Source organism: Dermacentor silvarum, unplaced genomic scaffold (assembly GCF_013339745.2).
Source record: "Dermacentor silvarum isolate Dsil-2018 unplaced genomic scaffold, BIME_Dsil_1.4 Seq456, whole genome shotgun sequence".
Classification (NCBI taxonomy): domain Eukaryota; kingdom Metazoa; phylum Arthropoda; class Arachnida; order Ixodida; family Ixodidae; genus Dermacentor; species Dermacentor silvarum.
Genome location: NW_023606262.1, coordinates 1,556 through 73,644, shown reverse-complemented (window position 1 = coordinate 73,644; position 72,089 = coordinate 1,556). Strand labels below are relative to the sequence as shown.

Here is a 72,089-nt window from a genome sequence, read left to right as displayed (position 1 = left end):
AAACCGGAAATTACGGAAGGCTGGTAGTTGCTGTTGTGTTGTGGAATCCTAAACCAGCAATGTACACACGAAGGGGTTGATGCCAGCAGTGAAATTCCACCGACTCGCAACAGAATTCACGAAACAGACAGCCGACAAGCATGGATTACTGCTGTGCGCAGTACAGCGTAAGTAAACTCTTGTTTCAGGCGCTGACAGTTCTCGTTGGAGTTCACGCCTCCTGAGAAATTGATTATGTGCACTATGCACTGAACAAGACCGGAGTTCATTCCTGCATCACTAGTACACCAATCAGTCGAGATTCTGTGAGGTACAAGGCCGCTTCCTGTTTGCACCGGCGTAAGTGAAGCAGAAATGAGTTGCATGCACTTCTTAAAATGCGTACACTTGCCATATCTATGCTGTGCGGAAATATTCTGTACAATTCTGAATCTGTTGACATAAAGGCAAATGACGGCTGCACGCTCGCACACAGCGGAAGACACAGCGGCCCATGCACTTGCCACAGGAAATGCAACCCTCTCGTATGAGGGAGCAGGGCGACGAAAGCTTCGAAAAAAAAAAAAAAAGCATCACGCGTTTTGGCGCGCATTTAAGTTTTCTAGCGCAAAGACGCAGCGAACAAGCTATTGCTATGCGAGTAGGTATAGCCTGGTCACACGTGCATTTTCACGCGTATAGCCGTCCTTGACTTGTGAAACGCACTTCGCCCGACGAGGACGACGCCATCTGCGCTTAACGGAGATTAACAATTAATGGTGTCTTCTCCGATCGGGTGGGTTCGTCTCAATGATGCGTTTTCGAAGACTGGTCCATTCGGTGGCGCGATGAGAGACCGTTGCTCCAAACGCTCACTGTACCTGTCGTACTTACTGTATTTACTGAGCTTACTTTTCACTTAATTTCTTCACAAGCACACGCACACGCGAGGGGGGGGGGGGGGGAGGAGGTCCCATATCTTTGATATACATGGATAGCGTCTGCTTAAACTACCGATATTTATTATCGATCACGTCACGCAGAGGAAAGCAGATGCTAAGCGTTTTCTGAGAGAGCTTGTACACCCGCTATTAGTTGTTAAAACAAAAATCCTCCTTCCGCTATCAGTTTAGCGCTGCTGCAAGACACTGTCGACTACACTTGGCGTCGACAGTGCTCACGTTGGTTTCGGCGGGAATTCAGGGCGCAGGCTCCTTTCCCAAGCGTATCACCCTGAAGGAAGCCGAACGCCAGACCGGGGTACGCTTGTACCCTTTTGAACCAGTGGGTGCCCGGCGGCGGTGGGAATCGAACCCACAGCCTCCCGCAGCCGAGGCGGGCGTTCTACCACTAGGCCATGGCTGCGGTACGGAACACCGTATCTGACCCTCTCCGACCTGGGTGTATTTGTGCATGTGTTCTTAACACGCGCGTAAAAATAATAATAACAAAATAAATAAAAAAATCATAAAAGGAATAAAAGCGTTTTTCTTCAACGCTAATAATTCAACTCCACCATTGAAATTTCGGCTTTACGACGACGACGACGAGGACGAAGACGACGATGATGATGATGGCGATGATATAGTGGTTTTTGGCGCAAGAGCTAGATACATATGGCCAAAGAGTGCCAAGAATAAGAGTATAAAGCAGTCATGAAGTGGTAGATGACTAATAGTAAACGTAACATGGCTGTATAGAGGTCTAAAAACATTCACTGTAAATGGCGCAAAATATATAGACATTAAAATAGTGACAATGGCAAGTGATGTGGGCTACGACCGTCAAAGATACAAGTGGCTAATACAATAAAATGTGTCACTGCCAGTAGCACCACCCCGCCTCACCGGTGCTTTCGCGCGCAAGGGCCCAGAGGCAGGTGCCTTACAACACTACTATAGCAGCAGCACCCTCTACAGAGAGGACGTGCTACGAATCTCTTGGGCTGATAACGTGCAACACAGCATCATTAAAAAAATTTAGCCCTGCTTTGGTCTCGAAGAACGGTTCTGCGCCAAGAAACAGTGCGGGTCTTAGGCTGTTTGGCCGGCTTTATGAAAGCGGGTTTATCTACTCCGGAACACGGACTCCGTAGATTTCAGCGCCCAGCATGAAACGTGGAGCGCTTCCTTATTCTGCTTGTCGCGATGCGATTTAATTTCCCGACATTTTCAAATAGAGATCGAAAAAGAAACTACAGTCGCACCCCGTATAATTTGCTTACGTTATTGGGGGGCCTCGGCTTCCTATAGAGGAATCGTATGGTGAACAGGCGCATGTGCAGGCGGTTGAGTGCCAGTCTCAAAATCGAGAACGAACAGGTTCGATCTTAGCTGGCGCGCGTTCTATGCAGCGAATATGTTAATGCTACCGCTATTAGAATCACTTCTCGTGTCCGAGAAAAAATAAAATAAAAGCGCGTATAAACAGCGGGCACGCAAACACAATAAATAATAAATAAATAATAATAAATAAATAAATAAATAAATAAATAATAAATAAATAATAAATAAATAAATAAATAAATAAAAATAAATAAATAAATAAAAACAGCCGCACCGATTGCACGAAAGCTAAAAGTCTAATCACAATGAAACTGCAGGACTGCAGGGGACATTGCGTATCATCTGTAGGGAAAATTATAAATGGACGTCAAAAGAACTTGCCAACGTCTCGTTAATCGCCGTGAACACCCACAGGAACGTTTGAAACGATTTGTGATAGAACTACAAGTCGGATTTTACTGAAATAATCAATATAGCGGGCACTTTGCAGAACGTATACAGGTATATAATAAAGAAGTTCAAACATGTGGTATAATTGGAGGAGTGATAAGAAATAATCAAAGCCGCTTTAATTGGAGCGCACGTCTCACAGAGCAAAGCCCCTTGAAAACCAGAAGTTGATTTAAAATAAAAGTTTGAAAAAAAATGAAAGAAAATGTAGCTGTATTGCACAGAACCTCTGAGGAATCTCGTTTGTGTGGGTCAATAACGGGAGGTACAAGAAGTAAACGATGTATTGCTGGACCCAATAAGACGCCTTACAAGGTGTCGCTGTCGCTATGAGGAACATACTGAAGAAGATTCCCAGCCAGAATTTTGTCTGGTCATTGCGCAGGCTGCGGTCGTCACTCGGAACACGTAGCTAACGACCAATGGAAACATGCACCAACACTGACAGCATGCCACTTCTAGGTGGTATCCGAGTCAGGCAATGAGCGCAGTTAGTTCCTTTGTATCACCTTTGGGACCGCTGCTGTCGCGTCTCGCGGTCGCGCAATCACGTGCACTTTTTGTACTTCGCGCGCCACAAGTAAAGCGCGGGAAAAATAATTACGCGCTAGGTAGCGTGCTGGAAAACTACTGAATGGGGTGTTTTAGGACATATTAACAGCTTTTCCGTCGGAAGTCATGCCCTTAATTCAAACATTAAGAACTTGCTTAATTGAAATTACCTAATTAGTCAAAATTATCGTGGCGACGGGTAGGACTGATGACCGAACAGCGTACAGGTGTCATGATGGCATGTCATCCCCCCCCCCCCCCCCCTTTTTTTTTTGACAGCTTTACTTAAAGGTTTTGTACGTAAAGGTTTTAAAACAGGTTTTGGATTTCGATGATGTTCGGTGGTTCGGAAAGCTGCCACAGTATAATTCAACTCCTGAAGTTATTTTCTCAAATGTGCGCGTAGCAGGCGCCACAATCGCCGTTTAAACTCCCATCGAAGCTCCGTCCCCTCGCGCGCTGGAAAACCGGGCGCGAGAAAATGGCGTCAACATAGGGGTCACGTGAGTGCTGTATTTCAATCACGCGCCTCGTCGATACCTAGGATGATGTCACGATCGTCTTCACCATCAGAGCCCGTTAACCGACCAGCGGCGCCTTCCGCAGCCGCTGCTGCTTGTTATTGCTAAGTTAAAATAGCTTGCGGTGACTTGTGAATTGTTAAACTATGATTTTCTTATTCAGGGGGTGAAAAGCTCATAAGTCGCTGAAAGCTCACTTTTTCCGCTGCCTTCAAGTTAGCTGCGGCACCTTGTACGGTAGATACATTTTCGTGTCAAACGAAGGCACTTGCGTAAGTAGGCTTCTCCCCATTATGACCCTTAGTGTGGTGAAACCAGATATACAGGTGTATATAGCATACGAGCCAGTAACTACATTCATGCAGAATGTCACCGATATTCTAGTTGACATTAAGAGAAAAAAATGGAGCTGAGCAGGCCATGTAATGCATAGGATGGATAACCGGTGGACCATTAGAGTTACAGAATGGATACCAAGAGAAGGGACGCGCAGTCGAGGACGGCAGAAAACTAGGTGAGGTGATGAAGTTAGAAAATTTGCGGGCGCAGTTTGGAATCAGCTAGGGCAAGACAGGGCTAATTGGAGATTGCTTTCGTCCTGCAGTGGACATGATGATAGACATTCATGACGAAACCGCGTCGAGGTTCGTGTGTGCAACCCTTCTCCATAAAAATCCGGCTACAAGCGGTGGAAGAGTGAAAAAAAAAAAAAAAAGAAAACAAAAAACGAAAGGGCGCGTGACGGACAGAAATAACTATGGCTCACATAATGTTAATGGAGAAGTTAGCTAGCGATCTTCAAAGACCTAACTTGAAACATATGAAACAAATATACCGGATGTACAAACTGAAGCTTTATGGAATTTTAAAAATCGATTGAGGCAGGTAGTATAATTCTTATCGTTGAGCTGGGTTATTCCAAGAGGCGGACATTAGTAGCACGAGAAATCACACACATATTCAACTAATTAGCAAAAATTGACCAATTAACTTCTCAGTTAATTACTTTACGACACATATTGCAATTTACGAATTGTAGCCGGTGAGTTTGCAAGTCGCATCCACTTGGAATGCATTTCCAGGATACAGCATACGGCGCGCGGCGACGATTTCATCGCCGTTGGACTTCATACAGTACCTCACGGCGACGGCGACGACGACGCCGATGGCAGAAATCCGCTTGGAGTGTACATATAATTGCTATCGCGATAAAATGTGCGCGTATGGCTGACACACGAGACGGTATTAATTTACTTAGAGGAGAGGTAGGTCGTATACAAAAGCTATATCCGCATGGACGCATTACCTGTAGGAGTATTTGTGTTTGCCTGCTTTAGCTTTGTCGTGGGAGAGACCGATTGTCCACTCGCCTTCAGATCTCTTTTGTCAGCAGCACAATACACTCGCTCACATTGACCATCGTAAGCTAGTGCCTGACCAGGCTCCAGCAGTCCTCATGAAGGCCGGCCAGCTTCATGTGCTGGTCGTCGTGTAGATGGCGGACGACTTGTTCCTTGACGACCCCGGCCAGTCGCATGCAGCCCTCCAACGACTCGAGGCTCCGGAGGATGCGGCGCACCATTCCAGAAACTTGGTCCTCGCTGATGCAAGCAAGTTAGTTTGAGATCTTCAGAGAGCGATGTGGGCGTAGAGACGCACTTCAAGGCTTTGGCGGTGCACCAGTTTGTAGCTAAGAAGTACAACTACGAAAATGCCGCGACCGGCTTTCACGGCTCCAACTTACACACAGTGCCTTCAAAGGTAGCAGCAAAATGTAATATAACGCTATGCTAGCTACGCAGACGCCTCTCGCTCTGAAAGTTGATGCGCCAGGACGAACATCTCTCTGCATCCTACCTGCTTACAGCCTAAGAAAGGCCTCTGCTCCAATTACAGACAGGCACGGATGTCGATCAGCTCAAGTACAAATATGGTGACTAAGGCTATCATTATGTCATGGCTATTTCACGACAGACAAAATATTAAAGTTTACATGCAGTGTTGGATCGTGCCATGTTAGCATTCACAAAAATATGTGGAAAAGAAAACATGTGTACATAAGCGGGACCAATACATATAGAATCGTACAGTGAAAAATGTCGTAGAAAGATTTTGCATTAACAAAAACTAGTGTAAGAAACACCTGTGTAGTTATACAAACTTAATTATATGAACTTATTTCAGTGGAATATTGGCGGTAAATAATGTCGCTGGAGCTTGTTAGGGCGATTGAGTAATGCATGTGAAGGTATTCCATGAGATGGTTACCGCAGTTTGTCCCGAGTTTTGACATTATTCTACCCTGCTGACACATGTTGTAATACGAGTATGTAATTCCTGGCATATCCTGACAACATTCAGATCCATTTTGCTTAATCTATTAGAAAGCTTTAAAAAGTATAGTTGATGTGCTTTTATCAATAAATATTTTTTATAAGTTGCCTAGTGTTTTGATATTTAATAAGAACATAATATTGCTCGAACGCGCGTCGCTCTTTTAACAGAACTAATAACTTTCAGTTATTAATTTCTGTAAGTGTGCTTCCTACATACGTTAGTCTTAAATTGAAGAGTGAGTAGAATCATATACAGAATTTTTGTAACCGTTTCGGTTTCAGAAGGCAGAGTTCCTAGAGGCAACCCACAGTCCTGTACTTATAGGTCTACTGAATGCTCATCTGCCAGCTAATTCGACTTTAAACCTTTATTGAAACTATCCCCAGAATTTTTGGTTCTTTACCTATTTGACTGCCCTGAAATAAAATAGTTATACTACCATTGCGTAGCTTAAGCGCTGTTCACAAAGGGGAGGCTTCAAAGCAGAGGGGAGCATGACGTCATCATCCGTCACACTGCTTCACGCGGCTCCCCTGCTCACACTGTTGGCGCGAGGATTGAGGGATGTCAATGTTAGTGGGAGGGTTTAGCCTATACTCTCGGCGCGCTTATATGCAGCGGATCGAGCGTCCGTGCGGTGGATGTATGCTTGCCAGCAGATGGCGCTTACGACACTATTAAAGGGACACTAAAGAGAAACAGCAAGTTGAGCTGGAATAAAAGAGAGACCCTTCAGGAATGCATGCAGCTTTTGTTGGGTGCAAAAATATGAGTTATTAGCGGAGAAATTCGTAAAAAAACCAAACATCTCTTCCTCAATTTCTCTGACCCCAGATTTGGCGCTGAAGCAGTGTCGTCACAGATTTCATTGCTCTCAGCGAATCAGAGGGCGCCATGATAGGTCACCGCTTGCGTAAACGGCCGAGGCGCTGGCTACATCACGGCTGCATGGCCGCTGCGTTTGCGTTCGCCGCGATGGATACCGTTGCTGCCGCTGAACCTTGCAACGAAGAGCTCGCCAGGGAAGCAGGACTGCATTTCAGCGATAGTCAGTGAAACGGCGCGCGAAATTATCCTCTGTGCTCGAGCGGTAGGTGTTTCCGCCTGCGATGGCGGTCAGCCATCGGCCGCGCCGGCGGAAAGCAGAGCCTCGTTTTCGTCGACGGGGCGAGGCGTCCGGTCCGCCAGGCGACGATGTTCCCGACAGAACAAGCGTAGAAAGTTGCGCGCGTACTCGGTATGGTTTTTTTCGTGGCTTTATTAATGACATTCAGCACTCACCGAGCCGCCAGTTTGCTGCTTAGGGGGCTTGATGAAGGCGGCATTGCGGGAACAGCTGCTCGAGAAAGGACTGGCCTCTGGGGCACGCCAAGATACTTTCCGAGGGCAGGATATATACATAATCCGAGAGCGAGAAATGCAGAGAGCACACCATCGGTTTCTCTGGCTCTTTTGCCGTTTTATCATCGGCAGAGTACTGAGCCATTGCGAACGCCGGGGCTCACCGCGCGGCCCCCATGAAAGGACACAGTCGGGTCAACACTGCCGCTGCCCCTGAACAAGCGCCTTGCGCCGTTAATACAGCCCTCAACATTACACACACGAGGCATTTTCTGGCTGTTTCCCGCGAAGTCAACGTTTTTCGAGATACGCAACACGCAACCAAACACTGCAACACTGTAGAGCGGAACAGGCGCGCGCGTTGATACACGGAGAAAAAACGAAACTACGAAACTATCTCGACCGGATGTAGCGCCATGCCATTTTTTCATATTTATTTAATTGTGCGCTAAACTTGTACTTCCTCGCTTCAAACGGTTTAAAAAGTTAGCAAATGCGGTTTATGTAGGTTTAAGGTGTATTTCATTTTGTGTTTTATTAACAGCGATAAATCGTGCTCGACCAATCGCGACCGGGCTGCGTTTGTGATCTGTGACATCACGAACCTGTAGTGCGGGAAATACGAAGGGGCGTCAGCACCTATTTTTCAGTTTTTCGCTTTTTTCTCGCTTATTAAACCTCTGTTTGCAGTAAGAATGGTATGACTGTGATCGTGAAATGATAATCTACCATTTAAGCTCAACTTCCGGTTTCTCTTTAGTGTCCCTTTAACTTAGCAGAAAAAATTTAAAACTCGCGCGGTAAAACGTCGGACGTTTCAAACAATAGTTATGCGCTGGAGAGTGCCACTGAGTGAGTGAGTGAGTGAGTGAGTGAGTGAGTGAGTGAGTGAGTGAGTGAGTGAAATAACTTTTATTACAGGTCCGGCGAGGACGCGAACTCGTCGCGCACCCGGCTAGTCCCACCTCGGGACCGGCAGGTCTAGCCCACCGGCCCGGTCGCGGGCACGCGGGACAGCCAGGATTTGCTTGTCTAGAGCGGGGCTACGCAAAAGCGAGTCCCACTCATCCTTGCTGAACTTGGGGTATCTCGACCCGCACTCCCAGAGCATGTGCTAGAGTGGAGGTCTGCCCGCAGGATGGGCAGGCGTCGTCGCGATATACGTCAGGGTAAACTTCGTGCAGAACGGCCAGACACGGATATGTGCCGGTCTGTAAAAGTTTAAGCGAAACAGCTTGCGTCCTATTCAATTTGGGGTGAGGGGGTGGAAAGACCCTTCTGGACATGTAGAAAATTTTGTTACCTCGTTGTAAGTAGCGGGAGCATCGCTGTGGCCGTAGGGGGGGGGTGTCGGCTCTCCTTACAGAGGAAGTGCGGTCGGAGAGGTCGCGCGCAGCCTCGTGAGCAGACTCATTGAGGTTCGGGGAGCACCCTCGACCGACCCTATGTGAGCGGGAAACCAGTGAATCGAATGATGCGGGAGAGCATACGGATTGGAGACGCTAAGAACGAGCAGCTTGCTCGGCGATGCGACCCTTCTGAAAAGCCCTAACTGCCGTTTTGGAATCGCTGTAGATCTCAGACCCACGACCGTCTAGCAGGGCGAGGGCGATGGCGGCTTGCTCGGCGACTTCGGGGTCTGAAGTGCGAATTGAAGCGCTATTGAAAAGCTTGCCGCTGGAGTCGACCACGACGACGGCAAAGGTCTTTCCATCGCTGTACTCCGCGGCGTCGACGAAGCGTGCTCTGATGCCTGGTTGATAGATCTGTTTCAGAATTGCTACTGCTCTCGCCTTTCGTCTGCCCTCGTTGTGGACGGGATGGACGTTTCGAGGCACGGGGGACACTTCAAACTTGTCTCGAATGCACCTAGGGATCGGGGTACTGACCCTCGAAGATACCACAGGAGGGTAACCCAGCTCTTCGATGGATGCGTTTACCTGCCGCTGTGGTGGTCAGGCGAGCGAGTTGCGCGCGTTCTGGGCTTCAGCAATCTCCTCGGCGGTGTTGTGTACCCCCAGCTTGAGGAGATCTTAGGTATGGGTCCTAATGGGTAGCCCGAGATCCCTTTTGACTACTTTGCGGATGAGAGCATTGAGCTTGTCTCACTTCGCTCTGAGCCAGTTGTGCTTAGAAATCGTGTACATGAAGTGGAATCATACGAAGGCGTTGATAAGGGTGAGAGATTGGCTTCCTTCATGTCTGTGTGTCTGTTTGCGATTCTGCGAACGAGGCGGAAGGCGTTGTCCGTCTTTGCGATGATCTTGCGGAGAGCCGTTCCGTTCCCGCCGTTGAATTCGACAAACATGCCCAGGACCCGAATGACGTCGACCCTGGGTATCACCCCTCCATCACAAGTGTGAAGACAGATGCTGCTTTCGGAGACTGGCTTCCAATCGTTGGGTCTTCTTCCCTTCTCTTTTCTGTAAAGCAGAAGCTCCGACTTGGCGGGGGAGCACTGAAGTCCGGTGAGGCGGAGATACTCCTCGATCACTCGATCGCCTCCTGCATGGCTTCTTGGACTCTGCCCTCGCATCTCCCGGCGCACCAGATGGTAATGTCGTCGGCGTAGATGGTGTGATTGACGTCCTCGACGCATGCCAACCTCTCGGAAAGGCCAATCATACAGATGTTAAATAGTGTGGGGGATTACGGCGCCCTGAGGAGTGCCCCGTCCTGCGAGGGGCACATATTCGGAGCGGAAGTCTCCAATGAGAAGCTTGGCCTTCCTGTCCGTTAAAAAAGAGCTGACGTAGCTGTGGAATCTGGAACCGAGACCTAGGTCTGAAATGGTCTTGGCGATAAAGGCGTGGAGCACGTTGTCGAACGCCTTCTCGAGGTCCAGACCGAGCAGAGCCTTGACGTCTCTGGAACGGCCGTCGACGATCCGATGCTTAATTAGTTTCATTGCATCCTGCGTCGAGAGTCCGGCGTGGAAGCCGATCATGTTGTACGTGTAAACGTTGTTGTCTTCGAGGTACTCGTTGAGTCTGTTGAGGACGACGCGCTCCATGACCTTGCCGACGCAGGAGGTTAGAGAATCGGCCTGAGGTTCTCGATGTTCGGTACCTTGCCGGGCTTGGGAATGAGCACCGTGCAGGCCGACTTCCATTCTGCAGGAACCACGCCGCTCTTCCAGGACTCGTTGATCTTTTCGGTGAGAAAGACAATCGACGGGTCGTCGAGGTTTCTCAACATTCTGTTGGTGACTCCGTCCGGACCCGGCGCAGACTTGCTGCTGAGCGCGAAGATGGCCTGTCTGACCTCGGCAACGGAGAAGTCTTCGTCCAGCTCGGGGCGAGGAGGGCCTCTGTAGTCAGGGAGTTGGGTCACTCTCAGGGTATATGGTTAAGTGAAAGCACCGATTTAAGAGCATATAGTCGCAATTGATCTCTACTACCACAGCAAGTGCACAGTCTGCTGAGCAGCTCCGATACTTTTTATTATGATAATATATTAGTTTAAGATTATTTTAGAATAATAAAAATGTCGCAGTTTTGCCTGAAAGGCGAAGCATCGATAACGATTGCAAATTATTAGACAGCTATACGAATTAAGGATACTAGCTTTATCGGGCCCTGTAAACTTGTAAACATTCGATCACTATCAAAATTAACGCGGTGTCACGCGCGCACAGGCAAACACGATCCGATCTTACTTGATGTTGACCACGGACACTCGCTGTCAGAACGCTGTAGTGAGGAAGAGTTGCAGCAGTAGCGATGAATTCCCCTTCATACTGCCTCTCGCTTCTACGCGAACTAGGCGCGCCAGACCAGAGCGCGCGCACGCGAATCCATATGCACTCGGCGCGTCTAGTCTTTGTGCCCACCGAAGATTACACTTTCAAGATAAGGCCCGCGCGGTCGTGCTCCGCCGTGCCATACGCAGCCGCGGCCAGGGTGACTCTGGGATCGAATACACGCAAAGTCGCGCGGCAATTTGCGTGTATTTGCGGGCTTCTTTCACGCTCGGAAAGAGACTTTTATGTAGCACGTATTGAGCACTCGAAAGCTGTATCGGGAGTTTCTCATGTGGCTCTACAATTTTCTCATTGACACTTTTCATCTAACTATGATATGTTCGAAATTGATTAATTAATTAATTAAGACAAATTATCTAATTAGGCGAAATGCAAAAAAAATAATCTGAGTATCTCCGAGCGACGGCAACAACGTTACCATGGTTCTGTCCGGCCACGTGGCCATTCGCATATTTTTAAAGTTTGGCCCAAGTTAAGTGAAACACTCTGTTGGCTGAGAGAAGTGCGTCGCGAAAGACAGGTGTGGATGAGCACTCTTTTTTCACGTTTCTTTCCGGCATCCGTGGCCTAATAATGGAAGCTAACACGCGCACATGCTCGGTCGCGAATGAACGTGGTCTCGCGCGCATGTTCTGTGCGACCGAATTGACTTATTTGACTCTTTCTGCCGTTTAAAGCGACTCGTGCCATTCTCCTCTCAGGGCACTTGACCTTGCTCAACCGAGTTGCAGGACGCGTTCTTCGTCGAACGCTAACTAGAGCTCTTTGAGACGCAGACGTTCTCGCGCGATACCTTTATGGCGTCTGAAGATTTCGATGCTGCCGTTGGTGGTATAGCGCTGTGTTGCGTTTTCCCACGGCGGCCGCATTTCTATGGGGGCGAAATGCAAAAAACGCCCGTGTACTGGGCGTTTGGGCGCACGTTAAAAGGAACTCCAAGTAGTGGAAATACTAGGGAGCCCCCTGCTACGGCGTGCCCCATAATCATATGGTGGTTTAGGCACGTAAGAAAACCATAACGTAATATTTTTTGTCGCGTTTCTCCGCCGCCTGGGCTGTGGTTTTCAGACCAGATTTGTCGTCGGAATCCGCTGCTCTTGCGTTGTCGAGATGCGCCCAAAATGTACTCTGGTATAAGTAATGCACGTTTCAATGCCATAGATTATATTGAATACATTTTTGTATACGCCCTTTCCTGCTTGGACTCATTGTCCGCAGATTGTATGAAAAAGTAAATAAATAAGTAATTAATTATTAATAAAAAGAATGAATAAAAATAAATAAATAAAATTGAAAATGTACTCGTGACTACTACTATTGTCCCTATGGCATTCAGACGGCGGTAACCCAGTTTGGTTCAGAAATGAGAGTGTCCTACTTCTGTTTTCTCTAATTTTCCTCATTTTCTCTCAGGTCAGAAAACGGCCCAGTAACGTCAGAATCCTCCGAAGAGCCGAAAAATGACGATCCATGGATCACAGTAAAGAGCAGGAAGTCTAATGCACGCTGAGCAAAACAGCAGAAAATACATCTATGTCAACTACGACACAGGAGACGCAGCACGCCCAACCGGCATCCGCACCGGTGCACAGACGGACTCCCTCCGCTACCGAAAGATGATTACAAGGTGATTTTCCGCCCTCGAGAAACTTTTACGTTTGCTAGGTGGCAGACGGATCAAATCGCCAACAGCATCAAAAGGGCGAGTAATCAGCCAATCGGAACGTGCACGCAAACCATGATCGTAAGAATAGAGCCACAACAAAACATCGCCATCGCGAGCGTACCCGACAGAGATTACGCGATCAAGCTAATCGGAATCAAATCTCTACAACTTGGAGAGAAAGAATACGCAGTCACCGCATACGCAGCAACGCCTGACAACTCGGGCAAAGGTGTCATCCACGGCATAACCCCTGGAACCTCAGTGAGGACTCTGATGGAAGGACTTTACGCGCCAGGACATGCAGTCCTGTATGCGAGAATGCTAGGTACTACCCACTCGGCTCTCATCACTTTCGAAGGGGAAGAAGTGCCTTTCGTTGTGTATTACATGGACGGAGAAAAACGCTGTTACTTGTACCGCTCCGCGAAACAAGTATGTCAACTCTGTCGCACGGTGGGACACCGCGCAGACGTGTGCCCTCAACCAGACGTGAACTTGTGTGCAAAGTGTGGTACGGCCAACCCTGCGCAAGATCACGAGTGCACTCCAAAGTGTGCCCTATGCCAGGGCGAACACCTCACGGCTGCAAGGGATTGTCCCGAAAGATACCGGAATCAATCCAAGAAAACAGCAGACCAAAGGGAATCGCGGCCCACCATTCGCCAGCCACAGAACTCCTCTCGGGCGGGAACACGATCGAAATCCCGGTCAAGATCCCGACAGAGGTCGACGTCCCGTGCCAGGCATATAGCAGCGCCAGGGCAGCAGAAATCGTCAAACTCGCAGGTGAGCTGGTCACAACATTGTTTTCCGTCTCTCACTGCTCGTGATCCCAACTCTGCAGACAAAAACATAGCAATCCCCACTTTCATAGACGAACTCCGTAAACAACTCAAAGAGGACAGAGAGACACACGCAAGGGAGTTAAAGGAGACTAGGGAAATTTACATTAGAGAAATAGAAAAAATCAAAGAAAGACACACTAAAGAAATGAAAGAGGCCAAAGATGAGATAAAAGCCGCAAAGGAAGAAATAGCCAAACTAAGAGCTTCGCTAGCGGAAAGTCAGGCGGTAGCGACCACCTGCAAGGAGCATCTCGCTTCTCTGTCATCGGAATCAAACTCCCTTCCCAATACCACTCCGTCGTCCGTCGAAATGTTTCACCAGATGGAAACTTCCCTGTCGCAAAAGCTACAACAACAGCTGCAGCTGCAGGAACAGCGTCAGATGCAGCAACTTCAACTTTTCCTCCACGAAAAACTTCAGGAACAGCTTCTCGCCTTCCGCGAGCAGCTAGCGGACAATCTTCCTGGTAAAGGAAAGAAAAGAAAGAAGCCGAAAGCGAACTCAAGCGTCGAGGATCTCGATAGGTCCATGGAGAACGCACCATTACCTCACGATGGCGAGTAAGCGCAATAATCACGCACAAGAACTCCATGCATGGCAGTGGAATTGCAGAAACTTCTCAAGAAAAAAAGCCACACTACAACAATACATAAAAACCGCAACAACTCCACCGCAGGTTATCGCATTGCAGGAAACAGGTACGAGGCCCACCATGTCCGGATATGAAACATATATGGCAAAGACAGATACAAAGGTAGCAGTGCTTGTCTGCCGCAGGCTGACGGCAATAGACCGCACACTGGATGGTATTGAGATTGACCACGTATTTATAGAAATACTGCCGGCAGACAGGAAGGCACGCAGCGTCTTCGTCCTAAACATATATAGCCCACCAAAAAAGTGTGGTGAAAATTTTGATTACCTCATCAGATCGGCACTCAAGGAGGCGAAAAACAACACGCTGCTTGTGCTAGGCGACTTCAACGCGATGCATCCGACTTGGGGTTACAACCTCACTTCAAAGAAAGGAAACACCATCCACTCGCTCATTCAAAAACACGCACTCACACTCCTCACAGACCCAGACTTTCCAACTAGAGTGGGAAATAGTGTATCAAGGGACACATGTCCGGAACTTACCATGATCAAGAACCACGAAAAGTCTACATGGAGAAATATGGAAGAAACACTGGGTAGTGACCACCACATCCTGGAGGTTACCATTTCGCTCAAGCATACACGCGAACGCATCAGTCAGATCTTATTGACGGATTGGGCGGCATTTCGTAAAGCGAGAGTTCAACAAAATAGAGAAAAGGAGGATATCACATCGCTGCAACAATGGACGAGTGAGCTCAAGGAGTCGATCAGGCAACACTCAAAGCAGATGCAACTCACCACGGAACATCCGGTGGTAGACCCACATCTCGTGCATATGTGGGACGCTCGTAGAGGCCTTTTGAAAAGATGGCGCAAACAAAAGCATAACAGAAAACTAAAATTGCGCATAGCTGCTCTTACACAACAGGCGGAAGAATACGCTACTGTCTTGGTGCGCCAAAACTGGCAACAAATGTGCGCCAGCCTGAGCGGAAGGCTCAGCTCGTCTAAAACGTGGGCAATCCTAAAACACCTACTGGACCCAACCAAAAGCAAGCAACAAACCTCGCACACAATCAGACGCATACTTCGCAACCAACCGGGGTCGGATGAAGATATTCTGCGAGAGCTAGAGGCCAAATACATCGGCGATCACACACGGAACCAAACATCTATACCAAAATATAGTGGGAAGCCAAATGAAGACCTAGATCGCCCATTTGAAATCACGGAAGTCTGGACAGCGCTTCACTCCCTAACTCGAAACACAACACCCGGACAAGATGGGCTCACAAACAAAATGCTGAGAAACCTGGACGACAACTCAATAGAAGCCCTAACGACTTTCTTTAATACCCATTGGGAAGCGGGAACACTACCAAGTGAATGGAAACACGCGTACATAGTACTAATACCGAAACCGGGCAAGCCTCCAGGTCTCACCAACATGCGACCCATATCCCTGACGTCGTGCCTGGGGAAGCTTTTCGAAAACGCTGTGCTCAATCGCCTGAAGCCTCACGTGGATGACACGGGTTTCTTTCCTGACACGATGTACGGCTTCAGGCCGCATTTGTCGACTCAAGACATACTACTTCAATTGAAGGAAGAAGTACTGGACCATGTCACCACACATGTAAAATGCATACTCGCACTGGACCTTAAAGGCGCATTTGATAACGTAGCTCATGAGGCCATCCTAAAAAACTTATCGCAACTCAATTGCGGCGCACGAATCTATAACTACATTCGAGCATTCTTAACGGACCGCACGGCAACGGTAGGCGTGGATACCCTCAGAACAAAAGAGAAAAAGGTTCCAAATAAAGGCACTCCTCAGGGATCAGTCTTATCGCCTTTTCCCTTCAACGTCGCCATGAAAAACCTCCCAGAGCATCTAGAGAAGATTCCGCACCTTCGTCACGCAATATATGCGGATGACATTACCATTTGGACAACTCGAGGCTCGGATGGAGAACAGCAGGACGCCCTGCAAGCGGCGGCAGACGCTGTCACCGAATACGCCAAAGAGTGCGACCTGGAATGCTCCCCAGAAAAATCCGAGCTCCTCGTTCTCAAAAAGAAATCAAGAAGAAAAAGCACAGAAAGAGAGGCCATAGAAATACACCTAAACCAAAAACCTATACCCAGAGTCCAAACACTCCGCATATTAGGTGTCTCCATGCAAAATAGTGGTCACAATAACCACACTATAAACGCACTGAAACAAACTGCCTATAGCGTAGCTCGCATGATTAATAGAGTTGCCAGTCGCAGACATGGCATGAAGGAAGAAGACTTATTACGCTTGACTGAGGCCCTTATCGTCAGTAGAGTCACGTACGCGACACCTTATTTGAACTTAACATCAACAGAAAAAGCCCAAATAAATGTGTTACTGCGGAAAGCGTACAAACAAGCCCTCGGCCTTCCTCCAGGCACCGGAACAACGAAACTTCTATCCCTGGGCATCCACAACACCTTAGAAGAACTAATTGAAGCACACCGACATGCGCAAATCACGCGCCTCAACCTCACTAGAACAGGCAGAGCAACACTTCGAAGGTTGCAATACCCCGTGGCGACAACCAACAATCAACAAGTACTCCGCAAGTCCCTACACGAGTAAATAATGGTGGCGCCTGTTCCGCGTAACATGCACCCGGAATATCACTTGGGCAGGAGAAAAGCACGAGCGATAACAATAGAAAGGAGATACGGCACTCTCTCCACTGCTCGCTGGACAGATGCGGCCATGAACCCGAATGGAGAGGGCATGGTAATCAGCGTGGCTGGACACAGACAGCAAGAACTGGTATCCGCCTCCGTTCGTACGCAGAACGTCGCCGCAGCCGAAGAGGCCGCTATTGCCCTCGCCATCTCTGCCTCGAGACAAAACGACGAACTATATATTCTTACAGACTGTCAGTCAGCATGTCGAGCCTACGCGAACGGCCATCTACATAAAATCGCATGCGATATTCTACATCGCCTCAACGAAATACCCCGCACCGCGATAATTTGGACACCGGGACATGAAGGCGTCAGCGGAAACCATCGTGCACACACGATAGCCCGAGGTCACTGCAACCGGGCACTGCAAGAGACGCCAGAAGACCCAAGTCCAGACACACTACAAACTTACTACGATATACTGCAGCACTACCGCCTTTCGAGAAGAACGATGCCGCCACCCCACCCATCCCTCACCAGAGCTGAAGCCACGACCTGGAGGCAACTCCAGACCAACACCTATCCTCACCTCACGCTCCTTCACGCGATGTACCCCACCCTTTATCAGCCCCTTTGTCCTTTCTGTACAGAGCGAGCTACCCTCTACCACACCACATGGGCATGCCAAAATATCCCCAATAACTCCCCAAATCGAAACGCAACGCACGAGCAGTGGGACATGGTGCTGACCAGCTCGTTACTGGAGGATCAGCGAAAGCTTATCGCCAGAGCCGAAAGTGCTGCCACCGCCGCTGGGGCCCTGGTCTGAAGGCTCCACCCACCACGGAGATCGACGCTTCTCCGTGCCTCATCAAAATAAAGTTTTGTCTCTCTCTCTCTCTCATTCCTATCGTATCCTTCGCGCAATAACCAAGTGACGTTTTAAAATATCCTGATTCACGTGCCATGCATTGCACCATGGCAGCATAGGATCCAGACCATTTTGCAGATATTCATAAATGATTTGCACAATTGAGGCGTCATAAGTATGCTAGTAGTCCGTGTATAACCGCAGACCACTAGATATATAGTCACTGATTATAAATAAAATCGAAAGAAGCTATCCCAGTGAATGCAACACAGCAACTGTAACTGACGTAGCGCTAGCGCCATCCAAAGGAAAGCGGTGCTTTTTTTTCGTACACGGTAATACACAATCACGGTTCTGCAGGTAACGGGAAGGAAGTACATTTTCCCCCCTAATATCGGAACAGAAACAAAAGCCTTCTGAATATGTATAATATTAATATCGTTTATTTTTTGGATACTGACTGCGAATAACATCGCGTAATGGTGGTTGCATAAATGGAATTGTTAATCCGGTAAAAACCTGGAAATGTTAGCAGTTTATAAGATGGCCATTATACGTTGAGCAGAGCCCAGTTTGGTGAGAGCAGGCTCAGCTGCATTCTGTGCTTGCCACTTACTAATATTATCGGAAGCTTTCATCGGCACCGAGCCCTAAGATAGATTATTAAACGCTATTGAACTCATTGCAAGGTTATATCACATTCGCACTTGCAGTTTACGGCGTTTCGCAGTGTTCCTGCACTCGCACCTCTTGTGCATACTGTATGTTGTTAAAGCTGTCATTACGAAACCTGAACGTACTTCAAAAAGCGTCGGGTTCATTCGCATGTTCTCTAAGGGAAGGTATCCGAAAGAGCGAAGAACAGGCAGACATTTCGAGGGAATGACATTTCTTCTGTGACACTCCCCAGCAGAACTCTCGCGCAGAAAGTGGCGCTGCCGACTCGGTGACAGCAAAGCTTAAAGATGAAAAGACAAAGCAAGATTACAAGCAAACATAAGAAAAGCAGGGTAGAGACCGATGGGGGGGGGGGGGGGGGGGGGGGGGCGCCGCACGTGGAGCGGAAGGGCGGGGCGCGCCCAGCTGCAAGTGCCGGATCCGCCGCTCTCTGTCGCGGCTGGTGAAGAACACGCCCGCCGGCGCGGGGGAAGAAATAACAATACTGCAGTCAGGCGGGCACATTCAGTGACACTGTGAGGGATTGCATGCACTTCGTCGCAACGGTTGTCAGTTTGGCGTTGTGCTGCTACACGTGAATGGGAGGTGTCGTTTAGAAGCGATTGCAGCGTCGATAGGTAAATTAGCTGGCATATTAGGGGAAGCTGAAGCACCTCTAAATAAAGTGAGCTTACACCGAATTATAGTTATTTTACTCCCCGAATATGAAAGTAGCTGTTCATCAGGCCACAAAACGCCGCAAGTTGATTTAGTTGAGCGAAAATTAGCAGCAGCAGCTGCGGGGGATGCCTCGCAGTGGATAACAGCTCTGATTGGTAAAGGCGATCGTGACGTCATCGTGGGCACCATCGAAGCACGTGATGTGAAAGTGGCGGAGTATGCCCGCAACTGTGGAACTTATATTTTGTCCGGAGCTTGTCGTTGCTGCGTACGGACTGGAATTAGTAAACACGATTGTAGTTGTTGGGCAACCGCGATGCAGTGAAGCATGGTGCAATTGAGAGCAGATCACTAGGCTAATTCATTGTTTGAAAATGATGATTGGCGCTATTTTAATTAGCCTCAGTTCAGCCACGTGTGTTCTGCGGGACAAAAGCGGGCGGCAAATGTCTACACGCAGACGTCGCTGGCATTTCCGCACATTTGAAGGTACGTACGCCCACACTTGCCGAAAAAAAAACGCGCACGACATGCTGAAGGCGGCAGAACGCGCCAGCACTGGTAGGATCACTCTTGCGGCCGTCTCACCCGCCGCGGCAAGCAAGTGATTCGCTATCAGCTGAAATGAGTGCGGCTGTGATTAGGCATGCTGAGAGAGGGGGTATATATATTTTTTGGAGCATCTGCCCACGTGATCGAATCGGCCACTCCTTATTGGTCTGCGCAATGGGGCGATTGGCATGCAGCAAGAAAGAGCTCTGAGACTTACTTGATCCGCGGCAGGAAAAAATTGGCGCTCCGCAGCTTCTCGCAGCGCGCTTTCTACTCGCTACCGAATGCCGCTCGCGTATGCCCCACTGTAGTGTGAAGTGGACGTACCTTTACGACACTTCACTGCATGTTAGATTCCGCGATACTGGAGTGTGCGCGTGATTTCAAGTACAAGTGTGAACTGTACGATGGTTTTAACGCGAGAGGGCGTTAAGGGCCCCGTGTCGCAGAATATCCGGTGTCGGTGTCGGTGAAGTTCTCCGTGAGCGAACATTTCCGTATATACATATTAAGGTATATGTAGATGCCGCGCCTTGCTATATGACATCAGGTACATGCGGGTTATATTGTCACATCATCTATCGTTAAGGTTGCTCATACCTTGCCTTACATTCTTGACAAAGTTATTCATCGGAATTTTGAGAATGGCAGCCCCCATACAAATGTCATGAACCAAAACATCGACAGCACATGTATTTTATGTTAAATCTTCTCAGATTGAAATAATAAAACGGCCAAACAAGTACAGAAACCTGAAAAAGATGCGATTCTTTCGGCGCGGCTGCGCTCTACCTTCCTGATCGGCCCACGCAAGAGGCCGCGTTTCTACCAGAAATCTCGCAGTCGCGCACAGCGTTGGCCGCCAGCGTTTCCCGGTAAACATTACGGCTACAGTCAGCGACCTTCGAATGCTATCGCGTTCCACTCTTGAAGGCGAAGCTTAAGCGTCCTCCATTTTTTTCATTTACAAGTGCAGTTATACTGGTTTTTATATTGAGAACTGAATCGACCAAACTTTAGATTAGGGTTAAATGCACCGGATTATTATTATTTTTTTTTTGCAGTGAAGAAGGCCATCATCGCAGCTGTGTGTCAGGAAGCATGTCGTAGCGAAACCAGTGCGTCTTTATTTGTTGGGAGTTGCCGTTCATCACGAGCGGGGAGGCCAGCACTAAGGCCCAGTAAAGAAAAGCGCTTGCTCCGCAAAAGGACTGTTGTTGATCCGCCGAGCCCGAGTGAAGCCAAGCACTGCAGGAAGGAGCGGGAGGGTAAAGGAAATACGGAGAGGCAACGGCAGTGTTACGTGAGTGCAGAATGTGTTCTGTATCTTCTCTTATCTCAGGACAGTTGGGGCGGTGAGCTGTGCTACGCCATCCAATGTTGTAGAGCATTAGTAGGGTAAGGAGAGTGTTCGTTTGAGCTTTGCGAAGGACATGTGCTTGTTCCGTGTTTAGCGAAGGGTGAGGGTGGGGTAAAATAGTGCGCTTTTCCCTGGCATGCCGGCTGGTCAGTGAAAGTTGCGACAATGAAAGCATTTTACTGCTCGATAAGGACTTCCCATTTCGCAAAACATGCTAACGTATGGGCATCATTGCCACCACTCGGTGTCACTCCAGGTAACGCACGCACGGGGTCTATATTTCGTATTGATTATTTTCATCCGATTACATTAGTGTGGTTTAGTATGGTGTAACCGTAATGCCGTTGCCGTAACAGGTTCTCAAGAGTTAAACCAACCGATTCGCATTTGTCGAGGCATGAAAAACGGGGGATGTGGTATGGACACACTTGTGGCACGGCGACGCAGCTTTTTGGCTGGGAGCGGGCACCCTAATTAATAATGGCTGTTTCCTCGCAACGCGGCACCCGCCGTCATGGTTTAGCGGCTATTGCGTGGCGCTGCTAAGCATGTTGTGGCTAGGTGACTATGACGGAAGGAAGATGTCGGACAATGACTTGGACAAATGGAGCCATAATCGAGCTCGAGTCACCGGCGTGAACTGGGGCAGGGGTCATGGCCTCAAGTTCGCATCGTACAAGCCGTGTCAGCTGATCTGGTGGGACTGACGGCTGTGCTGCCACGCGGTCTTCGCAAGAGGACGTTGCCGCCGTGTTGGGAAGCCGTGCAAACGCGTCGCTAAAGCGCCGGCTTTTAGCCTCCTTATTGTATAGCACCAGCACTCCTTTATAATAGCGTCGACTGTAGAAACGTTTTGCACATTAAAAGGATGAAGGCGTCGTGGGCGGCACCTTTAAAGATATGCCCAGCCTTGTCGTCCTCCGGCATCTCGGCATCGGCCTTTCGGCATAGCGATAACACACTTGTGGCACGGCGACGCAGCCTTTTGGCTGGGAGCGGGCACCCCAATTAATAATCTTAGGCGACGTAAGATTCTGCAGCCGTCTGCGCACGTGACGTGAGCATCTTTTTCACGGCGATCTTCCGTCCAACGGGCTTCCCAAACAAGTCTCAGAGTTTTTCTTTGCAGGTGCCCCGCTCCCAATCTCAGCTCCCTTCGTGGTTAATGAAATATACCTTCGCAGTGTCTTTCAGGTAGAATATAATATTGGCCCACATAAGGGTAGGCTGCCATCGGTTGTTCGCACTCACACGTTCACACTCGCCAGCCAATCTTCGACGTCCGCTTCACCTGAACCGCAGACCGCGCCAGGATCCCGGGGTTGCAGAAGCATGACCGTTGAAGTGGGGGGCGCTGATGCAGGCGCCGTATCTTCCGCCATTGCAGACAGATGTCCGAAGCGACGGCCGCTGCGAAGTTCTGTTGAGAGGCTTGACGTACCCAGCACATCCACCAAAGTGTGACGGAGGCGAGATGCAGGCGAACGATATATTTACCGAATACATACAAAGAAAGCTAGGGCAATAGAAGAGGCCTGATGTGGCTCACGTTCAAGCGTCTTCATCGTCATCTCCCTCGCTCTGCCAAGCATCGCGTTCATCCATGTATGGATCACTCCGTAAGACTATTGTGGCTATGGATAGCAGGCTAGGTGACCATTTGTCACCATCCAGTTTCAAAAGGGGATGTCATTAAATAATAATCATCATCATGGAGGGTGTTTTACTTGCCAGCTTCTTCTATTCTTCTCTCGTGACACTGCAGCTAAACCTTTGAGACGCTTTATCAGACTGCACTGCCTTCGCGATCGGCGCATATTTAGGTATCTCCAAAGTGAGGGGCACTTCGCCTAAATGCCGGTCGTATTAAACTGGGCAGTTTCGCTCAAGCGCGATGCATTGAATGCGACAACAAGGTTCAGCGTCGCGTTTGACCTCCTCAGGCGGTGTTGCGCCAATACGCGGAGGTGACAATGCGCAACGCGGAATGCGAGACCACTTCTGCGGCGCGGCAGGAACCGCGTCCTGGCAGAAACCAGGCGTTTGATAATGCTGACGCGATGACGAACGCCGCCAGCGGTGTTACTGGCGTCGCACATTCATGGAGCAAGGTATGACACTTACGTAATATCATCCGAGTTTTTCAGCGCCCATTAAAAGGATTGATTCGGATGCTCTATATTGTTCTAGACTGATTCGGCTGATCTAAGTGTCCGTTCCACTTACACCAGTGTATATGCGCCATTGCGCGGTATGCACACAGCTTTCTCAGCCGCAACGCTTTGTGAGCGCACAACGCTGATACCAGCAGCGGAAGCCAGAACGACTTCTTCGTCGAGAACAGTTACACTGGCTTCGGCAGAGCCGATTGTGCAGAGCGTTAAGGAGTGGCATTGTGGCTTCGTCATTCTTGCGTCCAAATGGAGTGTGCATCTCTGGAAAACTTCTAACCATCCACTCGAGGGCCTTGCTTACACGATCGATGGCAGGACATCGCACCGCGGGCAGCATCGCGTTTCCCTATAACTGCTAGTGTAATAAAAGCGAGACAGCAGATTTCTGCAGAGTTTCAGAATCACAGCCCATTAGCTTGCGAAGCTGTTTCTTTAAGAATGCGAGTTGGCTGAAATTAAACAACATACCTTAAAACGCGGCTCGCATGTGATTCACCCCTCGTAAAGTTTCTTAGGGAACATTTTACAAAGGCTGTTTTATTGCGATAGCAATTATATGGACACTCCAAGCGGATTTCAGCCGTCGGCGTCGTTGTCGCCATCGCCGTGAGGTTCCGTATGAAGTCCAACAGCGATGAAATCGTCGCCGCTCGCCGTATGCTGTATGTGCGCGAGGGACGCGCGCTTTGACGGGGAGCGAACGTACGGCGGAGAGCAAACTCCAATTCTTTCGTCGCGCGGAAGGTCGTGGGGGTATGGAAGGAGGGAGGGAGGGGAGGCGACGTTTAGCTGAGGCACCAAATGAGTATTTATATAACAGCGTTGCGAGGCGAGAAGGTGGTAAAGACTACCGACGCTGCTGAACGAGCGTCCCTTTCTGATCTCGTCGAAAACCTCCGAGCCGCCGCCAGAGGCACCGGCAACAGTCACCAACGTTGCGCGCATTCGCTGATAACGCGGGCAAAAAGCCGCCGACGTCGACAAGTTCTGCGCGTTGCTGGTGCTGCTGCTGCATGTCCAAGTTTATGCAGCTGATAGAGCTACTATGCTTACTCCGTATGGCTCTCTACTAATTTGCTATCGCAATTGATGCTTCGCCCTTTGGGTGAAACTGCGACATTTCTTGACCTCGATATACATTTGCCACGGTGGTCCCCACTTTTGCGTAAGATTGCATCTCCATGGCTTTTTTTAAAATTATGTCAGGCCTGCTGGCAGTTTCGTGCTGTTCATAAAATATACAAGTTACAACGCTCCGGATCGCTTGAATGTGTAATTTAAGGCTAAAGTTGCACGTTGGAGTTGTTGGTATAACACGATGGAAGCAAAAGGCGTAGCCCATTGGGCTCCTTCTTCAGGGGATGTTCTTCTTAGGTGGCGGTGTGCAGCTTTTAAAAGGTCCATCGTAAGAAAGGAGGAGGGGGAGAGAGCGGAAAGTGGGGAGACCCTTGACAGGGCACTTTATTTGGTTGGAGTCACTCTCTAAGTCTTAATCCATTTTCCCAACTAGACAGGTAATTCTGTCCAAACGTTTGTGTTGTCTGTGTTCTTCTTGTGTCCTATTTCTGATGCGCTACGCCTTTTATCCCCGTTAAGGCTAAAGGCGTAATTAGTCGAGAGAATTCGCACTTTCCTGCACATTACTTGTGACCTACCTCTAATTCTGGCCAAATATAAACTAGGATGCTTGTTTAGCCTTCTTTAGTGCATTCATATGCTTCAATTTTTAAGAACTGATTGTGTAGTTTTATCTAATTTTTCAATGAGGCGCAGCAATGCATCCGTGATTCACAGTTTACGCGCGTTTTCCGACTGAACAGCTGCTTTTCGAAGAAAGCAGCTGTAAGAAGCATTTTGGAAGTTTATAAACTGCGCAAGAAAACGAAGACACAAGAAGGAAAACACACACGACACCACGAGCGCAGACACACACGACACTGCGCTCTTGGTGTCGTGTGTGTTTTCCTTCTTGTGTCTTCGTTTTCTTGCGCAGTTTATAAACTTCTAAAAGCTATGAACCAACTAGCCCACCAGAACGTCCTACTGAAGAAGCATTTAAAAATTTTGACATGAACCTAGCATATACTTCGTTCGTGAGGCCTTCCTTGATAACGTCGTCCCCACCAACACGTGCTAGCTTATCCTGAAAATCAGACAGCGTGGCTGTGTTGATAACTCTAAGCCAATGACTGTATTTGTTTCTTAGTAGCAAGCATGACTTTCTTGATCAATACATAAATTGGCAAATGGTCGCAAATGGGAAAGTTGATAACACCGGAAGGTTACCTGTTAGTGTCGAAACTTGTAATAAATAGGTGTAGCGATGTCTCCGAGTGTTCCGAATACTACCTAGTTGGTGAATAACAGCAACGTGGCAATATTGCAATAGCCCTGACGTCGTCGCTTCTGACTACCGTAGATAATGAGGGGGTTTCATTTTCAAAGCGCATATGAAAAGCGCCGTGGCATTGCCTCGTTGTGGCAGTTCAGTTAAATTCGTTTGAATGCTGCCCAAACATTGCCTACAATAAATATAAATCAAACAGAATTTCACGCTGAGATAGATAACGAGGTGGAAGGGTGTCGCGAGCAGGAAGGAAAGCAGGATTAGATTGCACCGCCGACATCATCCCGCAATCTTGTCAAGGTCACTTTCCCACCTGGTCGTGACTACGACAGTTTCTTTTGACTCTGTACCAAATATTCGCCATTTTGACCCCCATTCCAGCCGTGTTCTTATTTCCTAGCAATCGCCATACCAGGAATGCGCTCCAGGACAGGGAAAATGTGCCCATTGACGAAAACCGTGGATAATGAACAGTTACCGAAATCGGCGTAGATAAAACCCTTGCCCAAGGGTTTTATCTCTCTTTTGCTTCCTAGCGAACTGCACAATGATGCAGCTTGGCTTGCTTTTCCCAGATACTCTGTGCCATAGCTCAATGTCGCCAGCGACAGCAGACAAACTTGAGAGCTCCCCCAGCCGATAGAGAGCACCGGCATCATTTTCATTTGGCTTCTCCTCAATTCCCTTCTTTCGATATTTTGTTTTTCGCGAGTACTGCTCCGAGTTCCCTAGGCGGGAATCAGCTTCGGCCAGGCAACTGCGGAGGGCATCAATCTCAGAGTGTAGTGCAGTTTGTTGCCCTGTAGAGCAGAGTTATCAGATTTCGCGTTGTCGTAGTCAGGCCGCATTAAAAAAAAATAATTCATCGGATGCATGCTCCGCAAATGATCCTGAAATTCGTTTCGGAGCTTTTTGACTTCCGAGCGAAGTTGCCGCTCTACCGCGTCTCTAGCTATTTAAGTGTTCTGTTTGGTGCCATGGTAAAGAAGCCTTGGCCACGACAGTACGCAACACACAGGGCAGTGAAGTGCACGACAAGAATCCACAGGCATGGTAACGCGTACGGCAAATAACTGCGGGCAGCGGTGACAGATTTAGGAGAAGGCAAACGACTATAACCGTAATGAGAAAAGGAACTAACCTGAAAGTCCACAAGCTAGAGTTTGAGCCACAGATCAGTGTGCGGTCACCGCTGCCAATGTAGACGCGTCCGATGCACTGGAGATGCTTCTGAAGAATTCCTGGCCCATTTGTTATTGGTAGCGCCACGGAGGTAAATGCGCAGAATGGCAGCAAACTTGGTTTCTACGCGTCGATGCAGATCAGCTGCTCTTGTTCCATGTGCTCAATCGCGCTCTCGTCGCTAGGCGACGAGCCGACGACGATGAGTACGCACCGAACGACCGCTCAACGTACACAAGCTAAAGTGTGAGCCACAGATCAGTGTACAGTCACCGCAGCCATTGTGGACGTGCCCTTCGTAGAGCACTGCACGGGTTCGGGCTTACCCGAAAGCCGGGCCCGGCCCGGCCCATGGGCCGGGCCGGGCCGGGTAGAACAGTTTTTTCCCCGGGCTCGGGCCGGGCTCGGGCACGGAATGTGCTTTTTTGACCCGGGCCCGGGCCGGGCTCGGGTTTTCTGACGCGGGCCCGGGCCGGGCTCGGGCTTTCTGGTGGTGTGCATGTAACGTGCAGTGAGTTATTCTCGGGCGTCTCAAGTCTGAAAAACATTATTTTTTGGTCTCGGGCCGGGTTCGGGCCCGGTTTCGAGTCGGGCTCGCGTCGGGCTCGGGCCTAAGGTAAAGGGGTGGCGGGCCGGGCCGGGCGGGTAACGTAGATTATTTCCGGGCCCGGGCCGGGCCCGGGTCTCGCCATAAAGTTTTGATCGGGCTCGGGCGGGCCGCCCAACGTAAAAACGGGCACGGGCCGGGCCCGGGCTGAAAAAATCGACCCGTGCAGTGCTCTAGTCCTTCGTCAACTACTTGATGGCGGACTTGTCTCATCTCTGCGGTGAGCTTCTCATGGGCTCCATGACATAATATGGAGAGCCAAACTTTAGAGGGCCACCTTGTAATCACAGAAGATTGACCATAGGCAGGTTAGCTCATCTTGAATGAAATGAACAGTCACACGGAGGGCTACCAGTTAAGCAGCCGTCGTGGATGTTGTGATGCTACTAGCTGTATTTTGATGGATCTTGCAGGAATCACGATAGCGGCAACTGAATTTTTAGGCGTGACTGATCCATCGGTGTCAACACGTAGGCTACCACTGTGCAAATCACATTAAAGTCCAAATGTGGGCTGTTTCAGGGCGAATGAGGGTATCCCAGTTTTCGTCGCGATTTCTGGGATGGTGCGGCATAAGTCAGGTTTGCGCAGGCACCATAAAGATAAGGACGGTCGTACTGCAGACGTAGAGTTCGATGGCAACGAGGTACTACTGGCAGTATTTATAAGATGGGAAGGTATATGTGGCCTTTCTGGAGGTAAAGAAGCAAGATGGACAGAACGTAGTCAGGCCACGCTGCGAATAGGCGCCTTGAGACCGTGAGTGACTATGTACTATCGGCGTCAAAATGAAACTATAGTCGGATACAACTTTCGAAGACAGCGGCATTTGCCCCTCAAATGCGGATGCACACGACCTGCACCAATAGGCGCGCACTTCAGGTGACGTCATGTGCCTGACGGCGGTGTCCCCGCCGACAGAGAACATGCCTAACATGGCCGCCCTCGCTTCGAACTGGGCCGAGTCGCGTCAGCTCTGTGCGTCTCCCTTCGTCAGAGTGAATAGAATTGTTTGTGGTGGTCTCTCATGTCGGAAATAATATTGGGACCTTACGATGCACAATTTTGTGCTGCGTGCGTTTGTGCTGAGCCGTGAGCCGGCGAAGAAAGATTGCAGCGAACATCATCGGTGACGCTGCGCTGCACTTTGTGTGGAAACAGGATCCCGCGGTGACATACCGCTGCAAACAACATCGTATGTGTTTGTTCCGTGGTGTTTTGTTTTGCTCCTAAGTGAAGTTACGACGAGGAGAGTTCACCAAGTCTGGTACCTACTGTGAGCGCCAGGTGTGTTTGTGTACTGTGCCCCTGCGTTTCTCGTCGGACGTGCATGGTGAAGTGATGGAGCAAACCATTATCAGGATAAATGAGAAAATCGTGCGCGGATGAAACCAACCTGCGAGTTTCTCAACAGAAAAGATTGTGAAAGCAACCTCCAACGCAAAGATTCGTTGCTACCAGCTCAGCGTGCAAACGACCGATCGTTGGCAGCAGTGTGATAAGATAGCCGAGCGTCTAGCAGCGTCGTTCGAGTGTTGTGTAGCACCGTCGATTAATTGCTTTCCACCAATGCTAACAATCAGTGACTAACACGCGCTGCTTGAGCGAATGTCATTGGATTGATAACGGTCAGGGCGTTTGGAAGCAGTGTTTGTTTCCTTAATGTCAAGCCTGAATGCTAATATAAAATTATGACTGATACACTGGTGCCGTTGCAAGGGAGCTTGGCATGAATTCGCGTCGCTGTGTGGCTTAGAACACTTCGCTCACTGCACGCGCCAGCTGTAGAAAGCCTGCAGTGACACAATCGCGCATAAGCTGTGCTGTCAGCGCTCGACTTGCTTTCCCACAAACACAGCTTTGCGCTTTGTCGTGATATGTCACTACTAAAAATTCCTATGACAGTGAAGGTAACAGAGCCAATATGTACATTAAAAAAAGTACGACAAAGTAGGCACAGCTGCTTGTGAAACTGACTCCTAATGGTTCTACTCGCGTCCTGCGTTAAATGTGCGTGCGTGTTTTCTGTGTGTTGTGGTATTTGTTATTTTGCCCTTTTTTGTATTTTAGATCTTATAGGTTTCGCGCTCGCGTTTGTGTTCATTTGTGTGAATATGTGACTTCTTCCGTGCGTGTATGTATATATTCCTATTTCTATCCTTTTATTTTTGCATTTGTTCTTGTAAGCATGCTGCAGCCACGGCTTTCTTTACAATTCCATTAACTCGTCTCATTCAAAGCACCAAGTCCTTTGAATAGCAGGGCTGGCCTCTTCGATGTCATTAAAGCCATTCTCTCTTGTCTACCTGGCCTCCTCAGTCTGTCACCTTGCTTTTTTCTCCTACTATTCTGACATTGCTTCTTGTGCTGTTTCCGCAACGTGACTAACCAACTTGCACCAAAGAAAGTTCTATCAGCTGTGTGTGGCTTGCACAGTTACTTCGTCTCTTACCCCTGTTAATGTGTTTATGCATCAGTGCATACGGTAGCTTGCCAGAAGTTGAAAAGGTGCCATATTGTGAAACAGCACCTTGCTATGTTGTTGCATTCAGTCTTAAAAACAGATGGTTTTGCTGCCCGTCACATGTGGTGGTACACATATATAACATTGTGCAGTGGGGTATCATTTCCTGTCTTGACGCTTTCATCATTACAAATGCAGTTTTCTAGTGAATGGAGTCCAGCAAAGCAGTGCTGTGAGAGCTTTTGCAACTTTCACCATTTATTACTTCCCCAATATCACTGTCTGAATCTGTCCGTCACTTTGCCTACGGCTTGTAATGAACAAAGTGACTCACTAAAACACGTTCAACTTTACTGAGCATTTTTCCAGTACGTAAATATGACAAAAAATGCTAGCAAAGTTAATCACGTTAATAATTGTGCTTGCATTCGCATTACTTGCTCGAGTCAGATTGATAAATTAAGAATTGGCTATGGCAACACTTCAATTTTCAGTACAGGCTGGTAACGGAGCCATAAAGCGTGCTCCGACTTCTGCTATTTCACTATGGGGTGCGTCAAACTCGACGGTGGCAGCCTGAATGAGCATTTTGGGCCTCACTAAGCTAATGATGTCTTATATTTGTTCTCTTATTCGCATTACTTGTGTGAGCCAGATAACAAAATAAACAATGTAACCACATGAATGTGCTATGGCATTCAAGCTGCTGACAGTGGTTGTCAGTTTCGTGTAGTCTGCTGCTATTTCACCACCACTCGCTATGACATGACTGTGATTTCCAGTGCAGACTGCTAACAGAACCATAAAGCGTGCTCTGACTCATGCTATTTCACTATGGGCGCGTCAAACTCGACGGTGGCTGCCTGAATGAGCATTTTGAGCCCGCCAACGATAATCAGGGTTAACATAGTGTTTCAATTCAGATATGCCAGCATTTAAATGTGTTTTCTATGCCACTTCTTAAATCGAGCACAAGTGTGCCGGACGTTGCTTATCAGAATTGAGCTTCTATTATAAGGAATATGCGATAAATGGAACTGATTGTTTATTTTGAGAGGTCACGGAATGGATGGTTGGCTGTTGCGAACCCACCGGCAAAATTTTGGTAGCCCTAATAAGGGCTGTTCTTTGTTAATAAGAAGCCTTTATGCTTCGTCGAGTGGCTCAATGCCAGACAGCTCGCAGTCGGAGTCGCTTTCTTCAGTGTCATCTTCACCCATCTGGATGATGATGGTTTGAATGTGCTCACTCCCACAACGTGTCAAGTCTGAACTTTGCCTCCAAGTCCATCACACGCTGAATGCTCGTCCTCCAGTCTTCCGCCGTTACCTGCTTGATTTTCTCCCTTCAAGATGACGTCAACCGTGGGACAGCTTGAAGTCTCTATTGTCCGCAGCGATGCCATTTTTGACATTGGCCCACACAAGCTCAATGGATTAAATTCGCAGTGGTACGGCGGGAGCCTGAGTACAATGCAACCGACCCTTACAGCTGTGTTGTCTACGATGTAGCTCAGAAAGCGTGACTTTACAGATGCCACCAGCTCAAGCAGCTGCTTCTTTATCATCCTTTCACCGTAGGTGGATGTTCTTGCTTGTGAGCCACTCCTGTATCTTTTCCTTCTTCAGGCCGTCGTCGGCAATTTCTCCTCTCGCCGGCTATGGTAAGGTGCATTGTCTAAACAATGACGCTACCAGCTGGCAACTTTTGCAGAACGTCATTGAACCCGCCCTCAAAGCGATTGCCGCCCATTTCTTCGTGGTAGTCGCCTGTCTTTTGGCCTCTGAATACATCCAAGCAGCCGTCGACGAAACCATCCTCGCTGCCGATGTGCGTCACGATCAGGCGCTGACCTTTCCCGGAAGGTTGTTTTAGACCCGTCGTCAGGCCATTTGTCGAGCGAACAGGCGTCTGCGCTTCTGCACCACGGTGTCTGTCCACACGATCAACCGAGTGTGTCCCGCCGTCACCCATGTCTCGTCCAGGTAGAAGATCTTTCGGCCTTCCGCCCGGTAGCGCTCCACGTCACGGAGGTAGCGATTCCGCCAATCGGTGATGTCATCCGGTGGATAAGCAGCGAGTTGCGGCTTCTCTTTTCGTGCTTGAAGCCGATCTCGGCAAGCAGGCGACGCACAGTACACTGCCTTAGTGATGGGAAACTCGGTAGTTATCTTCTCGACCGTCGGTATCTCGTTGTGGCGGAAAGAAATCGTGCACACTGACCTCAGCGCGCACAACGTGAAGCTGTCAAAACTTCGCGCTGTGTCTTCTCTTCTCCGCATTGCGTGGGCGAGGTTTCGCGAGGGCGTTGTCAGTTTGCCACCCGAAAAATGCGAAGCTTTAACTTCCTCCCTCCCCTGACATCAGTCCTTCGCTGGCACGGAGTATGTCGGCGACAACTTGCTCGTGTCCTCCACGCTGCGTTCAGGCTGCCTGTTACGCCAAAACGTGTAGCAGTGGAAATCATGTTGCGTGAATCGCTGTTCAGGATGTGGCCGCTCTTGTTCTTGCCGGAGCTCCTTGGTGGTGTGGTCATCGAGGCGACACAAGGCTCGTTCGGCAACAAAGGATCGCGTTCCGATGTCGCCTCGCTGGGCTCCATGGCGGAAAACTGGCCCGGAATTGCCGCGCGCGATCGTGCGCGAACTCACGAGACTCGCAGTTCGCAACCGCGAAAGAAAAGAAAAAATATTAATGAAAATAAGCCCAGACATTAAAAAATAAGGTTGTGCAAACACACAAAAAGTATATATTAATCTTATGCTATTAAGCCAGCGACTGCTACACCCGGTGCCGTCGATCTTGCTCCGTAGCAGACGACGCACAGCGGTGTAGAAGGCACGGAGTTATTTTTATCTCGCGATCCGGCATGTGCGGTAGCATTTCCATCATGATAGTTTGACCAAACCACTTGTCAAGATACACAAATCTTATTTATACCGACAAATACGCGTTTAGAAGCAGTCACAATTTTTTGAGGGGACTATTTTTTAGTCGCGGAGGAATTGGCTGCTGCGCTTCGGTCAACTGGGCGGGGGCTCCTCCTGTTCTTCTAAAGTTGTACCCGCTATAGAACAGCAGAGCGCGTTGCGCAAGCATAAGTGAAGGTATAGTGCGCATTCGTCCAGGCATCACCATTGAAAGGCACGCACATCCGGTTTTGGCGCTGTGCGATCCCCCTCTACTGAGATGTTTCGCTTCTGGGTGTTGAAAGGGAGAAAATATTGCTCTTTACGGCGCACACTGTCCCACTGTGCGCCGAAAGCGTAAGTGCTGTTCGTCGTTCAAATGAAACGCGCATGGGGTACATGCCGAAAAACGCTGCGACTGCTGGAGTAATAAGCGAAGCGCTGCAGCTTTGGGAGTGAAGCGGCCAAACGCGCTCGGCACACACGCGCCGGCTAAAGTCCCTAGATTTCCTGCTCTAAAAAATATCTAGGGACTTTAGCGCAGGCCACCATCGCGGCTGCCAGCGATACCGCGCTGTACAACTTTGCCCATCGAAAGACCAATGTCGCGTACAAGCGGCAAACCGCATGTGCGAGGATATCTCTAACGATGACGGTGCAAACTGCACCACACGCACCGCCCTGCGCGTTTCATTGATGCCGACAGTACTACGGTTTCGGCGGACAGTGCGACAGTTTGCGCCGTAAAGAGCAATATTATTTTCTCCCTTTCCAGACCAGAAGCCAAAATATCTCAGTAGAGGGTGTTGCGACGCCCGGTTCCTTTTAAGCTCGACCGGCGTTACTGCTGGGTTAGCTTGGCATTGTCGGCAGACTGCAGGCGTCCGGTAGACCATGGCGACCAGCAGGGGCAAGACGATTTCTTAGTGCGAACCTTGCACAGCTTATTTCTTGGTTGATGAAGGATAAAAAAAAGAATAGAATGAATCGAAAATACATGGCGGGCCGCTTAAATAGGGCCCGCTCCAATCGTAGGCGGGATTTCGCTCACGTCAACGTCACGTGACAGGTACTGAGTCCAGTCAGGGGTGCGGCGGCTGCTCCCTCTCTCCCAGTTGACGTTTCCCGGGCTTGGCTCCGCTAGCGGCGACTCGAGGTCCTCCGGTGGTACACAGTTTGGGGAGGTGGAACCCCTCGCCTCTTGGGCGCACGCACACAAAGGAGGGCCATTAATCACTGCGACTCGCCCGCCAGATTCAGGACCACCGAAGACAACGATAGCAAATCAGGATTCATCCTCCGTTGGTTTAGGCATGGAATCCGATAATCCCCTCCGCAGAGGTGTCACACGTCAGTCGTAACAGCATAATCCTTTTTGAACGAGGGGTCACACGTCAATCGTACAGCATCCGCAGAGGTGTCACACGTCACCGTAACAGAACACATCCTTTTTGAACGAGGTTCACACGTCAATCGTAACAGCATGGTCTTCCGATGATCCTGTTTCCTGGGTGCCAACACGTCAATCGGAACAAAGGGGATCGCGCAGCGCCAAAACGGGATGTGCGCGCCTGTCAATGGTGATGACTGGACGGCGCGCACTATGCCGTCACTTATGCTTGCGCCACAGCGCTCCGCTGTTCTAGTTTCATTTGACGCCAATAGTACGTTGATATTGGTGATCTCGCGCTACGACAATCGTTGCCGCTGTAGACGCACAGTTCGGAACAACACACGTTGTTAGAGTTGAGCTTGTACTTTCTGGAGTACACGCGGGTTTGTTTTGCAGGTGTTTGCCTAGCACCAAAGGCTGTATCTTTCAAAACCGAGAGAAAAAGCATTACAAAGCTGCAGTATAGACCATACCGAGGTGCCCCTTTGACTTCCACCGAGAAATTGGGGGAGCAGTGTTATTGTCGTTGACCTCCTGCTTATTTCGTTAACCACCTCCTACCCGTGTAGCTTATTATAGCTCTATGACAGGTCCACGGTAAATAATAGCTAATTACACCTAAAAGCGGTGTCCGTTGCTTGCGTATTGCTCATTGACACTTAGAGTAAGATGTCATTGCCTTGCGCGTGAGTGCAGCAAAGCGGCACTTCTCTGAAGACATATCCAAATTAAGTATTCGCAAGTCCCACGATATTAACGTAGTAGCCTTTTGTTTCCTTGCTCGTACCGGCACTCGTTCACGGCAGACACTCAGGGGCATATTTCATCAGCATAATCAATACTTGGACTGTGCTTGGCAAGCATCGGAAGGACAACGAGCACTAGTTAAATAGCATCGGGCTCAACACACCGCCTTGCGGTAGTCCACAACATGTTTGGTGCGAGCCGTGGCACCAGCCTCGGTCAAATAACCGCATAGCCGCTGAAAAGTGCGGCCACCGATTCCGACTTCGATCAGAGCGTCTATAATTGGCATAATGTGCTACGGTGTCGTCGGCGGCTTTTAGATCAAGGAACAATGCCACAGCGAGTCGTTTCAGATGTTTTTGATGCTCTGAAAGGGTAACGAAACCAATGACAATACCTATGGATGAACGCCCACGCTTGAAGCCATCCATAGCATGAGGAGAGATGTTATAACTACCAAGGTACTTTTCCAGGCGGGTCAAAACCATCCTTTCCATTATCTTTTCGATGGAACTCGCCAGTGCGATGGGGCGGTCTGATGACAAATCTAGCGGTGATTACCAGGTTGAGAAGCGGAACCAAGTAGCTGCATTTCCATGACGTGGAACTATGCCATTGTGCCAAGATTGTTGCACGTTTTGCAGTACGTGTCATACTTTCTGCTCAAGATTTCCGAGCCGCATAGGTGACGAATCAGGCATAAGGACACCGTCGAGAACGACTCCAAGTCACCAGCGCCGCTCTTCAATTTGTGATTGAAGTCGTCATGTTCGATGAAGACAATTCCTCCTGGTAGTTTTTCCCAACGAGTAATATCAAGGACAAGAGGTGAATGTAAAAACAGAGAACACCAGGGAAACTTGTCCATATGGTATAACAAATGAAAATATCTGAGAAAACGAGGACTTAGTTATATTTGTAACAGTCTTAACAGTCCAGACAGGTTATAGTTTCAAGGTAACAGGAAGCTTGAAATTGACGAGCACAGAGCAACAGCCAAAACACAAGACAAGAGGGTACGTGCTCTGTCCCCGGCATTGTTGCGCTTGCCATGGGATTGTATCATTGAATAGCCTGGCAAGCTCAAGTTTCGCCACACATTACATTTAAAATGCGCCCCATTTGCAAGGTAAGTTCAGTGTGACCTAGTTTTCTCGGGACATGGGGAAGTATAGCTCATAACGGTCGCAGACACGTTCGGACGTTTGCGTAAACATTCTTTTATACAAAAGCTATAACACACTGACACTTTTGACACTTCGCGCACCTATAACGCATTAGGACGCTCCCATAGCACCAGATTTTCTACCTTGTGGCACGTTCAGCCTTTCAGAACACTGGAAAAGCTTCCTGAGCGGTTCGTAATATAAGCTTTTAAAGCCCTGAAATGCTTGTATAAGTAATTTCCGACTACGAGTGCATTTACCTTACACATCTCCCACTCTCGGTGCACGCCTCCCATGATATTGCCCCGATTCTGTGCAAATATAATATTGCTACCATCGTTGGAAAGCAGGGAGAGCTTGTAATTGTTTTGATATAACGGCTCCCAACAGGCAGCGGATAGTCAGTTTAGCAATTTTTGTTTAGCCCCTGATCGACCTACAAACTTCTAACTTCGCCTGCGTATCACCCTAACATGCCCCTCTTGACACTTAGATACAAATATGGTGAATAACCTAGTTCTCTCACGACACTGCGAAAATTAGCATGAGTGTTTGTAGTCGCACTGTAACAGCTTTGCATTAAACAATTATGAATAAGCAACCCCGATGGCTATCCAAGGATGCGTTTAGCGCGCTTTTGGCGGGGGTTATTTGTGGCACTATGTCGAGGGGGGGGGGGGGGCACGACGTGCCATGGGTGGGGCTTCACTTACCACCATGCCTGACCCGTACGCCAACCGATAGTTGCAGTGCCACTTCCTCAAGGACCAGTTCGCAACCCCATTGCCGCGCATCCGACCAGAGGCGCAGTGCTTCAAATGACAGCGTTTATATCTTAGTCCAAGGCACAGCGTCTCTGGGACAGCGTCTCAAGCTGTCACGAGGAAAGAATGCGAGAACGCTCACCTTACCACCGGTATACTGGTACCAACGGTAGCACTCTGTAGTACTGTGTTAGCTGCACGTGTTGGGGTTATGGTTTAATTGGTTTAGGGGCGAAGCTTCTTAAAGCGACACCCGTTCGTCCCTCGTCGTAGTAGTAGTGTGTAACCAGTCTGAGAAAAATGAAAAAAAAAATTCCGAAGTTGTGTCCGTAGCGCGGAATCGAACCAGGGACCCCTCGCTTGCGAGCGCGAGGCGTTAGCCACTACGCACGAAGCACACATAGACACAAGCACCCACGATGGCATAAATATCCCAACATTAACGAAAGGCCGCGTTCTAGCGCGTTTCTAACGCGTTTGTGCTAGCGCGTTACGGCCCGTGTAAGAAGCTGGTGTAAGGACACTGTGGCCGTCTCCGCCTTACTTTCAACGCGTTTCGAACGCGCTGCCCAAGGCGGTGGCAAGTCAAGTTCAAGTCGAGGAGCGTTTATGAATACGGGGGTATACTCTCTCAGCAGTCATGTGATGGCGTCGGCAAACGCGGTGCACGTTCCGGCATGTGTAAATGGCTGCGTAAGACGCTGTGGCCGCTCCCCTTACTAGAGAGTACTGCACGTCTCTAACGCGTTTGTGCTAGCGTTCCCCTTAAGCGAGAGATCCGATGATTCCCTCCGGAGCTTCGCCCACTCATCATCATTCACCCCGTGGATATGTTGTGATTTTTTCTGCACAGAAGCAATGCCTCGAGGAGGACGAAGTGGAGATTGGCTCGCGACCAGCGGACTGCGGACGTCGGGCTTAGAACGTTGCCTTCATCATGTTGGACGGCCTTATCGCTGTGCGCCAATAAACTTGCAGAAGTGACGTTTCCCGCAGCCTAAACACTGAGTTACACAAACAGAAAATTTTAGAAATGTTGTTGTAAAATGTCATATTTGCAAGTCATCTCAAACGCCACGCTACCGAAACATCTGGCAGGTAGCTGTTTGGACGTTGTTCCACTAAAGAATGCAAACTGGACATATGACTGTTTTGCACACCTTGAAATTTATAGCAGCAGCCGCAAGTAGCCGCACCACGATAACACAAGCAACAACGAAATAGGCATGGTGTAGCAAGATTGCATGAATGAAACATGTTCGAACAGCGAAATGTTGAACCTCTTCGAACAAAAAAATCTACAACCCTACGAACATTATGTTAACTGTAGCTATACATTCGTTATAAATAAATATAGCCCTTCTGAAATGAATCTGAAAGCGGTAAAGCCTCTCCATCTATTTCCTATTCCATAAAATTCCTTACAATGCCAAAACGAAAGGAAATTGTGTGGATTGCAACGAAGATAAATGTACAAGTGACTTATCTAAAGAACACCTTTCTTTCTGTAAAATCGTGTAATTTATAAGTAGTGTTTAAACATATTATTGAGTGACTCGTTTTTTATAAATGTTGAATACGATTACTGTAACGCGATTATAAGGCCGGAGAAAAGAGGATACACAAGGACACGCAAGGCGCTAACTTCCAGCAATGTTTTACTATCGAAAACCAGGTTGTGCTTACATACTCAGGCATCATCAGTCACAGCCATGGGAACATGTTCAACATTCAAAGCGAATGTTTGATCTAGCTGTGACTCGTGATGGCTGAGTCTCTAAGTACAACCTCGTTTTCGATAGTAAAACATTGTTGGAACTTGCGCCCGTTTGTGTCCTCGTGTATCTTCTTTTCTCCTGCATTATAATCGCGCTACGGTAAACCTATTCAAGATGCGTTCCACAGGTTCACATTGCAACCCTCGTGAACTTCATAAATGTTAACTCAAAATTATGACATTAATTTATGAACGCTCCTATCGCCCGCCTAAACCAAGAACCCTGTAACGGTGGGTTCTTGAGCATTCTCCGCTATAGTGGAAGAGCGCAAGAACTTGAGAAAAAGTAATTTTTTTTTTAATTTTAGCGGGCAGAGTGTTGGTCTCAATACTTTATCATGCTGTATGCGTCAGTCGAGGAAGCAGTGCATCACTATTTGTTTCCACAGGGCGCAAAGAAAGGTCGCGCAGTCAAACAAACAAAACTTGAAGAAAGCAACATAAACAGATCCCGGAACGGCTGCAGATGTTCACGGGCTCGCAAGACGGATAGTTCCGCAACCGATGACGGACCCTGCATGCGTGGGTGAGAGCGTCGTGGCGCGCAGCTGCATGCAGACCGCGCCACAGTGGTCGCCTCGCGTTCAACCCCGGACCACCGCTCTTGGACCGCTGGCCTGGCCCACCGCCGTAGCTGCTGCGGATTCCTTCAAGAAAGGAGCGTCGTAAGTTACAATATTTGCAATCTATAGCTTGTTTGGTTGCAACATTGGTCGTTGAAAGACGTTGTTTTTAGTTGCTTGATTTGGCCAAATAGTTTTTTACGCGCCAAACTCCCAGCTTCGCTTTATGCTATAGGCTCGCGATATGAGGAGGACTCCGGGTTAATTTTACCACCTGTGATCTCTTGCGTGCGAAGACAGTCGGTACGTGAGCGCTTTTGCGTACTACCTTTCTTGGTGGCTAACCGTCACATCCGTGAATTGAACCCGCGACCTCTGAGAGCCACTGAGTGACCACGGCGAACGATGCATGCTTTGAGGAAAGGGACTGGCACGAGATAAAGGTGTTCCGTACAGCAAATGGAAAGATTTCTCTCAAACTTTGCGGTAAGCAGTTTCGTGAAAAAAATTGTCCCTATATGTATGTGCCTGCGAATACCCGTCCCTAGCGCAAGATATGTAGCGGTGCCTAATTTGAATGCTGGCCTTTACAACGTGCTGTCTTCCTAAAAAGAGACGCGCATTTACACTTTACAACTTTACAAGCGCAATCTCAATCTGAATTTTAACTGTGTAAGGCACTGCTTGTATAGTATTCGCGTTCTGCACAAATATGTTTTGCTATAACTCTTCTAGTCACGAATTCAGGAATAATTACCGAGTCTTATGCCTTTAAACTTTATATATTTCGTTGGAAGCATGACACCCCCTTTCAACAAACTTTAGTACCTGCAGAGCCAGTTGAGTACCTGCAGAGCCAGTTGCAGCGATTAGAAAATTTATTCTAATACCGATGTTCATCTCTTAAAGATGACGCATTACATAATTGAAACAACTGAAATATTTGTCACAAGTATATGCGCTGGTTAATTAATCATACCTTCCAATGCAAGAATCAAGACTGTGTAACCACATTGGTGCAGAAAAACACGTCGGACATCTGGTCAAAAGAGGTAGTGGACCTCTTAAACTGCGACTGCTTTTCATTACTCTCAGCGTGAAGGCAATTTGTGGTGATATTTATATTAGCGGATGGTTACGTTTACGTGCATATAAGTTTAATGTATATAAGTTTAATCGTGTCTGTAATGGATATGTTCAAAGAAAGTTACGTCTGTATAGTGAACACGGTTAATGAGAAGAATGAATATTCCTTGAGAAAAAAAAGTTTTAAAACATGCTGACGAGGATGGCTTTGAGACTTTATTGTAGGCGCGAAGCAATAGCAGGGAAAAGGAGCCCAAGTGACAGAATTGCGCGGAATAACGTTGCTATGATGATTTTCACAACACTTTGACTTTAGCCAAAAGGACAAAAAGCGATATTATTAGGACTTTTTAGTGCGCCATTAGAGGAGAAGTCACGGATATATCCGCCGTGGTGGCTTAGTGGTTTTGGCGTTGCACTGCTAAGCTCGAGGGCGCGGAATCAAATCACGGCCGCGGCTGCCGCATTTCGATGGGGGCGAAATGCAAGAACTCCTGTGTACCGCGCATTGGGTGCACATTAAAGAACACCAGAAAGAAAGAGAGAGAAAGAAATGAAGAAAGAGAGAACGAGAGGAAGAAAGAAACAGAGAGAGGGAAACATAGAGAGAGAAAGAGAGAAAGAGACAGAAAAGAAGAAAGAAAGAGAGAGAGAAAGACAGAAAGAGAGGGATAAACATAGAAAGAAAATCATCATGAAGGTCAGATATTGACCCTTTTCGCGGCGATCCCGTGAGCGCTGTCATGTCTGATCACGTGGTATCGCGTCCATTGCTTGCCTCAACTGCCTCCGTTGCCTCGTGTTTACAATGGATGTGTATGACGCTGGTGCGGCTTAGTAAACCTCTGTTTCGGGAGATATCGTAGACAGTGATTGGGTGGACGACACTAAGCTTTGGCCGCAATTTCAGAGAAGCTGCACAAGCGCTTTCGGAGCTGATTAAGCTATGTCCAAATGGCGCGAGCAGCGTATGTGGTGCTTGCTCTAAAAGCGGGGATAAATATGTATTCGAAGCTATCCAAACTTTCCGCTCATGAATTGAATCAGGATTATGGTGTTGTGGTCTTCGTTCTTTATCTGGGGCAAATATTTCGAAGCAGTGGCTTGTCACGTTTTCAATCAGTAAGGTTCCTCGGTGCGGTCACTATCTGATCATTTTCTGCCTAATCGCTCGTGGGTGTGCGCAGTTCCATTAGATTTTTTTTTGCTGCTCACAAGGCTTGAAACGTAGCTGTTCTGCACATTGTCATACCTCGTAGCAAATGCGTAATATCACTAGTAACTCGCTTACTCTTTTGGACCGTCACGATCGAAACATTCAGCTTCGACCATCCGTGCGCTATCGGTGTAGTACGTTCACTTATTGTGCGTATATAGTGCGCATGTATTCAAGCGTGCGCCAATTCACTTATTCTTGACACGTTGGCGAAAGAGTGGGCGTAAATTTTCACGCTGGTTGGGGTAGATGTGTGTAGATACTGTGCGCGAAACCTGCCATGACAGGAAACGGTGCTACTCCCGTTATCGATGTTTAAGGAGCGTTACTCACTCTTGCTGATGTGCAGGGGCTGAATTCCTTTCTTTGAAGGTTAGCAATACAACGCTGGCGGATGAGCAAATTTGTGTATCCTCGAGGAGAGCCGTACATCTCGAAGTGCCGGAAATCTGTACGGACAGTTGCAGCAGCGGTCCGCGAACTTGGCCCCACGTATTCATTACATTCCTTAATATGTGAGTCACTATTTTTGCCGCCAACTACTGCACACGTCTTCAATCAACATGATTCAATTCAGCGTGATCGCAGCACAGTGCGTTAGCGAAAACTCAGTTGCATTTCCGATAGCTGATCGCACAGAAGCAAGGTAGAAGCGCTAATTGTTTCGTATTCGTGCGCGGTCGCTGAGGAGACGTATGGCGCACCGCCGTAAGCGCCATCTAGTTTCTCTAGAACAAACTGCTCCACGAAAAGGGTCAATACACACGGCAAGCTTCGCTTACCCCCATTTTCTCGACAGGGGAAGGGCTGGGGATTTTTTTTAATACATATGTATTTTACTCATATACACAACTGATTTTGGGTCCCTTTACAGACGTGTTACATTTACACTCCACTTACCATTGTCCAGAGAGAGAAAAAATAAGGTAAAGGAAAGACTGGGAGGTTAACCAGAAATTATCTCCGGTTGGCTACCCTGCACCGGGGGAGGGGTAAATGGATGCGACAGGAGAGAGAAAAAAAATAAGTAAAAAAAGAAAGAAAAGAACATCACACATTGTGTCTTGCCGCTTATTGGCCTTTGCGTCAAGAAAACCCATGAATCAAACCATCATCCTGACTTTCTTCATGCTCATTAGACAGAGTTCTTTTCCAACGCAGCTTTTTAACGGGAGTTACTCAATGGTCTTCGTGCAATAGTGAAGGCTGGCTTGGAGGCGGTGGGGTCGATATCAAATGTATATGCAACGAAAGATGTCTCGATGTCTCGAAGTATCGAATTTGATTTGAAACGTAATGATCAAGAATTATAAAGTAAATGTTACCTCACATTTATCTCACTAGAATTGAAAACAACTTCACTGTTTGTTTTTTTCATTCCAAGTTCATAATTTTCGTTTCGCGCGTAGCTTTTTGCCGGCTCCACATTGGAAGTGAGCTAAGAGTTTGCACGGCTGCGGTGGTGAAAGCTGACGCTATGAAGCTGTCACACATCCTTCGTGGAGGCCGTCATTACGAGTTAACCTTATAAAGTCTCTGTGGGTGAATATAAAGTAAAATATACATTGAGTACATCTCACTACAGTATACAACGTCTCTGCGATGTGTTTTAGCATGTAATCCGTAACTGTTGCTTCTCACGTGACATTTTACCAAGTCCAAGTTGGAAGCCAGCTAGCAGCAGTATTTATGATTGTTGCGGTGAAAGCTAATGGCGTTGTCTAGCAACGCCACCAGTGTGGGTGCCTCGAAGCGGCCATGCAGGGCATCTGTGAGAAGGTGCAGGCGACTTCAGCGATGAATGTTCATAAGAACTACCGACAAATAGACGCTTATACACTTCCGAAGAGTGTGCACGAGAAGTTGCTTATAAAGGTTGGCTGTCATTTACGTGCCAGTTGCAGAGATGAGAACACATTTGCGAAGAATCTTTCTTTTAGGATATAGAACAGAGCTGTCATTGCAGTCAGCAGTGCTAGATTTGCCGGCACAGATTGACCAAACCACTTTTTGTTGCGTCAGTCAATGCTACGTGTTTTAAGAGTTCCATTGCAACGCCCGTCATCATAAAGGCCGTCGATAATAAATTAAGCCTCCACACGGCAAAAAACTGTTACCTACAAATGTCGCCTCTCATTTCCTGTGAACGCAGACTTCGTCGTTGTACAAGTACGCAGAAGAAAGAAATAGTATTAAAAAAATGTGGACCTCAGTCGAGAACTAAAAAGAGCTAACGCAAGTCGAAAACGAAAGCTGCTATTGCTTATGTATAATAAGGGTACTGTTGTATGCTGGTGGTCGCTTCAGTCTCGACCTTTCTTTTTCAGCTCATAAAAATGTCATGAGAAAAACATGTTTTCTTTGTGAGACATCTTTTGAACTTTATGCCGTTTGCAAAGCACCTGTCAAGTGCGGATTACCTTTGACACGTAGCCATAATTGGATGAGCCAAACCCGACATTGTGCAAGAGTGCGCCTTACTGGACAAGCAAATGCGCCGTACAACAACGCTTTGTCTCCTTTAGCTGGGTATTGCCTAAATCGAATATAAACATTGCTATTACAACAGTTGCACACAAAACACAGTCAACACGCATATGAAATATTCGAAGGCTGAGAATTGAAAGGACAAGGAGGCGCATGTGTAACACAAGTGACCAATTTTGTGCGAGGAAAGAACGGGTTTTGAGACTAGATTTAATGTTCATTGCGTTCTAAAGGTTCTATTCGCCTTGTTTTCTTTGCGGCTGTGATTATATTTTCGGAATTCGCTCTTAAATTTGTGTGAACTTCAGTAAGTACTCTCCGTGTCCGGCAGCTCTACCGCCTGCCTCGCTCTATTCTTGCTATTCGCAGTGCAATCCTCTATCTGCGCGGCTACACCTAAGATGTTCAGACACGCTCGCCTTGCAGTCAATGGAACTGTTGCCGACAGGAAAGTGTTATGAATCGGGAGCTACATTTGCACTTTTATAACACGAATGATTGGCCTTGATTTCAGCTCAATTACAGCCTCCACCCCGAATCACTGGCTCCTGCTCTTTCGGGACCGGTTGCGGTGAGCAATAACGGGGCCTTCATGGAATTGCCGTACACTGAACATTTCCCGCACCCCTGCTCACCCGAATGGACGGACCTGTGCTGGCACTCGACACAGGAACACAAGGTAGGATGTTTCCGTAACTGCCAGTATTCGTGGCCCGTGTCTCACTGAAGAGATACATTCTGGAAAAAAAGTTTACACTCGTTGGGACATATCAAGTCACCGAACGATATTCGACATGCAGATAGTGATTCGGGCGAGTTGGTCTACGTTCATGGCGTGAATGCAGCGTAAAGCACACAAGTGCGGGAAGATACGTGCGCGGTCTGCAGAAAGAGGTAACAACACAGCCGTTATAAACACAGAAGGTGCGAGGGTTATCGAACACGGTGTCACATGTGCATGACAATGTGGCATATGCAAGAACGAGCAGCGGTATTTTAACATTACATCGATGGCGAAACAATACCTGTGCGAAAGGTAGAAGGTTAAGGAGTATACACACGTTCAGAAGAACAAATTCTTTTCATGTAAGGTCACCGAGGGCTGATTTACGCAACTGTCGCCGTATATTTTTATACAGAAAGCCTTGTCCCGAACGTGATGCCGATTTAGTATAGCTGTTTTTCGAAAACGTGTATTACGCCCATAGCCGCGACGTTGGAAGACTAGGCATTCTTCCACTAGTTAAACCATCTTTATGCTCTCCCAAGCTTTCGTTGAACAGCGCCCCATTCGGCCGATGTAAGTACTGCAGCTGGTGAACGGGGTGCGATACACGGCAGGAATGTAAAACGACTGGAATCATGCCGCCTTGTTCTGCGGCACAGTAGATTAAGAAACCAACAAGAATAGCCGATATTTTAGTTTAGTCGACTCTCGTTTTCGACCTCGGTTAATTCGACTACTGACTTAATTTTATAGTGATAGCAATTATTTATTTACTCAAGGTCCTCACAGGCTCCGAAGTGGAGCATTGCGTGAGGGGGTTACAAAAGATTAAACAATGAAAAGGAGCAAAAATCTTGTTATACGTGAATTCACCAAAAAGGAACTTATACAACAGTTAGCGATAAAGGTCATTTCCAGTTTATACAATGCAGGCTGGAGTAAGAAATTTGTAAATATACAGGTAATTCAATTTAAGACACGTTCACATGACATATTCGCAAAATCTATTCGAAATCAACATTTGAAGAGATAGGGACACAAAAGTTGGCGGGTGGTTTTTGCGTCGGAACAAAAGTTGAACTGTTGAAAATGATGAATACAACAAACTGCTTTGAAAAAAAGAACGAGAAACATCTTTTTTTTTTTGCGATTTCACGTTGCACCTTGCCTCCAAGCGGCCGAAGCTGAAATTTGACGCCAAAACACCCACCCGCGCGTGTGGCCAAGGTCGGCCACAGCCGTCGCAGTGTTTCCGGGCGTGTCGGCCCTTTCAGCGTTTGTTTAACCCCTTTCGGCGATCTTCGCTCGTGGTCCGTCCGAAACAATTTCCCCGTCGGCGCTCCACGCAGGTGGTGCGTCTTACATGCGCCTTCCCGCGGTCGTCGTTCGGTATTGACGCGTTCGTCGCGGCGGAAGGAAATGCCTAGACATCGCTGTTATAACAGCATCGTCGGTCGTGACACGCCGTCGCACACGTTTCCCAGAGACGAGAAGGTGCGTAAAATTTGGATACCTGCCTGTCAGCCATCACGCCCAGCCTGGAGACCTCTAAAAAATGACTTCATTTGTGTGGACCACTTCGCCGACAATGATTATGTGACCTGCCCGGCTGTGCTGAAAAGCCTCGGCATGCCGCTCAAAAGGCAACGCCTAAAGCCTGACGCTGTGCCATCGGTCTTCTCACGAAAACCATCGGTCTTCTCACGAAAATGATCAGCGATGCGTTTGAAAAGATAAGGTGAAAATATGTCGGTACAGTTTTCGTTCACTTGCAGCTTTCCTGAGCAGTGTGAGCGCGAGGCTGGGGCGAGATGCCCGATGCTGGGCACGAAGGCCGTAGTGTCTTTAAAAATGTTGGCAAAGCATAGTAAAGCAATACAAGGCTAGTGAGCGCGAGTGCGACTCACAAGATCAATTCTACATGGCTGCGGGGCACACACACACACAGCTCTGCTTCTCCACAGGCTAAAAGCAGAAAAAAATGGGGGAGAACGCCAGACATGTGCTGCCATCTGCCAGGCGGCTGGCGAAGTGGACGTTGCTCACGCCGATGGCATAAACTACTATTCAGTTATCCACGCAGTGCTGAAGTACCCCGCAGCTGCCTCGCCTGCGTGCGCTCTTGAAAAGGGAAGTTTACAGAGGAAATGACAAATAATAATTGCACAAGTATCTGGTGCAGAGCGAAATTTTCACGCTACGGTTCGCGAAAACCTCAGAACATATGCACCCCTATACAAGTCACTACCTAGAGAGAAGGAGCGATTCCTCCGAGCTCTACAGGTTAATCATTCCCCCACCCAACCAGAAATGACCTCATAGCCCCTACACAATCTGCTTGTGCACAGAGCCCGGGTCCCATAGGCACTAAGTAGGGGGTTGTAGAGAGGCACCACTCAATCCTCCGAACCCTTGCCACACCAACGAGCTTTGGGAGAGAGCCTTAGCCAGCTACGGCCTTAGCCAGCTCTGACCTCGATGATCAGCAATGGCTGTTTGCGAGGGCCCAGTATGTGGCCCTTGCTCAAGGCATTCTGGAATGAGGACGCCTCTCCAAAGCTGCACTTACATAATAAGGATGTTTATTCTCTCTCTCTCGCGAAAACCTGACCGGCACTTCCACGGCCGCCTACTCTTCTTCGTCGCTTGACGCGGAAGGCTCGTAACCGTAAGCGGTAATATTTCTTGCAAGTTGGAATGGTCCTCGTCTTCAGACGTGTACTCATAGCTGGTAGAGGCACCAGAACCCGAAGCCATGCTCGCAATGGCGACGTCGCCGTGCTTCGAATGACCGCGGCCGGCCGGCTGGCTATCCGACAAGGGTGTCGTGATGTCACGCCTTCCTACTTCCGCGGGTCGGGCGGCGAGGCGCGCGCTCACAATAAAAAAAGCCAAAAATAAAGCCATCGGTGCAAAAATAAGCTAAGTGACTACTTCTTTTCGGTGTAATCACACACTGAGGATTCATTTTCAGCATTTTCGTAAAATTTTCACATTTTGTGTCCGTATCCCTTTAAAATGTGCACTTAACTCTTGTGTAAAAATCACGGGATTAACAATATTAGCTATTGTGTAAAGAAGGCCATTCCAATATTTAATAGCCTGGGGCAGGGCGGATGAATTAAATGCGTCAGTTTTGCCAAAGAGGCGTTGAAAGCTATGTTTTTTTATGAAGTGTATTTAAGGAGAGGTGGATGCCTATATGTGGCGCCGGCTACTCTTCTCTTGCATGATAGTTGTACTCGGAATGTTGTCAAAAATCATAAACTGGACTAATAACCACATGTATGAACATTCACGTACTAATTAAGTCTTAACTGCAATATAAATAAATGTTCGCGCAACAGAAGAGTTCATATAACATAAACACTCACAAAACTGAAGTCTTCACACACAACACATAAGTTCAGAAAGCATAAATGTTCCCTAAACCAAGTTCACAAAGAAGATGTTGGGCAGTTGTGGATTAGGTCCCTCTTGAATGCCGCGCTCTAAACACAACGGTGTTGTGCGCAGACATATATGTTATATGAACATGTAATTTATTTATTTTATTTCACAATACTGCCGTCCATGACAGGCCAAAGCAGGAGAACAATGAATCAAGAATCAAGAGTGCCTGTTAATAATAACAATGCCAGCAATAACTAATATCTGACTTAGTAGACTTGTGATATTTTTGATTCCTCCAAAAATTGTACTAAGACGCGCGCAGCGGTTTTGTAGTTTTTCTGTCGGCCGGGGACCCAAAATTTTTCTTATGGATAGTAATCGTCTATCCAAGCCATGTAGTGTTTCTGAAAGATTCTTACGGGGAGCATCATATTTTTTACAGTGTAGATGACGCACTTCTATGTCTTCTTCAGCCTCTTTACATGAGCATGTAGCACTATTACTTTTTCTTATCCTATAGAGGAAGCTTTTAGTATAGGCAGCGCCTAGCCGAAACCTATGTACTGTTGTTTCAACCGATCGCTTAATTTTAAACGGAATATTGAAGTCTATTCCAGGGGCAATATTATATAATTGATAGTTCTGCGCATCATTTATGAACCAAGTTTCATTGGACAATTTAGCGCACAGTTTGTTCAATAAACAACGCGCATCACTCGCTGCTAGAGGATAGTTGACACTTGACAAGAACTTTATTGAAAGGTCGGTTGCTAGAGGAACTAGTGATAATTCATTCTTTTGATGAGCTGCACGTGCCATGTGATCAGCCGTTACATTTCCTGTGATTTCACAGTCACTTGGAATTCACTGGAAAGTTATGTCGTGTTGTAGATCTTTCGCTATGGCGAATGTCTTCTGTATATCATATGACAATGTGGTGTTTGTTTTTCTTAAGCTGATTTCATTTAAGCTCTGCGATAAGGCTTGCGAATCGCTGAGAACTACCCAGCGAAGAGGTCCTGAATGCTGACATATGTAACGTAAGCTATGTTCATTATGCAGACGTCTCTCTCTCTCTCCTCCCCATCTTTCATTCCCCCTCATCCCGCTCCCATGTGTAGGGTAGCAAACCGGTTGTGCTGAACTGGCTAACCTCCCTGCCTTTCCTTCTCCACTCTTTCCTTCCTTCCTTCCTTGATGAACGGAATGGACGAGTTAAGGTTAAAGAAACCGAATGTTCACTGTGAACTATTTTGTGCAATATACAAAGTAGCGAAATAGTTCGACGTTTTTCTGAAAAGCGGGTGTGTTAGTGCTATCTTGATGCTTGTTACGCTAGAATATATCCTATAATCTCTGACAGTGAAACGAGCGGCATGGTACTGAATAGCTTCGAGGTCATTGATAAGTTTGGTAAAGTGAGCAAATGGACGCAGCATATTCAAGTTGAGCTCGGACAAATGTTTGATATGCTAGCTTGCGAGTAGTTTGAGGAGCATCGTAAAGATTACGCTTCAGATAGCCGAGTATACGTGATGCTTTTGCTGTAATTGTGGTGATATGAGTTGACCATGAAAAGGTTGGTGTAAGATGGACGCCTAGATACTTATACGAGGATGTGCTTTAAAGAGAACGGTTGTTAAGCGTGTAGTTAAATGAACAATTCATACGTTTACGGCGAAAGGTAATCAACTTGCATTTTTCTGTATTTAAAGTCATTTGCCATGAGGAACACCAATGGCCGGGAGATTCGATCAAGGTCTTGTTGAAGAGTGATGGGGTTATGATGCGCATGAATTTGTCGGTATACGGCGCGGTCGTCCGCATACAACCGAATTGTCGATTAAATACTGGAAGGAAAGTCATTTATGAAAATGAGAAATAAAAGTGGACCCAGCACGCTACCCTGAGGTACAGCGGACGTAACATTACAGGTATCAGATTAGTAGTTGTCAATGACTGTGAACTGTTTACGGAATGACGAGAAGTTACGAAGCCATAAGACGGTAAGGGACTCGAGGTTAAGGCAAGACAGTTTGGCGAACAGACGACCGTGAGCAGCACTGTCAAAGGCCTTCCAAAAATCTATGAATGCAGAGTCAGTTTGGTAATTATCATCCATGCTTATTTATTCCTCACAGGCCCCGAAGAGCATTGGGTGAGGGGGGCATATCAATAGAAATACAGTGCAAAATAGTGAACCACAGTAACGGTACAAGAGACGCGGTACAAGACGAATACAGAAAATAAACACAAAGTTGATACCTGAAGGTCATTAGTAAACTCAAGTGATTGTGTTTCACACGAAAAACCTTTTCTAAATCCGTGCTGCTTAGGAAAGAAGAAAGCGTTTTTTTCTAAGTGTTGTGCAATGTTAGATACAATTATGGGATCAAGAAGCTTACCAGGGACACTAGTTAAGAGATACAGGACGGTAGTTGTTAAGAGAACTTTTGTTATGGAATATAAATTCAGTCATTACTTTACCCAGCTTCCAATCATATGGTACTTCGCCTGACGATAATGATTGCTGAAAAAATGGCAAAAGATAGCACTAGAAGGAATGACAGTGTGCTTCAAAACCTTAGAGTTGATACCATCTACACGAGCGGACGTAGATAGCTCAAGACCGCTAATTAATCTGGAAGTACCGTCAGGGGATATGGTGATTGGCTCTATAAACAGGTAATCTACCTCTGTCGGTGAAGGTATGTTGGAATGATCCTCCTGGGTAAACATAGCGGAAAAGTGATTGTTAAAAAGGTTTGCGCAGTCCTCTCGACTGACGGCATCGCCGGCAATGGAGAGGACATATGGACACTCCAGGCTCATTTCCGTCATCGTCGGCGTCTCCACGATGCTCCGCAGAAAGTCCAAGTGCGATAACACCCTGGTCAAGCGTCATTTGCTGTTTGCGCGAGTAAAAGCTTGCGAGGGTGAGCCGAGGATGGCGGCTTGTTCTCGCGCTCCCAAGGTGGGGAAGGTGCGCGCCGTCTTCCACCACTCGTAAACACCGCTGGGTGGTGTTCTGTACTGCGTACGCGGCTGCATGTGGCGCGACTGAGGGCGGCCGCGCGGTCCCTCTCTTGCAAGCGATCTGCGATGAGTCCGTAGAAACGTAGAAATAGCTCCATTTGTGGCAAATACTGGAGCACGTATAGGAGGGACGAGTAAAATATAAACACACGTACTCCATCATTTATCTTTTCCAAGGGACCATTTCTCCCCGCCCAACCACTGTTACAGGGTAATTGTTCGTAGCAAGACACGCCTACATGTGTTCGAAATTTCCCGAATGTTGTCGCGGATTCTATAGCGAAATAATTTTATGTAATCGGAATTGCGGTCCCAATTCATACTTTCCTCAAAATCCGTGCTTGCATCACAATGAACTGACTGTGCTACCACGCATTATGCTGATCTCATTTTGTTTTGCTGACGTGTTACGTTCTAATACTGTAATTAGGTAATTATGTTTTCAGCAGTGTCACAGTTGACTTAATATATAGTTATTATAACACTGCATTGGTATTCTGTTTTTCAATATTCGTTCTACCACATTTTCATCGTACGCATGTATGTGCCCTCTCTGGTATTATCTCTGGCGAGATCAGCAGCATTGTTATATACTGACAATCGTAATCATATTCAATAATTAAATTGCGCGCGCAAAGCGCAAAGGGGCGTACATTCCCGAAAAGACGCGACAACCAGCGATTACGCGGGAATGCACAATGACTCACATATAAATAGCTGGTGGACCTACAAAAAGAAAAGAAGTGAAGGAATCCCAGTTATATTCCTACCGTCAGAAGAAGGACACACGTTTTGGCAAGTGAATCCAAATAGTGTTTCCTCAGAAATTGTGTCGGCGGCAAAGGAAAAAGTGCAGTCGTTCCGAGTAAACGGAGACGGCAGTTTCTGAGTGTCTGTTGCCTCAGTGGCATCGGCGAAAAAACTGCTTTTACTACAGGAAGTAGCAGGACTACAAGTTAAGCCCTACATACCGGCTTCGTACACTCGAAATGTCGGGAAGATTCATCACGTGCCACTTCAATACACTGAAGGACAACTGCTCGAGCTTTTGAAAGATTTTGGAGTAATATCAGTCCGCCGCCAAGCAAGATACTATCGTTTGGAGGATGGTACAGTTAAATCCCGCTCTTTATACAGTGCAATCCTTCACTTCAGAGATGACAAGCCTATGCCTCAGAGAATCCACTTGGGGTTCACCAGCCACCCGGTGGAACAGTACCTTGGTCCTGCGTTGAGGTGTTATAATTGTCAGAGGTTTGGACACCTGGCAAAAAACTGTCGCGGATCACGCCGATGTAAAATCTGCTCCGGGAACCATGAGCACACTGAATGCAAGTCTGTACGACAGCCTAAATGTGCAAATTGTATGGGTAACCATACGGCTTCCTTCTCAGGATGTCCACACAATAAGGCCGCATCCATGCTACGCAAACATGAACTAATTCATGGGAAACAACCACGACACAAGGAGCCTCTTCCGAATCTTGATGCAGTAAGCCCAGCGAAAAGTCATCAGTTTACAGCAACTGAACAGAAATCAAAACAACCATCGTATGCGTCGGCACTAAAGCAACCAGCTGGGCAAGAGTCCCAGAGACAGCGGAGTCATCATTTCGCTACCACCACTGAAGACATCACAACAATATCAGCGACCTAAGCTTGGACAACCTCAGCGACCCTCTCAGAGCACTCCTCAGCGAACCTCTCAGAACACCCCTCAGCGATCACCGCAAACGGCGGCCGGAAGATCGACATTCCAGGATAACACCGCGTCACTCAGTGTTGGACAGATGATTCTACCTATCCTGTTTGCTGCAATTCGAGCAATTGTCACAGCTCTACCTCAGGCGAACAAGCTTCCAGAGGTAAAGGCACTGTTGTCTATGGAGCCATTAATGAATCAACTATCCAAATCAGTGCTACCGGATGGCAATTATGAATAGTCGTTACGAAAATGTCGTAATATTTCAGTGGAATGCTAATAGCCTTCGATCCAAATCTGCTGATTTTCGCAAGTTAGTTGCACAATACAGCTTCCCTGTATTGTGCATACAAGAGGCTGGTGTACGTGATGATTTTCGTATTTCTAATTACATAACATATAAATCATCTCGTCCATCGGGAAACAGTAGAACAATGCTCTGCGTTCGAAAAGATTTGCCCTCTCACCTTATTCAATCAAGCAGTTCGGATTTTCCTGAATACGTTGCCTGCAAAGTATATCTCGCAAAAAAAATGTATAACAATCGTAAGCATAAACCTGCAAGCATCGAGACGTATTACGACTGATGATTTTATTAACATTTTTAGCGTCACAAGATCAAATATTTTCATATGTGGTGACTTTAACGCACACAACGTAACATGGGGGAGTAACCACTGTGATGCACGTGGGAATATTGTTCAATGCGCCGCGGAAATATGCAATCTGTCAGTATTGAATGATGGATCTGTGACAGTTATGCGTGGATATCGCTATGCCAGTTGTATAGACGTAACACTATGCTCTAATGATCTTGTTACCGATACTGGGTGGACAACAGACGCAGAAACACGTGGAAGTGATCACTTCCCAATTCTTATTTCACATCCACGGTTAAAAAGCACTGCGAAACGAAGATACGTGGATATAACAAATTGGCAGCTTTTTCGTCAACACTTATCCAGTCGAGTAGATTGTGAAACTGACGTATAGGCACTCACATCAGTTATACAAGAAACAATGAAATTGTGTACGAAACAAGTGCCCATTCCTGATGAATACACATCAGTTGATGGAGAATATGAACACTTGAGAGCTATAAGAAGAAGAGCAGAAAGAGCTTACCGCCGCAGTGGAAATATAGAAGCGTATAGAAATTCGCAGCAAGTCCACTCAGTCATGCGAAGATGACTACAAAAATTAGGAAAAAAAAGATGGCGTGAATATTGCAATACGTTGTCTCCCCTGACGCCAGTTCCTCGAATATGGATGACAATTCGTGTATTAAGTGGCCCTGTTGTTCAAACAACCACTTCGTGCTCTCTCAATAGCCAGGGATGCTTCAGAATTAGAGATTGCTGAAGAATTCTGCATGATTATAACTAGAACAAGCATTTCTATTACTTTTCCTGAGTTTCAAAATTCAGTTAAAATGGCAAAAAAATTGCGTGTTTTCAGTCACAGCATGTGCAATTAGACTATGAATTCTGTATGATTAAGCTAAAATGTGCACTTGCGTCTTGTAAGACAAAGACTGCTGCAGGTCCAGATTCCATTACATACAGTATGTTGCAAAACATGGGGCCTAATGGTCGATTGGCACCTTTGGAGTTACTGAATGACTTGTGGAAAAAGGAGTATGTCCCTGACTCTTGGAAAACAGCACGTGTGATACCTATATTGAAGCCTGGTAAAACTCCTCTATCTCTTGAGTCTTTTCGTCCTGTGAGCCTGACGAGCTGTCTGTGCAAGGTCACGGAGAAAATGATTGACACTAGGCCGCAATGGTGGTGTGAGCAAACAGAAGTACTTCCAGATCACATGACAGGATTTCGAAGGCGGCGATGCACCATGGATGCAATTTTGGATATCGTCACCTATGTTGAACATGAACGAGCTAAGGGAAATGTCACAGTAGCGGTTTTTTTAGACATTAAGCGAGCCTTCGACACAGTCAGTCATGTTCATATACTGTGTGGTCTGCTAGAACTGGGAGTCTCTGGAAGGACGCTACGGTGGATATCCAACTTCTTGAATGGCAGATCAATATTTATTCAAACAAGCGAAGGAAAAAGTTCCTCTCATAATCTTATTCAAGGACCCCCACAAGGCAGTGTCTTAAGCCCGTTTCTCTTTAATAGTGTAATGGCGGATTTACCACGGTGACTTCCACCTGCACTACACTATTCTATATATGTGGATGATGTTTGTATTTGGGCCTCTGGTTCATGCGCTAGCCTTGTTCAATCAACTTTGCAGGAAGGCCTAAACATTGTGGACAAATTCTTAAAAGAAAGAGGAATGGAGCTGTCTTACAGTAAGACGGCTGTGCTACCATTTACCAGAGGATGCCTAAAAGACTTTCAGCTGTGCCTTAAGGGGCAACGTTTAGACATAGTGAAACAACACAAATTTATGGGGTTATACTAGACAGACAACTTTCTTGGAATGCTCACATTAAAGCACTCGAAGAACAAATAAACTCAGCAATAAATGTTCTTCGCCGCGTAGCAGGCACGACATGGGGAGGGTCTGTTTCTTCTCTACTGAAAGTGCATAATGCACTTATAAAGCAAAAAATAGCTTATTGTTCACCTGTTCTGCATGGAATCTCCCGTTCATCTGAAGAGTGACTTCAACGGTTAATAGCTAGGAGCCTTAGAGTATGCTTAGGTGTTCCCCGAGCAACCTCAAGTTCCTTAGTAATTGCAGAGGCACGTCATCCTCCATTCCCAATTATGAGGACGGTTGAAACCTGTCGACACTACTTTCGCGTTTCAGTGCAGCTCAAAAGGCACCCACTAGCAATTACACTTATTGAGAGAGACAGGGCGAACATCAATACTGTGATTCAGGTGCAAAAAAATCTACTACCACACAACGAATTTTGGATCTCAGATATTTCCTACCCTCCATGGCGATTTGTCGCCGCAAAAATTGAACTTTCGGTTGACGGAATTATTCGCAAACGAGACATGTTTATGCTAGCAGCCCAACAACTGGCGCTGTACCAGATATATATTCACTACCCTGGATATATTCAAGCGTATACAGACGGTTCTTGTCAACCAAATTCTTCTACAGCTGCCTTTGTCATTCCAGAATGGAACCGAATACAGACGTTTAAACTTTCTCACACGACATCATCAACTACAGCAGAGCTTTTTGCTATATTGTCTGTGTTAGGATACATAAACGCAACGCAAAAAGGGAACCAATGGGTCATCCTTTGTGACTCACAAGCAGCTTTGTCGTCACTTCGTGCTGGCATCAGCAATTCCCAAAACATGGCGTTAGTTCATGTACAGCATCTTCTGTTACAATGTCCGCGACACGATACACACAGACAACGTTTAGCACGTTATTTAGAGACATTAGAGCGCAGGCCCTTCAGCCTCAGGAAGATATTAGGTCCTTGGCCAACGTATTCGTTGCAAAGTCGAGCGTTAATGGCCCTCCAAAGATTTCTAGAAGCGAGAAATATTCTCGGAAACTATTGAAAAGAGTGTTTGTGATAAACTCACTCTATGGTCAATTCGACAGCTGGGTTCATGTAGCTTCCTTTAAATCGAATCCATGCTATCTTATGTGCCGTGATTTTAGTATAATTACGTGACCGGACTTTGTGTTTACTTTAGTGCAGCTATATGACTGAACTTAGTGTGCCCTTTTTCTGAGTGGACTTTCAGTTTTAGTGTGACATTAGTGTACTTATGTGACTGGATTTTGTGTTTAACTTTATGCGCCTTCGTGACTGAACTTTGTGTTGCTGTGTTTCTGAGTTGACTTTCAGTATTAGTGTGGTATTAGTGCACTTATGTGACTGGACTTTGTGTTATTGTGATTTGGAGTTGACATTTAATTTTAAGGTGTGTAGGTTAATTCTCTCTTTCTTTTTTTCGTACCTCTATGTGAAAAGGAGTAGCCGGCGCCAATTAAAGGCGCCAAAATCTCCTAAAAACCATATAATAAAAAAATAGCTGGTGGACTCGATCTGTACACGTCCCCGTGCATCAGAATTTCGACGATCGGTGTCTGTGCTTGCCGCTTCATCGTAGTGCCTAGGGTGCCACTTGTATTTCGGCACACTAGTACTCTGAGTATAAACATACAATCATGATTAATAGTTTGGCTATGTGCCCCCTTTCACTTTCCCTACTTTGTTCTTCATCGTCACCGCAATGACAGCATGCATTTAAGTATTTTCAGGTGTGATCAGGCTGGCCTCGCGAAACGGGCCCAGTAGCTTGAGACTAGTTACGGCACCAGCACTCTCGCACTTAGAAATGTCTACGGTCTGGAAAGTAACACGATAAAAACAAGAGGAGCCACAGGGAAACGCGCCATGCGACGGAGCAACTCCGGCACCTGCAGACCCGTCTCGGGTTACACGCCGCTTCCGAGCAGAGAAGAACGGAAGTGGAGGGAAGTCGGGGTAACTGCGAGGGGTGGACGCTGTGTGTGGACCCAAGGAGCGAATACCGCTCCTTGGGTTACGTTAAACGTCTTAGCAAGCAAAGATTAAAAGGGGAATCTGTCTGAAAGAAAAAAAAAGAAAAAAAAAGTACTGTACTTATCAGCAGATGAGACCAGGAGGTGATAATTCCTTTGGAAGTCACTCGCTGAAATAAATAAAACACCAAAGGCACCTTCATAAAACGTATCCTCAAACACCGTTTTTCGGAAAAAACTCGCAAGGAAAGCATTCCGGAAGAAATCTTTGAAAAGGTCCTATAATGAATGGCTATACACTCTAAAAAAAAAAGGAGTGACCCTTGCTCCTTTAAAGGAGGAACGGCGATGTCCCCTATGTTCGTCTTTAAATGGAGGAACTTTCCTCCCTCATGGCTGGGAGCAACTGTTACTCCCTTTCCAAAACCAACATGGCCGACTCCAGGCAAGTGAAGCCAGCAACACGACTATAGGCTTAACAACTAGGATTGAAGCTACTAGGGGCACCAATACAAGGCTTCGAGATTCGCACGCACTGAGCAATGGTCTCGGAGGCTACATGCAATAAAAGATTTTAAAAAATTGTATGTACAAAAAGATTTTTCCCACACGCGAAACATGTGTGAACGTATTATTATAATATTATGACACACATTTCTTATATAACATTCTATTAATTCGCAGACATTATAATATAACACTTAATTAATTAATAACACTTAATTAATTGAGCTTACACTGGTCATTCACCTAGAGCAGTATTCGAATGTACACATACGCATTCAATTCATAGAGCACTTGACAATCAACAACACACGCACATAGTCACACTGTCCGGTTTATATAATACACATGGTCATATTAACAAGCATACATGGACATTTTTTACACACACGTAATCAATCAGATTCATTGACACAACAATTCATAGAGCACTGACAGAACCAACTCGCACACATTCGCATATAACGACACGGTTCACCTTTTTTTTTTTTTTTTTTTTACATGCCTTGTGTACCTGCGTACGATCTTATATAGTCACGAAATGCGACCCCCCAATTGTGCCGGAATGCAAATCAGTTTTCTGCCAAGTTAAACAATTGCTGGTAAGACAAAGCTAAACGTATTAGCTGGTATTACAGGTGCAGGCAATGCACACAGACCTTTTAATATAAAGATGCAGAATTTTGAACGGTTTAATTACAGGGTTTTAATGTAGTCCCGTGGCTACGGCGTTGCGACGCTAGCCACCCTACCGCTGGGCTCGAGGACGTGACGGCCGCTTTTAGGCAGGAAGTAAAAACGCTCGTACAGTGCATTGAATGCACGTTTATAGACCTCGAAAATACATTACAGAACTAACCGTTTTGTCTCGCAACATAGTTGGGCGCAACACGGCTAGTTAATCATGTATCACCGAGGCCACCACAGCCTCACTAGTGTGCAGGTGGCGCCGTTGTCATTCCTCCGTCTACAACGTGCTTGTTGGATGTGCGAGCGTTTGATCGTGTGTTTTTGTGTTTGCGGTAATGAAATGTGACGTAGTTAGCTTCAATAATAGTGCGAGAAGATAGCATGTGTCTTGCTGCAAACTCGCCGTATGCGTGGCGCGCCAGGCAAATGTGGACCAACGATTTTCGTGCCGGGTAGTGCGTTGCCTTTGTGTCATGGTTGCGGAAAGTTGGGTGCATGGCGCAAAGAAAGCATGCGAATTATTAGCGTGCCTGAGCTCGTCCACTACGCAGCGGCATGTATGCTGCGACAGCGTCTCCTTTATTTTTAGAAAAATAGAGGAGGCGCTGGCTGGGACTAACATCGTCGATGCAGCACCGGCAACTTGGAGAGCGCTTTTAGACCGCGTCGTACCGTTTGAAAGGTAAGTAATCGTGCTTGCTAACTACACGCGTATTGTGCGTGCTCCCCATGTGTGCACAGAATGCGTGAACGTAGGAAATGGTACTCCCACGACAACAGTAATACCTGTGCTGATGCTTGCTGAGCGCCGGTTGGCAGAATTTAGTTATGCGAGTTTATTGCCTCAATGCGAAATTGAAAATCTTGATAAGCGTCTTCTTCCGATGAGAAATATTACGTTCGGAAATAATCATGATCATCATGTGCACCTGTGCTTTTCTGCTGAAGTTGCATAATAGCGACCCATGTGCTTCACCGATTCTTACTGCAATCCCGTTTCCTCGCTTATAAATGCTTCGACGTCGTAAATAATCTGCTTATGAGGTTTTCGGTTTACGAGCAGTTTATGAGAAAAAAATCACAGCTTGCTACTAGTACAGCTTACTTTTTAAGACAAGGTTTGTTGACATAACTTATACGCAACTAAACATGACAGGAAAGTTGCTTATGAAAGAAAAAAGAAATGAATTGTTGTGTAAACAAAATTGGCAATTGAGTCATTTATGGTTGGCTCTGGCGTCTGTATTTATTTTCAGAAGTCATGCAGGTTATAGAAGCAATTAAGTCGCGTCTTTTGATGTGCTGAACTTCCACTTCGATGATGTACATATAAAGGTCCAGTGCTTGTTCCAGTTAGCCATGTATTCTAAAAGGAATAAAAAATTGAATTGTGAAAATGTCATTCTCAAATGCAGTAACGCATGACACTGAAAAAAGTGGACAAAGTTTTTTTCAAACCGAATATGATGTAGCATGGTGCATGAAAAACAAATCAGATCACTTGGCCTTTGTTTTGAACCACGTAAACAACATATAGTTAAATAGCTGTAGAATAATATGTTACAATTTGCATACAAACTTGACAAGAGACTACAGTTGCTTTCAAATTCCGCCCCCACCGCAATCGGCCACAGGAACCAGAGTCGAAGCCGCGACCATAAGGAAATAAAGCACCATAGCCACTGCGGCTATAAATTTCAGTGGCGATCGATTTCGGGATACTATCGGTCACTTTCTGCACCGCTTTCATTACACGTACGCGTTTCCACATATTTATTTTTTGTTAACGCAACTTAATAGGCACTTTCGCACTAATAATAATCGCACGACAGCCGCATGTACCGCGAGAATAAAGAAAAGAAATATCCTTAAGCATTATCCCCTACATGAGCAAGAAGATCTAGATTACCAATACATTTTAAGGTCTTGCTTGCATCTCGGTGCAGTAAATACTGTCTAACAGGACTGCGTCTAAAATGTATATAGCCTATTGCTGAGAGCAATTCGTATGCGCATACCAATGATCGAGAATAAAATAACTTGCCTGTTTTGCGATCAACCTTCCTCCACCGACGTTCATGATATCGCATGCGCATCGTTGCGCGATGAAGTATCCACGCAGCACATTGAAGGCACTCAAACACAGTCAGTGGGTGAAGTGATCGCCTATGGTGCTCGTAGAGATGGAACCGATCGGTCGCAGCCGATGAAATCGCAATGCGCTACACGGGATCACGGCGCAACTCATTTTCAGGTCCCGGGGTGCTCGCGCTAAGGGAGGAAAGTTCCTCCATTTACGATTGCCGCAAGAGGGCGCAGCGCGTGAACCTTGCTCGAAGGAGGAACTCGCTGGCCTGAAGGAGGAACAGAGCCCGTTGCTCCCTTCTCACTCCCTTTTTTTTTAGAGTGTATCAGTGCAATGTTTTTATTTTCCCAGTTCCCCTCAACTCATCGGTACTTCGATGGAGTGGCATCGATATGTCAAGGCGCTTCACGTAACGCCATTCCTTACGTTGGTTAGAAAATGCCGGAAAAGGTGGATTTCGACAGCCGCCGGAGAGATTGTAAGTTAATGGCTAGCTGCATGCAGCGAATCAGTACGTCTCTTACCCTCAACATCGCCCATTCAGATCGCGAAAATTTGCCTGCTCTATTCGAAATGTTGCAGTGGCCTTTTGAGAGCGCTACACCATACGTCAGACAGACCCTTCTAGTTAAAGTTAGGATTAATACACTCTAAAAAAAGTTTCCAAACATTGGGAACTTGCTTTGTCCGCGAACAAGTGGGCTCATCTATCGCTCATCATGAGCAGCATCTTGGGGTCATATAAATGGAATGAAAATGAGAAATCGTTTTTCTCTGTAACCACTGCAGTGAATGTTATTAGGTTTCTTGCATTAAAAATAAAGTTACAATCTAGGGTCTGTTCTAAGCAGATTTTCAATTTATATCTTCAGTGTTTGAATAAAAATTGATGAAAAGTCTAAAATTTAGACAAACTAAACTATCAAGTTTACAAAGGTCTACCTGAGCAGTGAGAAATGATATCAAAATTCTGAAAAGTACGTTTATTATCATTTGTAAAGCGGACAAGAGAGAAAGAATGCTTAGAAAGGCAAGGAGGTTAACCAGAGGTAGTTCCGGTTGGCTACCCTGCACGGAGGGAAGGAGTAGGGGGACAAAAAGAGAAAGAGAGTGGAAGGGGGGACAGAAAGAAAGAGAGACGAGCACAAACAAACCACGCGCACTCTATAGCGGTAGGGGCGGCCTTTTTAAAGTGTATTGTGAAGGTCCGCAGACTGCAGGAACCTTAGTAGCGCGAGTAAGCCCTTGAGCGCGGATGTTCCGTCGGAGCACTTACCTAAAGCTTTTAGTTCCGTTAGCGGACGATTGTCCACTTAGTCCAGCACTCTGCACAACACTTGCGTTTCGACCTGATAGCTCGCGCAGACACAGATAATGTTTTCGAGCGTCTCATCGCTAAAGCAGACAAAATGGTCAAAGCGGTGAGGCAAGCTAAATGCACGTATGCGGGGACAAAATGGGTATATTATACGCCTCTGTGACATATATCACAAATTGTGCATAGTACTTTTTCTATACTCTTCTAAACACTATAACAAATTCGCGTAAGCTTACAGTAGTATACCACATTTTACCGCTTTAGATGCTCTAACAGATGCAGTTTACAGGACTGCAATGTCTGTTTTTGGTGCAGAGTTACGCATTTGCAAACTTCGTGGTGCTATTTCTTATTTCTAAGATAAAAATATTTAGCAGTGCTTCTTAAAAATTCAGGTCAGCAATAAAAATTCTGCTGGGGACAATCATTAGAATTTGAATTTCAAATGCAACAAATTCTATTAAATAACGTCCAGGGGTGGCCTCAGAAAAGCATTTCTGCGTTTTACATGCATTTGATTATACGACATCAGAATTGGGCCCGAACTAAAGCTTCCTTTTAGCTTATCTACCTATCTAGCCGCCTATGTCTTGGTGCTCCCATGGTCGTATCGTTAACTTGTAGTTGCCAAAATTGGCGTACTATGACAAGAATGTATCACGAACATAGATGATAGGTCATGATATGAGTATCATGACGTGTGTCATGTAGGTCATGAAACAGCTGCCTACGTCTTGGTGCTCTCATGGTCATTTCGTCCACTTGGTAGGTACCAAAATTGACATAGCATGACAACATGACGAATGACGTCTATGACGAACAGCAACATGACAACATGACGTCTATGACGAACATAAATGATAGGTCTTGACATGAATTTCATGATATGCGTGTCATGTAGGTCATAAAACAGCTGCCTAAAATGACAATGACCCAGCAAGTAAACATTAACACTCAAAAACCACTGAAATGAGTTCGGACGTGGGTACTTAGTGAATGAAACCGTAAAGGATAATGGTAGACGTCATAGTCATGAGCAAGACTCAGCAAAAATTACAATGACTCAGCGAAAAAAGATTAACACTCAGAAACCACTGAAATTGGTTCTGACGTGGGTACTAAGTGAAGGAAACACTAAAGGATGGTGGTAGAGGTCATAGTCATGAGCATGATTCATCAAAATGACAATGACTGAGCAAAAAAAAAAGATTAACACTCAAAAACCACTGAAATGGGTTCGGACATGGGTCCTAAGTGAAGGAAACACTGAAGGATGGTGGTAGATGCCATAGTCATGACCATGACTCAGTAAAAATGACAAGGACTCAGCGAAAAAAGAGTAACACTCAAAAAGCAACGGAAGGGGTTCGGATGTGGTACTAAGTAAAGTCAGAAGGTCAATGGTTAAAGTCATAGTCATGAGCATATCTATAGGATTTCTCCTTAAGCTCTCCTAGGCGTCGCTAAAGGGAATTCTGAGGACTCATGACCTGAATGTCATGACATGCGTGTCATGTAGGTCATGAAAAAGCCGCCTATGTTGTGGTGCTCTCATGGTCGTTTCGTTAACAAGGTAGGCTCCCCGCACACTGCTTCGCATAACATCGATTCCCACAGGGGGGGGGGGGGGGGGGGGGATCTGCCGGCTTTTTAATTTGAATACCTGTGTAATTTAGGCATTAGCAGCTAAATGAGCGAAGGAAGTGTACCGCAGCAGTGGTGCCTCCTAAATTACACCGTCATCTTGAAATTTTGCAAGTCTGCCCTCCTGAATTCATTGGTTCTGTGTACGCCAATTCAATAATAACGATTTTGAATATTTCCTACTTCGCTCAAAATTTCACTGACCGCAACATTTTGCTTACGACTCGAATGCAAGGGTGTTCGAATCGCAAAAGTTTCGATTCAAGTCCGAATATGTGCGATAAATGTCCACGTAGAATATCGAACGAAGTACGCCAAACATTTCCAGTTCTGCACTAGCGCCCCCTCGCCCCCCCCCCCCCATCCCTTAAAAAACGCTAAATATTACGACAGCGCAGGTGGTAATATAAAGGTTGCATGCAACCCGTTTGGTTATAAATGCCTGAATTTTTGCGATATTTATATTAGGACATATAGCAGCGTTCGTAATTAGATGTTAGGATAACTGGGAAGTTGGCAACTGAGAAACAACTGAAACGTGATTAAAAATAGCGCACCACGATAATGGCAGTGGTGAAATAAACCTCACCACATGCAGGTGTGTCGGGTCCGTCGAAGGAAGTGTGTGATAGTCAGCACAGCTTATCGATTTCAAGGAATCAGGACATACTGAGATTGAAAAAATAATAAATTGCTTTGCCTAAATCAAGACAACTATTTCTTAGGCTTCTTACGGGAGGGCATACATTTCTTTAAATGTCTGCAACCTTCTGTACAGAAGGAAATACTGCTAACGCGTAGCAGCCGCAGCTTCGTTGCTGCAGAAGCACTGCAAAGAGTTTCTACTTGCATGGGTGTTTCTCCCTGTAGATTGCAACAACATTTATCTGTTATAATATTTGATAACACTAAATATTTGAGAAATTCTAATAGTTAATTCTTAGCTCTAGCATCAATCGAACATCAAAGGCCAGTCGATTCGTATTTAGAACTTCGAATTATTCGCACACCCCTACTTTTATTCCTTGCTGATCGATCTTTGTCTAATAACCACGTAATTAAACCGTAAATGCTCCGACCTGAGAAAACTGAATGATAACAACGTTAATCATCAATAGCGCTGGCGCCACTTCAAAGCAAGCGCCAAAAATTATAGCTACCTGAGCGTTGCACGTGCGTTCACGAACTAGTGATGTTGAGGAGCGCGCTTGTTTAAGTGACAGTTGCAGAATTCATCTACTAGCCACGAACATGCTATTGCATGTCATCGCCGTCGGAATCGCGGTCGTCGTCATCGTTATGTCTAGCTGACGGATTTGCGCAACTCGAAATCTCTGCCATAATGGATGTAGCGAACAGATTTCCGCTGGAACCCTACATAGCAGCGGATCGGAAACTGACAGCGATTCAAGTAGTCGTCAAGTGGTTCATGAATACGCGTGCGCTTGGAGTCGCAAAAGTGAGGGTGGCCATTCGGTGTTCGATAATTCTGACCTCTAATGCAACGAAGTTGATCCAGTTGGGGCCCCATGTGGGGAAGCAGGTAAAATGATACGGCTGGGACCATCCGTTTGCGCCGATGGATACTGCTACACCAAGTACAGATTCCCCGTCATGATGGCGTGTGCAGACGGTTCAGACGCATGTTACGACTGCGCGTTTCATCCGTCGTGCGACGCGTTCCCACCGGCGTGTTGGATACGACGTTATTATTCGCATGCCCGTCCGGCTTGCTGGATTTGGTTGGTAACAACTTTATTGATAGTCCTGCAGAACTTTCGCCGATGGGGCCTTAGGCCTCCTACGCGGGGACGTCGAGGTCTTGCCTCGCCGCCACCTCGCGGGCCTGCTGGAGGGCCCAGAGTTGATTGCCGGGGCAGGGGCTGTGCAAGGCAGCGGCCCACAGCGGCGAAGGGTTCCGGAGGGAGACGACGATATTATTCGCACGCCCGTCCCACAAGCGACGGGCGTGTGAGCGAGGGAGTGGCACGTAGCTTCGCCCAGATCCAGCGTCACTGTATGTATGCATGCTCGTCAGGAAGGACAAAACAAACATCCTTGCACGAAGCACTTTCGTTTTACGCGAGCATTCTGAATGATCGCACGCCACGGCGAAGGACAAGCACTTCACAACGGCGCGCCGTCCATTGACGGCTCCGATGATAGTCGCCGATCGAGCCAGTAAGCATATAAGCCAGCTTTCTGTAAGCCAGTAAGGCAGCAAGCAGGCTCACTGGCCACTGCATCCGACGGCACCTGCTAACTGTCCGCAGCTCGTCCATTAGAAGGCTTATTTTTAAGAACGAGATTAACGTTTGTATAATTATGTCGTGTTTAATAAATGCAGCTTGTCTTCTAGGTGCAATGAGTGGGAAGAGCAAACGTGTAAGCTAGGCGAGCCTCCTTGCTGAGATGGTCGGTGTGTGCGAATTGACGAATTGACGAGTTGCCTTCCGCATCGCAGCTTTCAATCACGTGTGTGTTTCAGTACCACGTGCTGCTTTGCCGAACAGGCGGTCTTTCAAGATTACTTCATTTTACTAGTCTCTGTTTCGCGTCGGAAACAAACTGTAGCCATTTTTTTGCCTTGACGGTAGACGCAAAGGTATCGGCCTTGGTGATCGCACCGAGTATCAAGCGGCCACCACCGGCTCTGTTGCAGGCGCTGCCTGACGCAATCCGTGTGAGCTGTTCCTTCTGACACCCAGTCCAGCGCACCCTCTTGCCGGAACTTGTTCGAAGTATGGTGGGGCTGTTGGTGCAAGTTGGACGTCGTGTCGTACCATCTCTGTCTTTAGACGCGAGTGGACGACCAGCCCGGCAGAGAAGCGAAGAAGCAATGCCCATCCAAACGTAGGCTTCCGGATCTATGACATCGACAATACTCGCGGAGCCGCCAGAACGTCACATGTGCACAGAGCCCGCGGCGCCATTAAATGCATCATACACCGATGATGTTGCGAGGTGGGACAGTTTGTGATCAGTGGCTCACACTGACTTTGAAATCATATCAAGAAAAAGTTGGCAATCACTTCTCCATCAACAGGTCAAGAGTACCTATGAACCCAAGGAAATTGATCAAACAACACAAACATCTCGATTTTGAAATTTGGTGTCCATGATCTTCTAAGGCAAAAATGAAGTACCACCTTCATGACCGTGAGCATTCCCCTTTATCACTATAACTTTGGTATCTGTGATATTGCGGGTCCTTGCGTAAACCGTCTTATTTTAGTACGCCGGCCCTCACCACCTCATGACTGGACGTAAAATTCTGCAGTGTTATGATGCCCTGAGAATTTAATTCCGTGATTAACCTGTACATCGGGGCCAACGCGGGGGGTGAAGAGAGTGGAAATAAACTGAGGGCAACGTCTGTGGGCGCCACATGGTGTCACAGTGTCTGGTCATACCCGTCATTTCCTTGCATCAGAAGTTGCTTGTAGCGGTACTTGTTTCTGTGCGCAGGACTGGAGACGTGAGGTTCCCGGGTTCCTCTTTCTGGAGTGCTCTGGATGCAGCAGGGACAGCGCTGGTGGAGCGGCATTTACTCATTCTACGCCCAGCGCCCATGATGATACAGCAAGTGAGCGCCGCAATTCCATAAAACGAGAGTGTCCTGTTCCGTGTGACAACTCTGTTCCCTGACAACAAAAGAAACGGCTAACTATCAGTGCCTTAAGGTTGACTATGGTCTTGACACTTGCCTCGTTGTTCTGCGAACGTCATGCAGCCAAACGGCCTGTTATTTTGTGCTTCAGTGCCAGTCTTCAAGCTTTCCCTGTAGTGTTTAGGGCTATTGTTGAAAGACATCCTTTTTTGGGTTATTGAAATGAGGATTATCTACAGAAGGAAGCGTGCAGACATCATAAATGGGATTACGCTTCTATTTAATACAATTAGCTGCAATAATTTGTCCTATTAGCTCCTTTCCCTTCCTGTGCTATATTCGACATGCTTCTGCATGTTCACTATAGCGGAAGAATGCCTGGATATAATTTTATGTTTCATGAAACTTCCTTCGCCTTGCGGACTTTCGGTGAACTCGCTTGTCATGTTCGCTGTCCCTAGGTTTTGAGTTGTCGATTGTTTTGTCCTCGCACTGCCACCTAGTAGACTCATGGTTGGCGTAGACAGTAAAGTGATCGGCCCGGAAACGAGGTGCCGAGTTCGCTTTCCGGACAAGGACGCATTTCCATTTAACTGTGACGATTTCTTGCTCAGAAACTTGTGTGGGACACCATTGTATAGCTTCATGCTAGTATTGGGTGGCTTCCTTTTCCGCATGTAAAATAGCATTGACGCATAACGTACCAGCAGCGAGCGAATCTCGGTTCCATGTAATACATCACAAAATGAAATCTGTGTGTATAATGTCCACTCATTGAATTCTCTAAGGTACAAAGAATTCGTATGCATAGTGCGCAATATTCAACGGTCTCTTTCAATTTTTTATATTGGGCTATCTCTGATCTTTGTGTTCATTCTTGGCCAATCTTCCAGAATGGGTACATGCGGCTGTCACGCAACGGATATAGAGTGCCCCGGCGTATTTAGATATGCACGTACAATACGTATAGTACACACACCTCCTCAACCCCATCCTTCCTTCGACAAGCATCATTAATCGCGTCTGACCTCGTGAAGTCGCTGCTTTGACATCTCCCTGTGCATCCAACTCATTTGGTGTTAGCATGCAGGCGAATAAATAAGTGAGAGGCCCATGCAAAATGGTACCGCTGAAAAACGACACACACAACTTAAATCGTCGAGGTAAGAACGGAAAGTACGGTAATATTTTGAGTGTTGGTGGCGCCTGTAATGGACGTGTTTATTAGTGAGCTGTAGCTGAGCGTCACTCACATTCCACTCCGCTAACTTTTTGCGTACTCAGGCAATTCAAAGAAATGCGACCAGTTTTGCTTTTTCGAAAACGCGCCTCCCAGCGGCTCGAGTGACGCGCATTCGGCTTGGCTGCAAATCGACATACAAGCGAAATGGACTCCCTGCCATGGTGTGCTCTATAGACTTGGCAGCGAAGTGGGGGCACAGTTCCACCTTTACACGCCGTGGAAAATGGATCGCGCCCTTAGAGCGCATCCAGAATTTGAATTCTAGTTGCTTCACAATTGCACGAAACTGTGCGGCTCCATGGGCTGCATGGCGTGTGTACCACAATGGCGGCATGTCAAGACCATAAACGAAGAGAGGTGGTACTATCGCAGCACCCTAGTGGACAAACACGACACAACGCCTCCGCCGATCACAGAATTTACTTCTTCGGAGTCCACATACGCTTTCCGCTAAAGCACGTGCGTCTGAAAGAGATGCAATATAGTTGCCGTATGAAAGAGATAACTTGCCGATTCGTTGCGTCATTCCATAGAGAACAAAGACGACCACCGGCACATCTGTAAGGGTAGTTCAAATGGACATGCGTATACGCCGACTCCTTATATCTTGTATTAAGCTATTCGGCAAGACTGTCATGGTTAGGAAAGTCCAGGATGGTTCCCGAAGAAAGCATCAAGCGCACATCTCCTACACTGGACGTCCGATGCTCTACCATTCGGATATGGCGGTAGCCGTTCCCAATTCCACTTGCATTTGTCGAAGTGTACCAGAACTAGCATTGGAAGTGTTATCCAGCGGCATCCAACGGCATAGCAGCGGATGTGGGCATCTTTTCAATCAAAAGCGACAGACGGTACGTGATATCAGGCGTACATAACAAGCTATTAAACCGCACCATGGTACATACCTGCATCGGGGCATCAAGGCTGCCACAGTGGAGCCCTGGTTATGCAATGAGGGGGAAAAATAGCGGCAACCAACGGGCGAGATTTTTTTTACAGTTGAAACAGCATAAATTCAACCAGCCATGATGCCAGGGTTACCACGGGTAGATTACCTGTTGTCTTCTGTAATAGAAATACCGAAAAAAACGCAGATCCACCGCTTTGCTCGAGGAGAAGCTTTATTTCAGCTGTTAAATAAATTCTATACAGCTAAATATGATGTGTGCAAGTGTAAAAAAATAAGTAAATTAAATTATGGGGTTTTACGTGCCAAAACCACGATTTGATCACGAGGCATGCCGTAAAGGGGGACCCCGGAATAAGTTTGGCCATCAGGGGTTCTTTAAGTCTAAGTACATGGGTGTTCTCGCATTTCTCCCCCATCGAAATGTGGCCGCCGTGGCCGGGATTTGATCCCGCGACCACGTGTTTAGCAGCCCACACCATAGCCACTAAGCAACCACGGCAGGTGTGCAAGTGTGTTTGTTTTCATCGAGTTCAAAGTGTAGTCTCATGCGATGTTTATTTCAGGCATCGCACAGGCTACAGCAGGTCACAATACAGCGTTTATGTTTATGCACTAGACCGTTCACCGGCTATGCCAGAATAGTAACACCAAATTATGTGAACGCATAGCGTAAATACCGATGCAGCGACCTCATGAGGACAAACACGACGATTGATGCTTGTCGAAAGAAGAATTATGGTGATAGGTGCACGCAGAGAGAAGTACAACACACATTTAAATATATTATTTATTCCATACCCCTTGTGTCACAGAGGTCCAAACTCAGTGTGCAGGACTTGCCATGAATGGACACTACACAAGGGCCTGAGAAAGAGTTAGCCCGTTGAAATTTAAGAAATTTAAGAAGCCGCTGAATACCATCGCTATTTCATTAGGAAGTGTGTGTATGGATTAGTAATTCTTATAAATCGACATCCTGCGTACAAATCTTGTGCCGTGATAGAGCTTATAGTGTAGTTTTATGCCGGGATCATACAGCTGCACTCACTGGCATTTCCTTATCGTTTTACAATAGGTGTTTATAGGCCGCTTTGTCGAAGACAATATTTCGCTTGCGTACATGAGGCGAAGACTGATGGCCCACGTCACACTCCGGTAACGTAGGCAGATAATGCTCTGGTTTAGAATCTAGCCTACTGACTCTCTTCATGCCACACCACAATTTTCTGAAAATAATCAGTAAGATAAGTCGATTCTTGAAAGAGTTCGAAGTGAGAGAATTGACATGGAATGACTCGAGGCGTGATGCACAGCGTACCAAAAGATACCGATGCCAGCAAAGCACGTGTCCATAAGGAATGAGCCATGCTTTGGATGACAATGGCGGCATGCTTGAGTAAGATGAGCGTCACACCTCGCAGCCCATCGTCCAGCGGAGCCCCGAGGGGAGCCGCGCAAGGAACGCACCGCCTTCAGCCGCAGCCAAGTGGAGACACTCGAGGCGGAGTTCTCGCAACGGAACTACCTGACCCGGCTTCGGCGCTACGAGATCGCCCTGGCTCTGGACCTCACCGAACGGCAGGTGCGTCTGCGTAGGCGTTCGCCCATGAAACATGTATACTGTTATGGCGATACATGTTTATCTATGGAAGATGGGATCCGCGCCATCTTGTCTTCTGTTTTGCCAACGTCTTCAAGTGTAATTTTGTTTACAGTATACATGCTGCCCTGCTTGCTATGGCTATCGCTATAGGTTAGTCAAAAGTTATTTTGAACCATGATCATTCTTATATTTCTTTCTTCTTCTGATGGTTACACTAAGTGATTTTCAAAAAAGAGCCCAAAATAAAGTATGCCACAAAGCTTAAAAAAACATTAGAAAATATACACAATTTCAACTGTAATCATTAGGAATTGCTGGTGTATTCAGCTGAGCATGCATGGAATTTGTGGCTGCAAAGTTTAATCTTCTGTAGAGTCATTTCGCTCTTCTTGGGCGCCATGCACGAAGGAAAATTATTTTTGTTTTTGCAGTTAGTGATAGCCAGTACTAATAATTTTTCTTGTGAGGGGGTGAGGGGAAAAACGGAAAGCCTAAGGTTTGATTTGTCTTCAGATGAAGCGCCAGCCATGCACATGCGGGGAAGAAAATTCATATGACAAGAAGAAAATACAATAAAACTGAAAAAAATGTGCCCTAATCGCACTTACGCTGTAATGTCTTTCTTAATTCGGATTCATTACATCCAACTGATGATGATAAAACGGAAGGAAATGACCAGCAGTGCAGCAACCTAACGGAATTTCCATGGTAGTAAATTAGGAACCGCTCAACAGCAGTTGTGTGTGCAGAAATGGAAACGACAAAAAAGAAACCTCGCTAATGTGATGATAGACTGATGATGATCTGATTTTGCTAAAAAAGAATGGGTTGATCCCTCTTATATAGGAATCGGTATAGAACACGAAAGTGAAACGTGTCTTCACAGAAGTAGTGTAATGTTTATTGCACATTGATATATAATGTCTATTGGTGTTTTGTGGCTAAAGCGCCCTTAGGCGTTGATGCACCCACGCTGACGCCTGTGGCACGTCTCCTCCATCACGACTACCAACGTCGATGACCATGAGCAACGTCGTGCATATGGAAGCTGCACTACGCTGCACACGCTAGCACAACGCGAAAGACGAAGCACGTAACTGACACACTAATACAACGCGCAAGACAAAGCGTAACTGAATCGTCACCGAGTCA

The 72,089-nt window shown here is 46.9% G+C and overlaps 1 protein-coding gene across 1 annotated transcript; it reads left to right on the top strand.

The window, feature by feature from the left end:
* Nucleotides 1-39,162: 39,162 nt before the first annotated feature.
* LOC125941844 (homeobox protein lin-39-like) lies at nucleotides 39,163-70,916 on the top strand (the record flags this gene model as incomplete). The annotated part of the gene is made up of 4 exons (XM_049659700.1): nucleotides 39,163-39,329; nucleotides 44,531-44,695; nucleotides 67,037-67,154; nucleotides 70,756-70,916. Coding segments are annotated over exons 2-4 (366 nt in total), but the record flags the coding sequence as incomplete, so codon positions are not given.
* Between the last annotated feature and the right edge of the window lie 1,173 nt (nucleotides 70,917-72,089).